Source organism: Manihot esculenta, chromosome 16 (genome assembly GCF_001659605.2).
Source record: "Manihot esculenta cultivar AM560-2 chromosome 16, M.esculenta_v8, whole genome shotgun sequence".
Classification (NCBI taxonomy): Eukaryota; Viridiplantae; Streptophyta; class Magnoliopsida; order Malpighiales; family Euphorbiaceae; genus Manihot; species Manihot esculenta.
The window spans coordinates 24,099,664-24,171,752 of record NC_035176.2 but is presented as its reverse complement, the minus strand read 5'-3'; the positions used below and the strand labels follow the sequence as shown (position 1 = coordinate 24,171,752).

General features: G+C 34.4%; 3 protein-coding genes across 11 annotated transcripts; 2 read left to right on the top strand and 1 right to left on the bottom strand.

Annotated features, from left to right (window-relative positions):
• Positions 1-23,730: 23,730 nt before the first annotated feature.
• LOC110603257 lies at positions 23,731-25,380 on the bottom strand. The gene has a single exon (XM_021740959.1). It carries the CDS (start codon positions 25,378-25,380, stop codon positions 23,731-23,733), a length of 1,650 nt encoding a protein of 549 aa, XP_021596651.1.
• A 3,802-nt stretch (positions 25,381-29,182) lies between these two features.
• Positions 29,183-53,743, top strand: LOC110603340 (exopolyphosphatase PRUNE1). 4 transcript variants are annotated; one of them, XM_021741038.2, is made up of 13 exons: positions 29,184-29,500; positions 30,058-30,727; positions 31,822-32,006; positions 36,832-36,912; positions 36,997-37,038; positions 37,140-37,184; positions 40,580-40,666; positions 41,481-41,607; positions 41,704-41,784; positions 43,155-43,280; positions 44,443-44,507; positions 52,835-52,940; positions 53,342-53,743. In XM_021741038.2, the coding sequence occupies exons 1-13, from the start codon at positions 29,471-29,473 to the stop codon at positions 53,440-53,442; spliced, it is 1,746 nt and encodes a 581-aa protein (XP_021596730.1). In that variant the 5' UTR covers positions 29,184-29,470; the 3' UTR covers positions 53,443-53,743. The 4 variants fall into 4 exon arrangements, with proteins under 4 accessions (XP_043808085.1, XP_043808086.1, XP_021596731.1 ...); XM_043952150.1 differs by lacking the exon at positions 40,580-40,666 and having other exon boundaries at positions 29,183-29,500; XM_043952151.1 differs by lacking the exons at positions 36,832-36,912; positions 36,997-37,038; positions 37,140-37,184 and having other exon boundaries at positions 29,183-29,500.
• A 5,950-nt stretch (positions 53,744-59,693) lies between these two features.
• On the top strand, positions 59,694-70,099 carry LOC110603604 (calcium-independent mitochondrial carrier protein SCaMC-3L). 6 transcript variants are annotated; one of them, XM_021741390.2, is made up of 9 exons: positions 59,694-59,864; positions 59,968-60,025; positions 60,850-60,916; positions 61,744-61,922; positions 62,021-62,096; positions 63,010-63,105; positions 65,964-66,480; positions 67,418-67,553; positions 69,617-70,099. In XM_021741390.2, the coding sequence occupies exons 4-9, from the start codon at positions 61,806-61,808 to the stop codon at positions 69,809-69,811; spliced, it is 1,137 nt and encodes a 378-aa protein (XP_021597082.1). In that variant the 5' UTR covers positions 59,694-59,864; positions 59,968-60,025; positions 60,850-60,916; positions 61,744-61,805; the 3' UTR covers positions 69,812-70,099. The 6 variants fall into 6 exon arrangements, with proteins under 6 accessions (XP_021597082.1, XP_021597085.1, XP_021597081.1 ...); XM_021741393.2 differs by lacking the exon at positions 60,850-60,916 and having other exon boundaries at positions 61,746-61,922; XM_021741389.2 differs by lacking the exon at positions 60,850-60,916 and having other exon boundaries at positions 61,560-61,922.
• The last annotated feature ends 1,990 nt before the right edge of the window (positions 70,100-72,089 follow it).

The window sequence follows — 72,089 nt, the reverse complement described above, 5'->3', positions numbered from 1 at the left end:
TATTATCATGATCTTAACTTTGATATTTTGTAACGTAAGGATCTTACGCCATCATGATTTATGATCGTAGTTTGAATTAAATGAAAGAATACATTCATTCTCTATTGGGTAGCCATAGCGTATTATACTAGACACTAACCATATTTGGAATCAAAAATACATGAGATATTAAAGTATGTGAAAATGTCATTTTCATTCCCATTGTCAATCGATTATGAACGTAGAAAGTTATAAATAATCTCGACAATATTAATTAATTAATTAATTATGTTTAACTAATTATATTAATTAATAAATTTAATTAGCAACACAAGTTGCAAGTCTCTTGCTATGAGTTGAACTAAATTCAATCGTTGATTAGTTAAAATGAAATTAAGGGAGATAATCAATTCAAGTGATTAATTTTATCCATATAGCTCATGAATCTTAAAAATAAGATAAACCATGTGATAAATTAAAGTTATGTACGATATAAGCTTGAAAAAAAGGCCAAAACAATTTATTAGGTCACATTTAATACGAACTTGATTTAATGTGATATAAATTTTAAATATATTTAAACGAAATTAAAAAATTAAATCATATTCTCTTAATAAGTCCAAGATCAAATATTAGTCTAGCCATGTCCAATAAATATGATTAATTAATAAGAGAATAATTAATTCAATTAATATTTTTAAGACATAGATCGAACTCTCATTCCACATGTATTTGAATTATCTAATAGTAAAATATCATATTAGGGTCAAGACCAAATGTTGGTCAAGACTAATAATTCGTTAATAATAATTAATAAATATTAATTAATTAAATTAATTGAGATTAGTTAAATTAATAAACATTAATTTATTTAATTAAATTAAAAAATTAATATATGCCTATTATACATGAAAAAGTCACGTTACCCTAAAATAATATTATATGGTTATTTTGAAAAGGTTTTAAGGATTAGGGATTTAAAATATCTAACCACTATCCAACCACCCAAGTTTATATTAAGGGAAAAAGAGGTGATGGAGGGAGTGAGAGTCATGGCTCCATGTCCTCCTCACCAGTAATTAGAGAGCTTCTTAATTCTCTCTAATTCTTCTTTCACTTTAAGTTCTTATTTGTCGAGAGAAAATCCTTTTTTTATTATTATTCTATTATTTTTTATATTTAAAAAAAATTTTAAAATATTGAATTTCAATCCTGAATAATGAATCGTGTCGAAATCGATTCGTATAGATATATATGTCAGAAAGTCAACTTTTTGAGATTTAAAATTTACCGATCAAAAATTAAATATGCATAATAAGATATAAAATCCTAAATTTACTTTTGAATAATTAATTTCGTACTTTCTCTATCAACTATAGCTAAAATTTTTACATGATAATTTTTTTATATTAATGTTTGAATGTTGAATATGAAATTATAGATATTAAGAAAAAATTTTAAATTCTATAGTTTTACTAAATCTATGTTTTTCTTTCATTGTCTGTTAGGTAAGGTCATGTGACCTTCAATTATCGGTAAGTCGTTGCTAATATCAATTCGATAATTGTTTTCATATTTTTTTTTTTTTCAATTTGTTTTATAACGTTGATAAAACAATGATAATTGCCGACAACATTTTTCAACAATTTTTTTTTTTTGTCTTTTATAGTGTTTAATTTTGAACAATTAAATATAATTACAACTAAATTTTAAAATATAACTAAATTATGAAATCTATTTTTTTATTAAGACATTTAGAAAATATTGAAATTTGTAAATAATGGGCAATTCTAGCTTGTTTTAATTTCTTTTCTATTTAAATTTCCTTTTAGTCTATGAAAAGTTTTTCTTTTTAATTTTTTTAATAATTTCTATGATATTTAATTTACAACTGATTAATTTTTAAATATCAACTTTTCCTTTTTACTTACAGTTCTATATTTTTTCTCTTGATTTATTTTATTTTTTAATATATATTAAAAAATATAATTTTTCATTAATTTTTTAATTATATTTATTTTAAATTTATTAAATTTTATTAAATATTAAAGATATTTTAAAAAATTTCTTAAAAATAAAATAAAATATACTAATTAATTTATATATTACTATAATTTAAAAAATGATAATTACTATAAAATTAAAATTTCTTTTATTTTTTAAAAAGTGTATGTTTTTTTAATAGTAATTTGAAACTCTTTATCATATTATTTTGAAATTATGAAGGCTAATATATATTATAAATTAAATTACAATCAAATTTAATAATATCTTTAACATATTTTATATAAGATTTTTTTTGTGGTATAAGAATTTTATAAACATTTTAAATATGTTTTAATATTAAATAAAAACAAATATAAAATCTTTAAAATTTATTAATCGTACCATGATTAATAAAAAAATTATTACTTACTAAAACTTTCATAATTCATTAATTTGAATTGTTGAGAATCTGAAACTTTGAACGTCTTGAAACCTCAAAATCTTTTTTTCAATAAATTAATATCTTAAATTAACAATGCTAAAAGAAAAAGTAAATTATCTCAGAACTCATACCTTATTTTAAAAAATTCATATCAACAAATTTTGATACTAATAATTTGATGCAAAATATTTTTTTAAAAAATATATCATAGCTGATTTGATAAAAGATTGATTAGATTCCGTTAAAAATTTTAATTAATATCGTTTGACTAAAATAATATAAAAAAATGAGAGGTTGAAAATTGAAAAATTTTATTAAAATTCTTAAAAAATTGAGAAGTGGATTTCAAATAATTAAGAAAAAAATTATTTATAATAGAAAAAATTCTAATGAGCAAAATTATCTCACTAAATGGTGAAACTTTTGTCTTAAATTTTATGACAAATCTGTGGGCTCATTCGTACATCTCGAAATTTATTTTTTAAAAAATTATTGTGAATTTTCATCGGACGTCGATAATGAAAATTAAGATCGGTTTAAATTTGTCGTAAAATTTAAAATTAATTGTTTTGTATCATGATTAGTAATATTGAGTTTAAATCTCAATTTAAAAAGATCTATTTTTTTATTTTAGTAAAAAATCGTATATTTAACGTAAATTTAAATAAGTCAAATTTATAAAATTCTCATACCACGTTGTTTAAAGAATCAAAATGTATACATTATATGTTGAATTTTGGAGCCAAAGAGAATTCAAAATCAGAGAAATGACCTAAAAGCTGACGTAATGAAAGAAACAGGAATACCTAGCATTACCTACTTCCAATAATACGTAAATTACTCTTTTCTTATTAAGTAGCTATTGCTTTATCATAGAAAAAGAAAATTTTCGCAGCTTTGCAATTATATATATATATGTTTCACTCGATTTAGGCAAGTTTTTATATATGTAGATTGGAACAACTGAAGCATGCCAGGCTTTCAGGATTCTTGGAAGTTCTGAGGAGAATTGGCTAGCCGTAAGAGTACCAAGAACATAATAGATATGATGTTAATGAACAGAAAGAAATCATTAAACTAATTAGAGAGAAACATGAAACTAAAGAGAAGAGAGAGAGAGTATGCTTGGCTCCTCGCACGCCACCGGCGACAGCCAGTCCACTGATGGGATTGAACTCTAGCTTGTGGCATACAGGGAGCCAGGCATAACCCATTTCACCTTTTTTTCTTCAAGTTTCAGCTGCCCTTTCTTGCAAACAAGCTAATAGGACTTTACAGAGAGAGAGAGAGAGAAAGAGAGAGAAGACAGAGTAAGGAGACAAAGAAGAGATCTACACTTATATAGAGAAATATTTTGAGGAAGAGAAGAGGGAATAGATATTTTTGAAGATAAATTAAATTTGAAAAGTGAAGGCATTATAGCAATTACCGCCACACCAACCACCATTCTGCAACTTTTTTATATAAAAGAATGATCAGCCAAAGGCAGTCCCCTACACCTTTTTGCTTAACAAACAAAATTCCACCTAAGGCTTTTAGGTAAAGCAAGCATCATTCCAAGCTTTGCTTTTCTTTCTTTTTAAAAAATTTTTTTACTTTTTAATATCATGCCCAAGTTCTAGTGTCCTCTCCAATGCACACTATCATGAGCAGGAGCTTCCAGATAGGGATAGCAAGAAGTCATATCCTCCAATGGAATCCTAGGGTCCCATCTTACTAAAAATTTCAAGAAATAACTTGATTTTCTCTAACATTTTCATGAATTTTAACTATTAAATATTATAAAAAAAATTTAAAATGCGTCTGACATAGAAAAATTAATTAATAAATTTTTTCATACCATTAGAATTAAATAATAATTTTTCATTCAATATTTCTAAGTCTATGGTATGGGAGACAAGATGCTTTGAATGGTTGGCTATGGCATAGGAAAAAGGCTTTTCTTTCCCTTTTACCCACTAATTATAAAGAGGATTGCTTTAGCTTTTGGAGCCAGATTTTTGTCGGGTGAACTTTGTAGGAATTTGGGATTTTTTTTACCCAAGCAAAGTTAAAATCTCACCCCATTGATTATCTTGACATCCTCTTTTTTTTCCTTAGTCTATGTCCCTTAATATACATGTGTTGTCTCATGTCCATTGGTTGCTCGTTCTTCACTCATCATCAATAATGAGTAAGTTTGATGTACAGAGTCTCATTATTGCGTGCGTGACTTACACTCGTAACTTCTAAGTCATAAATGGAATAATTTTATAAAAATTATAATAATAAAAGCTAAAATAAAAGGCTATATACCGCACAAAATCTTATATATAGATATTCTGAGATTTAGAAAGAGAATTTTACGATATGAGTATAAATTGAGCCGTAGGGAAAGACTTTTCTCTCTTTTTATTTCTTTTTCTTTTGTCTACTAGTTATGGCCTCTCTATTACAGTGTCATCTGTCTCTGTCACTCAGGTCCGTATGTATGAACGTGTCAGAACTCTCTCCACACCGGACAGCCATTTAATTCTCCTGATGCGTATGTGGACAGGATTACGAGGTGACTAGATCAGCTGCTATCTTTCACGTCACATCACCGGGCTAAATCATTTTCCATTGGTTTTAGACTTATAATCAACCCGGTCTATTCCGCGCATTTGAACTGAAACTTAGACGTTAGACCGGTCAACTGAAGAGAGGTTTCAAAAGTTTTGAGTCAGCGTTATTTTCTTGAATCCGGTCTTCTTCAGAATAGATAAGACCCGGCAGTTATCATATATATAATAAAATTTGTTAAAAAATAAACATAATATTTATTTTTAAAATATTTTTCATATTCGTTATCAATTATGGTACTCAAAAAAGTTCATAAATAAAAATATTCCAAAAATTAAGTTATTCTCAAAGTAAATGACCTCATTTTATTTTAATTTTGGTTAGATTAGGTAGAAGAAGTATCAATCTGGTAAGTAAAAGAGAATTACGTGGGAGACATGCATCCTATGGGTACTTATATTGTAGGTCAAAGACAGAACCCAAAGTCCATGATTGTGTTTTTTCACTTTTTTTAATATTAGTAGAACTTGATGATTGAGTTTGAACCATGTATTTTAAACGGGTAAAATGTTAAACTTACCTTACAGCTATATATAATTAGACTTAAAATTATTAAATTTTATTTTTTTAGTATAAATCCTTTTTAAATTATTATTAAATAGTTAAATAAAATTATTATTTTTAATATTTAAATATTATTAATATTTGAATTAAAATTAAAATCGTTCTATACTATTATTTATGATTCAATTAAATTAATATCAATTTATATTATTTTCATAACGTATAAGTCAATTTAAAATAAGATTAATTCATATTATATTAACTATAAAATTAATTAAATTAAAATAAATTCACTTATTTCAATTTTAATTTAATTCATTTGAATTAATATTAAAATCATTTTATTTTCATTACATATAATTAAATTTAATTAAAATTAAATAATTTTATATTCACAGTGTATAAATAATATTCATATTATGAAAATCATAAAATGAGTTTATTTATAAGATTAATTCACTTTATGTTAACTACAAATGAATCGGTTTAATTAAAATTAAATTATTTTGTATATATCATACTGATTATAATTAAATTAAAATAAAAAATATTATATCTATTATGTATAATTAAATTTAATTAAGTTTAAAATAATTTTATATTCGATGTGTGTGATTAAAATTAAAATAAAATAAAATAAAATAATATTATATCTACTATGTATAATTAAATTTAATTAAGTTTAAAATAATTCTATATCGATGTGTATGAGTAATATAACTTAATATTTAATCTATTTGAGTGACTGTCATGAACACTTATCACCTCACATTCTTTTTCTTGTATGATTAGCCAATCACAACATAATTCCATTTCAATTATATTATCAATTTAAATTCTACAACATCAGAGTGTGGAATAGAAAATAAATTATATATTAACCTTTATATATATATATATATATATATATATATATATAGTATATATGAGTAATTTAATTATGCAATATATAAAGTTAATTTAATTTTAAAATATGTGATATAAAAATAAATTATAAGTAAAATTTTATATAGTTCATAAAATCAATTTAGTTTAAGAGTTTATATAATATAAACATATGTTAAGTCTCACATATGATATAATATATATAATTTATAACAATTTACCATAAATTAAATTAGATCAAATTTTAATTTTAAATCACTCAATCTAATTAATTTAATCAACTAACGGTGATTTGAGAGAACAGTCTAATCCGATCGAACAATTTGATTTGATATTTTTATTTGATATGATATATCTATATGATTCGAAAAATTAATTTGATCTAAATGATCGATTTGACTCGAGATCCCGACTTGATATGATATATTGATCTGATTTAAGATATCAGTTTGATGAAAAAAATAGTTTAGTATGATCGATCGATTTGATTCGTAAAATTAGTTGATATATTTAGCAGGTTTGACTCAATTGGCCAATTTAATTTAATTGATCGGTCTAATTTAAATTGACATAATTTTTAAAATTAATAAAAATAAAATAAGTTAATTATGTAAATTGATACTTGTAATCTTTAATTAAAGAGAGAGAATTTGTTATCTAAATTTTAAATTTTAAATTTTAAATTTTATATACTCCTCCTTTTTATAATTTTTATTTATTTTTTTTATTTTAAAATTATTATTCATTTTTATTTTTTATATTATACTAACATATAAATTGATTATTATAATTTTTTTATATTTAAAAAATTTCATAAAATTTCTCTTAATATTTAATAAAATTAATATATTTAAATTGAATATAATTAAAAAATTAATAAAAAAGATGAATAAAATTATATTATGGATGGATTTTTATTTTAAAAAATTTTATAAAAATAATATAGTAAAAATAAATTTTAAAATTATTTAAGTGATTGAATTGATTCACACTAATGCGAGCAACGTGAGCCTTCAAGCTTTTCCTCCCTTGTTAATAATGTAATAAGGTTACTATAATTAATAATTAGAGAAGCAAAAGAGAATCACGTTGTAGACATGCATTCTATGGGTACTAAAAAAGATTGCAGGTCAAAGACAGAAGCCGAAGTTGATGATTGCGTTTGAAGATTTGGGCCGACCTGTTTTAAAAATTTTCATGGCTTTGGTTTGGTGCTTCACTTTAGTGGTAGAAAATCTTAATGTAGGACCCACATGAGAATGGTCGGTCTATCTATTGAGCGCTTCATTTACGCCGAGGTTCTGCCTTCTGTCATGCTATAAAACTCAATTGATTTTTTTATTATTATTTTTATAAACATATTTTTCAAATCGAGAAGAATAATTCATACAATTAAAAATAAAAAGAAAGAAGCATATACTCTAAATATATTCTATAGTTTTCTCCTTCATGTCTTTATCTCATCCAAATTTCTTTACTATCAATTAATATGCAAAAAATATAATGTAATTTTGGCTCGTAAAGGAGAAGAAACCTTTGGTTCTGACAATAAAACTATCAGTATCCTTACACTTTTGAGTTCCAATGCTAATCCCGGAAATATCATTACTCAGGTAAAGTTGAAGGGAGAAAATTATGATGAATGGGCGCATACTCCAGGCTAATAAGAAATATGGTTTACTGCAAGAAATATAATTTTTAATAATAAAAAAATAACAATTAATTTAATTTTATATATATATATATATAACCATCAATAATATAATTGATCATTATTATATTAAATTTTAACGACTATTAAAAAATATTCTCGTTACAAATGAAAGCATTAATCGTTAAGTGCTAATATACATTTTTTTCTAAATCGTATATCGAAAAGAGATATTACTTAAAGTCCCTAAAAATTAACAAGCAATATAATTTGCAGATTATATAAATTCACAGTATGTACAAATTGAACTTTTTTGTTTTATCGAAAAATATTATATATTCAATTATTATTAATATTTAATTATTTTCAATTATTATTATTATTTTAAAATTATTATATTGAAAAATAATAATTTTTATTTAAATTTTAACAATAATTTTTATTATCATTATTAAATTTTTTATGCCTATATTAATTATCATTAACAAAAGATAAATTTATTTTTATTATTATAGTTTTAATAATCGATTATAGTGTCATCATAATGAGTATTAACAATTAATGTACAATATCTTTATTAAAAAATTTTAATAGTAAAACCTCTAACGATGATTTAACGACAAAATAAAATGGTCATTAATAATTTTTAACGATCAAATTTTAATATTTAACAATAAATTTTTATCTCATTAATGAACAATTTTCTTGTTGTGCTTTCAATGACGGAACCATGAAGCAACCAGATGATAACTCACCAAACATTGAAGACTAGTGAATAGTTAATTTCATGTTGGTGTCATGGATGCTTAACACGATTGAGTCTACTTGTACTTGATTATTCCTCATATGGAAAATTCAAGAGACATACGAGAAGATATTAGGCAATCGTTTTCAATTGGCAATGGACCAAGAGTGCAACATTTGAAGTCAAATCTAGCAAATTGTTAGTTGGATGGACAAATCATAATTAATTACAATGGTCAAGTAAAAATGATATGGGATGAATTAAATAATTGTGACAAGATACTTGTATGTAGTTGTGTTGGGTGTAAATGCAGGCTCACGATTGAACTAAAAAGGAAATGAGAATAAGAGAGTGTTCATCAATTTTTTTATGTGCTTAAATGAAGAAAGGTGTGGAGTTGTGTGTTCCAACATTTTAAGCATTGAGTCTTTTCCCAACTTGAACATAGTTTATTTTATGGTTGTTCAATAGGAGCGAGTGAGGACTGTGACTAAGACCAAGGAAGAGGCTTTGCTATTTAGGTAGAAGGTCGAAATTTAGGGGGATAAAACTAGATTTTGTTCAAATTGCAAACGTGAGGGAAATAAATATGATGTTTTCTTTTAGTTAATAGGATATCTGGATGGTGAGACGATAAACCTTCTTCAAGCAATGCAGGGAATGAACACAAACTGAGGTGGTGGTGGAGGGCATGACAAGGGATCTGCCCCACGAGCTAATATCACCCAAGCACTTGCAATGGATAGTAGTCATGGGCATGTGAATGATGCTGACAGGAAAGGATTTAATGATCTGAGTGACAAATAATAGGCCACATTGCTGAGAATTTTAAACTCTCAAAATTCTAGTGTGAATGAAAGGTTGATAAGAAAGCAAATGAACTTATATTGGATGATTGATTCGGGAGCTTCCCATCATATGACAGACATAAGTGCATGTTTGAGTGATCTTCGTGACATTAAGTCGTGCCCAGTTGGATTACCAAATGGTCAACAAATTGTGGCCTTAAAAGAAAGAACTGCCTACCTTGGAAGAGAATTGAAGCTGCAATGTATTTTTTCTAGGCCTAACATGACATGCATTTTAATCTGTGTCAAAACTTCTTAATGATTCAAACTTCATTGTACTTACCACTAACAAAATTTGTACTACAGAATCAAAATTCGAGGAGAGTAATTGATGTGGGTAAACAACAAGAGAAGCTATATTTACTTAAGGGTGTGGCTTTAGCAAATGCTTGCAAACAATTTGGAGATGCAAGTTCTGTTCTTTGGCATAGGAGAATGGGTCATCCTTCTACAAAGGTGCTTGAGTTAATTTATAGTGTTTGCAACTTCAAATAAAAATTTTATTGAGACATATGATGTTTGGTTTAAAGCTAAAAATATTGGAAAAGTCTTTCATTCTAGTGAAAATAAACAAAACATGTTTTGATTTGATTTGTTGGGATCTTATAAAGTTCAATCTTCTTGTGGAGTTGTTTATTTTTTTACCATTGTTGACGATTACTCACTTTGTTGTATGGATTTATTTGTTAAATGGTAAACATAACTTATGCTCTTAAGAGATTTATTTCTATGATTAAAAAGTAATTTCAATAAGAGGTGAAAATGATAAGATGTGATAATGGAAGTGAATTTATATGTCTAAAAAATACTTTAATAAAAATGGCATTGTGTACCAAACATCATGTGTAGCAACATCTCAATAGAATTCTCATGTAGAAAGGAAACATTATCACATTCTCAACATGATGAGGGCTTTTAGATCTCAAGTCCACTTACCTTTTGATTTTTGGGACAAGTGCATTCTTACAGCTGAATATTTGATTAATAGCATGCTCCCAAATTGTCTTGAAAGGAAAAATACCTTATGAATTTCTTTTTGGACAGCCACCCTCCTATAATTATTTTAGGACTTCCGAATATCTTTGTTATGCTCATAATCAAAATAGTGATAATGATAAATTTGCATATAGAAATCGCTTGGTACAAACTGCTTTTTACTTTTGGAACCTATACTGATAATGAAGGAAAGATTAAAAGACGAAATGGTTTAATTGAGGAAACCAGGCCTCTACGTCAAAGTAACGTATTGATAATTGTTTTTTTTTCTCTCCCGGTATGTTTATTTTATTCACTTTAAATAGCCAACAAGCTAACAACTTTAAGCTAAATACAAGGAAACAAACTACTATTCTGCAACAACTAACAAATAAAATACAAATAAAATCAAGACTTATTCAAAGCAAGAATTATTCAAAAGCTAAATTAAAGACACGTGACATTCCTTCCCTCTTAAACAGTTCGCTTGTCCTCAAGCAGGACATCTGGTGCAACGACCCGAAAATCGGACCGCTACCGGCGCTAGGATCCGGGTCGACTTAAGGCCGCCGGGACCCGTAGCAAGCCTGACATAAAACCTGTAAACCTGTATAATCCCATACATGATCAACAACATGCATAAAAATTAAAACTTTTCTTTCCATGAACATCAACCAAACTCAACCTGTGCATAAACATTAACATAACATTGATCCCTCTGTGGAATCTCATCAATGCCCCCAAGGGGTGACATAACATACGTTGAGTTGGTTTACATAAACATCATAAAAATCTCTAAGATCATGTAATAAAAGGGATAACAACCATCTATGGTCAAGCACACCTCTAACATCCATATACATCATCTCATTACATAACTATACTGATTAAGACATTACAATTTGATCATGTCCATTGCTAGCTATTACATAAGCATGACTTCTTTACTCTATCCGGACTCCCGCACTATACTGTACCTGCAAACCTGGGGGTAAAAGGGAGAGGGGTGAGCTAAAAGCCTAGTGAGCTGAACTATAAAACATATTAACACTATGCTCTATGAAATGCATCATAACACAAACAGTTCACATAAGGGTTGGGTGAACCCGTCACCAATTAGTCCAAGTTAACTTTGTGCCAGGCCTGTAGAATGGGATCCTGGTCTTTTCTGTCAGAGCATACATTACTTACCATTTTCCCAGGGCCTCCTCTGGGCTCCTGGTCTTCAACTCCCATAACCGTGCTAGACCATAGGATGGGATCCTGGTCTTTCCTTACTCTGTGCCAGGCCTGTAGACTGGGGCCTGGTCTTTCTTACTCTGTGCCAGGCCTGTAGACTGGGGCCTGGTCTTTCTTACTCTGTGCCAGGCCTGTAGACTGGGGCCTGGTCTTCCTGTCATGGACTAACTGGGTCATCCGACATTCACCCACAACAACAACAATTTATGCAATGCGGCATATTCGTGAAAACTAATGCAATCATCCTATTGCATAATCATGATGCATGAAACATGATAAAGCATTTAATTTAAAAGATTAAGTTTTAGTTCCACTCACCTCTGGCTGACTCTGACAACACCGAAGCAGCTGAACTCACTGTTGGGGTCCTCGGTTCCTCGGGTCCGAACCTACACAGGTGGACTCAAATGAGGGACCAAACATACGTAAATACAACTCTAATATACTCCCCAAAAACCCCCTAAAACATCCTGAAAACATCACATAAAAACATGCAAGAAGTGGCTGAACAGGGCACTTTCGGCGGCAGGTTCGGCGGCCGAAAGTCCCTCCAGAGCCGAAAGTCAGGCAGGTTCGGCGGCACCTTCGGCGGCCGAACCTCCCAGACAGATCCGAAAGTCTTCATTCGGGGGCAAGCTTCGGCAGCCGAATGCTGCCTCCACAAGGGGGTTCGGAGGCCGAAGCTCCCTTCGGCGGCCGAACCTGGTTTCTGCCAGAAGGGCAGAAACTTGGTTCACATGAACCCCTTGCCTCCCAAAACCTCAAATCATGCATAAATCTCAACCAAAACATGCATACAAGTTCCTAGGGGTCTCAAACAGTCATATACCCCAACTACAACACTTCAAACACACACAATCAACACACATTGTTCAAAACATCAACATTAACCTATAACTCAACATATAACCTAACATGCATTTCTACCCATAGATCTTGCATAAAACTTATTTAAAACACATAAGGGGCTTAAGATCGGCTCTTACCTCTTGAAGATCGAGAGGGAGACGACCTAAACTTGGAGATCCACGAAAATGAGCTCCTGAGTTCCCAAAGCTCCAAAACTTGGTTTAAATGCTCAAACTTGCAAATATGAGTTTAAAACTCAAGAAAAATGGAAGAGATTTGGAAGAAGAACACAAGAGTTGCAAAGGGAAGGTCGGAAGCTTGCGGTGGCCGAAAATGGGAGAAAGCTCGCCCATTTCGGCTAAGTGCCCCATTTATAGGTGGCTGGCCAGGCCACGTTCGGGGGCCGAAAGTGCCTCCGCATCCATGCAATGTTCGGCGGCCGAACTTGACTTTCGGCGGCCGAACCTGGACTTCCCTAACTCATGCTTTCGGGGGCCCAACGTGCCTCCAAAACGCATGCATGTTCGGCGGCCGAACTTGGCTTTCGGCGGCCGAACCTGGGTTTTCCTCCAAGGACTTTTCATGCAAAAACTCATTTAATTTCATACTTAAAACCATTAAAATTCATGAAAACATTTTATAAAACATGTTTTTACCCTTCTAGAGGTTCCCGACATCCGAAATTCCACCGGACGGTAGGAATTCCGATACCGGAGTCTAGCCGGGTATTACATTCTCCCCCCCTTAAGAACATTCGTCCCCGAATGTTCCTCACTAGCGTAAGCATAGCAAAACAACATAACATACACACATAAACACATAGAGACTAACCTTAAAAGAGATGAGGATATTGCCGGAGCATAGACTCCCGTGTCTCCCAAGTGCATTCTTCTATATTGTAGTGGTTCCACAGGACTTTCACCATCGGGATTTCCTTGTTTCTCAGCTTCCTGATCTGGGTGTCTAGGATCCGTACTGGCTGCTCAACATAGGTGAGATCCTCTTGGATCTCCACATCAGGTTCACTAAGAACCTTGCCCGGATCTGACATGAATTTTCTCAACATAGAAACATGGAAAACCGGATGGATTCTCTCTATTGAAGCAGGTAAATCCAGCTTGTACGATACATTCCCAATCTTTTGCAAGACTTCAAAGGGTCCGATGTACCGCGGAGCCAGCTTACCTTTCTTCCCGAACCGAACCACTCCTTTCATTGGAGACACCTTAAGCAATACCAGATTCCCCTCCTGAAACTCTACTAGTCTTCTGCGGATGTCTGCATAACTCTTCTGTCTGCTTGCAGCTGTCTTGATTCTCTCTCTGATTAAGGTTACCACCCTGCTGGTGATCTCTACTAGTTCAGGCCCTGCCAAGGCCTTTTCTCCAACTTCCTCCCAGCAAACAGGTGACCTGCACTTCCTTTCATATAAAGCTTCATATGGAGCCATCCCAATGCTAGCATGATGGCTGTTATTGTAGGCAAGCTCCACCAAAGGTAGATGTTGCCTCCAAGAACCGCCAAAGTCCAGCACACACATTCTCAGCATATCTTCTATGGTCTGGATGGTCCTCTCTGACTGTCCGTCTGTCTGTGGATGGAAGGCAGTGCTGAAATCCAACCTAGTACCCATGGCATCTTGCAGACTCACACAATAGAAACAGGAACCCCATGCAGTCTGACTATCTCATCAACGTACACCTGCACCAACTTGTCCACAGAATAGCCACTCCTGACAGGGATGAAGTGAGCAGATTTGGTGAGTCTGTCCACAATCACCCATATGGAGTCCAATCTGTTGGACGTCGCCGGTAACCCCACTACGAAGTCCATAGCTATATTCTCCCATTTCCACTCTGGAATAGGTAGCGGGTTAAGCATTCCAGCCGGCTTCTGATGTTCCAGCTTCACCCTCTGACAAACTTCGCAGGCTGACACAAACTGTGCCACTTCTCTCTTCATAGCTGGCCACCAATAAACTTTCTTCAGATCCTGATACATTTTGGTGGCTCCGGGGTGAATGCTGTATCTTGCATTATGAGCCTCCCTCATAATGTCTCCTTTTAGCCCTATGTCATCTGGTACACATAAACGACTCCCATAGCGGAGGATCCCCTTGTTGTCGAATCTGAACTCGCTGTCTTTGCCTGACTGAACAGTCCTGGCAATCTTCACTAACTCTGGGTCCTCATGCTGTTTCTGAGCCACCTGCTCCAGAAACACGGGTGTCACTTTCATCTGAGCGACCAAGGCACCTGTACCAGACAACTCCAACTGTAAACCTTCCTCAATGAGCTTGTAAAACTCCTTCACTACTGGTCTTCTCTCTACCGTAATGTGGGATAGACTGCCTAGTGACTTCCGGCTTAGGGCGTCTGCCACGATATTCGCCTTACCCGGATGATACTGAATCTTGCAATCATAGTCACTCAGCAGCTCTACCCATCTCCTCTGTCTTAAGTTCAAATCTCTTTGACTCAGGATGTACTGCAGGCTCTTATGATCTGTAAAGATCTCACATTTTTCCCCATAGAGGTAGTGCCTCCACATCTTGAGTGCAAAGATTACTGCTGCCATCTCAAGGTCATGTGTGGGGTAATTCAACTCATGCTTCTTTAGCTGCCTAGAAGCATAAGCAATCACATTCTCATTCTGCATAAGCACACAACCCAGTCCCACACGGGACGCATCACAAAAGACTGTAAAGTCTGCATCACTAGATGGCAGAGCTAACACTGGTGCTGAAGTCAACCTCTTCTTAAGCTCTTCAAAACTCTCCTCGCACTGGTCGGTCCACAGAAACTTTTGATTCTTCCTGGTTAGTCTGGTCAGAGGAGCTGCTATCTTTGAGAAGTCCTGAACGAACCTCCTGTAGTAACCTGCCAAACCCAGGAAACTCCTGATCTCTGTTACTGAAGTGGGTCTAGGCCAGTTAGCTACAGCTTCTGTCTTCTTGGGGTCCACCTCAATCCCATTCTCTGATACTACATGCCCCAAGAACGAAATGCTCCTTAGCCAGAACTCACACTTGGAGAACTTGGCATACAAGCCACGTTCCCTCAAGGTCTGTAGAACCAACCTCAGATGATGGGCATGCTCCTCTGCATTCCTGGAATACACCAAGATATCATCTATGAAGACAATAACGAAGTGATCCAGGTACTGGCTAAACACTCTATTCATGAGATCCATGAATGCTGCAGGGGGGTTAGTTAACCCGAACGGCATCACTAGGAACTCAAAATGCCCATATCTGGTCCTGAAAGCTGTCTTTGGAACGTCCTCTTCCCTGATCCTCAACTGATGATACCCGGACCTCAGATCTATTTTGGAGAAACAACCCGCTCCTGCTAGCTGGTCGAATAGATCGTCGATCCTTGGCAATGGGTACTTGTTCTTGGTAGTGACTTTGTTCAACTGTCTGTAGTCGATACAAAGTCTAAGGGATCCATCCTTCTTTCTCACAAACAAAACGGGAGCACCCCAGGGTGAGGTACTTGGTCGGATGAAGCCCTTGTCTACCAGCTCCTGCAACTGCTCCTTCAACTCTTTCAATTCTGCTGGCGCCATCCTGTAGGGAGGGATAGAGATCGGTCGGGTTCCAGGCATCAGTTCTATCTCGAACTCTATCTCCCTAGCAGGTGGTAAACCTGACAGCTCGTCTGGGAACACATCTAAGAACTCTCTAACCACTGGCACCGAGGCGGGCTCTCTGACCTAACTGCTAAGCTCTCTCACATGAGCCAAATACCCCTGACATCCCCTCTTGAGCAACCTACGAGCCTGAAGGGCTGATATCAGACCTCTAGGTGTACCCCTTCTGTCTCCTCTAAAGACAACCTCAGACCCATCCTGTCCTCTGAACCTGACTACCTTGTCCCTGTAGTCCAAGGTAGCACCATGGGTAGATAGCCAGTCCATCCCTAGAATGACGTCGAAATCTGTCAAATCTAGAACCACTAGGTCGGCGGACAAGCATCTTCCCTCAACAAACACAGGACTACACTGGCAGACTGATTCTGCCACAGATGGATCACACTTGGGTCCACTGACCCAGAGAGGACACTCTAACCCAGAAGTCATCAGACCCAACCTCCCCACGGCTCTCGGAGCGATAAAAGAATGAGATGCGCCAGGGTCCATCAAGGCATATACATCTGAACAACCAATGATTAAGTTACCTGCCACCACGGTGTTAGATGCATCTGCCTCCTGCTGTGTCATTGTGAAGATCCGTGCTGGAGCTGATGGACCTTCACCTCTGAAACCCGCTGAAGAAGAGGCTGCCCCTCTCCCTCTGCCTCTGCCACTGGCCTGAGTCATGGCTGGAGCTGCTGGCTGCGCTACACTGCCTGAAGCTGTCTGCTGGGACTGAGCCATCGGGGCCGCTCTTGGACAGTCTCGAGCTATATGCCCCTCCTGACCACATCTGAAGCAGGCGTTCGTCCCAAACCGACATACTCCCTTGTGTGGTCTACCACACCTCGCACAAACTACATTATCCGCACCAGAGCTTGAGCCACTCCCAAATCCCAGACTGGACTTGACCTTGTTCCAGAACTTATTCTTCTTACCCTTGGGCTTACCCCATCTCTTACTGCCTGAAGCTGCTGCACTCAAGGTAGAGGGATCTAATCTTCCCCCACCCGGAGTTTTTGAACCGGAAGACTGTGCCACTGACTGCTTAACTGTCCCCTGAACGATGGCACTGGCCTCCATTTTCCTGGCCATATCTACTATGGCATGGAAGCTCTCCCTGTCCACTGACTGAATCAAGGAGGAATACCTGGAATGAAGTTTCATGACATACCTCCTTGACCTCTTTGAATCTGTGTCCAGACTCTGCCCAGAAAAAGGCAACAGCTCCATAAATCTGTCGGTGAACTCCTCCACACCCATTTCATCCGTCTGCCTCAACTGTTCAAACTCTATCATCTTCAGATCCCTTGAACTATCGGGAAAAGCCCATCCTGCAAACTCGTTTGCAAACTCTTCCCAAGTCATGCTGTCCACTCTCGGGTTCACATAATTCTTAAACCACTCTCGTGCCTTCTTGCACTTAAGCGTGAACCCGGCCATCTGAATGGCTCTACTGTCATCAGCCCCAATCTCATTGGTGATTACTTTAACCCTTTCAAGGTACACAAATGGGTCATCCCCTTTTTCATACTGAGGAGCACCCAATTTCATGTAATCGGTCATCTTAACCTTGCTCCCACTGGCTGAGCTAGGTCTAGGTGGCTGAACAACTGGGGCTACTGGTTCTGCAGGTGGTGGAGATGGTGCAACATTTTCTGAGGTAGGGTTTGCTGGACTTGGATAATAGGGTGGAGGTGGATACATTGGGTACTGAGAGTACGGTGGGTAGTATGGTGGGTATGGCATCTGTGTGGGATAAGGGGTGAAACTAGGGTAATCCGATGTACCTCCCATCGAATACCCGGGGTGTTGTGAGAAGTGTGGGTAGTGGGGTGGCTGAACAAATCCCGAGGCCTGAGTGCCTCCTTGGGACTCTCCCATACCTTCTTCCGACATACCAACTCCCAGACTGCCATCCCTCCTTTGCTCTACATCCATCTCATCCCCCATGCTCTCAGACATTCCTCCCTGAACTGTTCCTCTGACTGATCTGCTCCTACCCAGATCCAAAGACCTTCTAGGGTCTCTTACTGCTCTGTCCCTGTTGGACCTGCTTGACATTGCCCTAGGCAATGTAGGAGGACGGGCGCTCATGCCCTCATCCTCAGGTGGCACTCCAGTCAATCTCGCTGATCGACGAGTTCCCCTCATCCTGTTTTCTGAAAAACGGTACACATAGCACAAACATTAGCATCATATGGTTCATGTGGGCACACATGAACCCGCATCACATACATCACATATCATAGCATATCATTAATGCACATGCATAAAATCATGGCATTTCACATCATCATGCAAGACAGGACTCCACATCCTATCCTAGTGGACATGATCTTTCCTATTGTGCTTGACCTTCTATGACATCTATGAGCCCGACACTCTAGGTCCGACCATATGAACCTAGGGCTCTGATACCATTCTGCAACGACCCGAAAATTGGACCGCTACCGGTGCTAGGATCCGGGTCGACTTAAGGCCGCCGGGACCCGTAGCAAGCCTGACATAAAACCTGTAAACCTGTATAATCCCATACATGATCAACAACATGCATAAAAATTAAAACTTTTCTTTCCATGAACATCAACCAAACTCAACCTGTGCATAAACATTAACATAACATTGATCCCACTGTGGAATCTCATCAATGCCCCCAAGGGGTGACATAACATACGTTGAGTTGGTTTACATAAACATCATAAAAATCTCTAAGATCATGTAATAAAAGGGATAACAACCATCTATGGTCAAGCACACCTCTAACATCCATATACATCATCTCATTACATAACTATACTGATTAAGACATTACAATTTGATCATGTCCATTGCTAGCTATTACATAAGCATGACTTCTTTACTCTATCCGGACTCCCGCACTATACTGTACCTGCAAACCTGGGGATAAAAGGGAGAGGGGTGAGCTAAAAGCCTAGTGAGCTGAACTATAAAACATATTAACACTATGCTCTATGAAATGCATCATAACACAAACAGTTCACATAAGGGTTGGGTGAACCTGTCACCAATTAGTCCAAGTTAACTCTGTGCCAGGCCTGTAGAATGGGGTCCTGGTCTTTCCTGTCAGAACATACATTACTTACCATTTTCCCAGGGCCTCCTCTGGGCTCCTGGTCTTCAAGTCCCATAACCGTGCTAGACCATAGGATGGGATCCTGGTCTTTCCTTACTCTGTGCCAGGCCTGTAGACTGGGGCCTGGTCTTTCTTACTCTGTGCCAGGCCTGTAGACTGGGGCCTGGTCTTTCTTACTCTGTGCCAGGCCTGTAGACTGGGGCCTGGTCTTCCTGTCATGGACTAACTGGGTCATCCGACATTCACCCACAACAACAACAATTTATGCAATGCGGCATATTCGTGAAAACTAATGCAATCATCCTATTGCATAATCATGATGCATGAAACATGATAAAGCATTTAATTTAAAAGATTAAGTTTTAGTTCCACTCACCTCTGGCTGACTCTGACAACACCGAAGCAGCTGAACTCACTGCTGGGGTCCTCGGTTCTTCGGGTCCGAACCTACACAGGTGGACTCAAATGAGGGACCAAACATACGTAAATACAACTCTAATATACTCCCCAAAAACCCCCTAAAACATCCTGAAAACATCACATAAAAACATGCAAGAAGTGGCTGAACAGGGCACTTTCGGCGGCAGGTTCGGCGGCCGAAAGTCCCTCCAGAGCCGAAAGTCAGGCAGGTTCGGCGGCACCTTCGGCGGCCGAACCTCCCAGACAGATCCGAAAGTCTTCATTCGGGGGCAAGCTTCGGCAGCCGAATGCTGCCTCCACAAGGGGGTTCGGCGGCCGAAGCTCCCTTCGGCGGCCGAACCTGGTTTCTGCCAGAAGGGCAGAAACTTGGTTCACATGAACCCCTTGCCTCCCAAAACCTCAAATCATGCATAAATCTCAACCAAAACATGCATACAAGTTCCTAGGGGTCTCAAACAGTCATATACCCCAACTACAACACTTCAAACACACACAATCAACACACATTGTTCAAAACATCAACATTAACCTATAACTCAACATATAACCTAACATGCATTTCTACCCATAGATCTTGCATAAAACTTATTTAAAACACATAAGGGGCTTAAGATCGGCTCTTACCTCTTGAAGATCGAGAGGGAGACGACCTAAACTTAGAGATCCACGAAAATGAGCTCCTGAGTTCCCAAAGCTCCAAAACTTGGTTTAAATGCTCAAACTTGCAAATATGAGTTTAAAACTCAAGAAAAATGGAAGAGATTTGGAAGAAGAACACAAGAGTTGCAAAGGGAAGGTCGGAAGCTTGCGGTGGCCGAAAATGGGAGAAAGCTTGCCCATTTCGGCTAAGTGCCCCATTTATAGGTGGCTGGCCAGGCCACGTTCGGGGGCCGAAAGTGCCTCCGCATCCATGCAATGTTCGGGGCCGAACTTGACTTTCGGCGGCCGAACTTGACTTTCGGCGGCCGAACCTGGACTTCCCTAACTCATGCTTTCGGGGGCCTAACGTGCCTCCAAAACGCATGCATGTTCGGCGGCCGAACTTGGCTTTCGGCGGCCGAACCTGGGTTTTCCTCCAAGGACTTTTCATGCAAAAACTCATTTAATTTCATACTTAAAACCATTAAAATTCATGAAAACATTTTATAAAACATGTTTTTACCCTTCTAGAGGTTCCCGACATCCGAAATTCCACCGGACGGTAGGAATTCCGATACCGGAGTCTAGCCGGGTATTACATCTGGAAAGCTGGATTTAATTCTAGCTAACTCTTCCCACATGGCCTCAGAGGGGGGCAACCCTTGCCAGTGAACCAACACCTCCAACTTCTTGCGTCGAACTCTGCTGTCCAGAATTGCTACAGGATGCGGAATTAATTCCCCAAGCTCATGAAAAAAAGGTAACTGTGGAAGCACAACGCTTTTGGTCCCAATCTGTTTCTTAAGAAGCGATATATGGAATACAGGATGTATCTTAGCATTTTGCGGTAAATCCAATTTATAAGCTACCTTTCCTATTTTCTGCAGTACCCTAAAAGGGCCAAAAAACCTTGCTGCTAATTTAAAATTCTTCCGCAAAGCTAGAGATTGCTGTCTATAGGGATGCAACTTAAGAAAAACCATATCACCAACTTCAAATTCACGCTCCTGATGTTTCGAATCATACACCCGCTTCATGCGATTCTGAGCCAATTGAATTTTTCCCTTAAGCTCCTTAATCATGATGTCACGATCAACCAATTCCCGCTCAACTGCCTGGACTTTGGCTATACCAGAAACATAAATAAGAAGTGCAGGAGGTGATCTCCCATAAACTACCTCAAAAGGAGACTTCCCTGTTGCAGAATGAACCCTTGTATTGTAACAATATTCAGCCCATGACAGCCACTTTGTCCATAACTTCGGTTGGGAACTTGTGAAACATCTGAGATACATCTCTAAAATACGGTTTACCACCTCTGTCTACCCGTCAGTTTGGGGGTGATAAGCTGAACTAAAATTGAATCGGGTGCCACTCAAGTCAAACAATTGTCTCCAAAATAAACTTGTAAAAGCAGGGTCCTGATCACAAACTATGGTCAGTGGCATTCCATGTAACTTGAAAATATTATCAAAAAATATTCTAGCAACCGTTACAGCAGTATAAGGATGGGAAATAGGAATGAAGTGAGCATACTTTGAGAGTCTATCCACCACCACAAATATCACAGACTTACCCTGGGAGTTTGGGAGTCCATCAATAAAGTCCATGGAAATGTCTTCCCAAATTTTATTGGGAATGGGAAGAGGTTGAAGAAGTCCAGCCGGAGAAGTGTGCTCCATCTTATGCCTCTGACAAACATCACATTCCCTAATAAAGTCCCTCACTCTTTTCTTGAGATTAGGACAGTAAAAGGTTGATCGTATCCGATGAAGAGTTTTAAAAAATCCCTCATGAGTGCTGTTATGAAACTGCTCTATTATATCTTTCAACAGAGCTGAATTCTCGGATAAAAATATTCTACCTTTGAAAAATAGAATTCCATCTCTATACTCCCATGGACCAAGCGCTTCCCCATCATGTATCTGCTGAATTTTTTTCTGCAAATCAGGATCAGCCATGATCTCTTCTTTGATTGGATCAATCCAATTTGGGATTGGATAAGAGATTGCCAACACGTGTCCCCCCACCTGTTCGTCATCTTTATGTCTGGATAAAGCATCGGCCACAATGTTTTCTTTGCCACCCTTGTACTCAATGGTAAAACTGTAGCCCATTAATTTAAATAGCCATTTCAGCTGGGCTGATGTTGTAATTCGTTGACTCCATAGATGCTTTAAGCTCTGGTGGTCTGTCCGCACAATGAAAGTCTGACCAAGAAGATAGGGCCTCCATTTTTGAACAGCAAGAACCAATGCTAGCATCTCCTTCTCATAAGTGGATAAGAGAAGATGGTTGCCCTGTAGAGCATGACTGAAAAAGGCAATTGGCAGCTCCTGTAGTAGCATAGCTCCTACCCCCGTCCCCGAGGCATCACACTCCACAATAAATTTTTTAGAGAAATTCGGCCAAGCTAACACTGGGGCACAAGTCATAGCTTTTTTTCAATTTGACAAATGCTTCTTCTGCCATTGGGGTCCATTCGAAACCATCTTTCTTTAACATCCTGGTTAGAGGGCTGGCTATTTTCCTGAAATGTTGTATAAATTTCCTGTAATAACCACAAAGGCTCAAAAATCCCCGCAAGGCTTTTGGAGAAGTGGGTTTCAGCCAACCTTGGATGGATTCAATCTTCTCTGGATCTACAGTAACTCCACCATTAGAAATCACATGACCAAGGTACTTAACTTACCTTTGGCCGAATTGACACTTTTCAATTCTTACAAACAATTGATGAATTTGCAAGATTGAAAATACAACCTCCAGATGTTTAATATGATCATCCCAAGTTTTACTGTAGATAAGTATATCGTCAAAAAAAACAAGAACAAATTTCCGTAGGAAACCTTTGAATACCTCATTCATTAGAGATTGAAAAGTTGAAGGAGCATTAGTAAGACCGAACGACATCACCAGAAACTCGTAGTGGCCATGATGAGTTCGGAAAGCCGTTTTTTCAATGTCATCTGAATATACCCGAACCTGGTAGTAGCCTGATCGGAGGTCTAGCTTAGTAAAATATTGAGCACCATCCAGCTCATCAAGCAATTCTTCAATAACAGGGATGGGGAATTTATCTTTCACTGTGTTTTTGTTTAATTCCCGGTAATCGATACACATTCGCCAAGATCCATCGGACTTCTTTACTAGCAAAAGAGGAGCAGAATATGGACTTTGGCTTGGTCGAATTATTCCTGCAGTCAGCATCTCGGACACAATTTTCTCAATTTCAGTCTACTGGTAGTGTGGGTAGCGGTAAGGACGGACAGAAATAGGTTCGGAATTTTTTAAAGGAATCTTATGGTCATGGAGCCATTGAGGGGGTAGCCCCACTGGTTCATTCGCAACGACTCTGAATTTATCCAAGAAAGCCTGAATTTGTGGGTGCAGCTTAGGAATCTCTGGAGAATCCGATTGGTCTCCAATTATCTGTAGCAGGAACCCTTTTTTCGCAAACTGGATCAGATGCTCCATCCGGTAGGCTGAGATAAGCTGATTATCTGGAACTATTGATCCCTGCAAAATCACTTGCTTCCCATCCAAATTAAACGTCATGAGAAGATCTGAAAAATCCCAAATTATTGTCCCCAATGTTCGCAGCCACTGTGTTCCAAGAACCACATCATAGCCTTCCAAAGGTAAAATGTATAAATCTACAATAATTGGAACTCCCTGAATCAGAATTTCAGTTTGTGTACATTTACCTGAACTCATTAGTTCCTCCCCAGAAGCAACAAGCACTTTAATTTTTTTGCTTGTAGTTGGTTCTATGCCCGCTTTCCGTGCAAATTTCTCACTCACAAAGTTGTGGGTGCTGCCAGAATCCACTAAAATAGTGCCAAACTGATTTGCCAATTTCCCTCTAAGCCTCATCTTGTCTGGTCCTTCAAATCCTGAGATTGCATGTAAGGAAATTGCAGGTACCTCTGTTTGATCTTGCTCTTCTATCTCCATCTCCATATCATCATCACTCTCTTCTAAAACTGCTTGAATTGAAAAGAGTTTTTTACATCGGTGCCCAAGTCCAAATTTCTCATTGCACTTGAAGCATAAACCCAATTTCTTTCTTTCATTGAGTTCTTCCCAAGTCAGACGTTTTATAGGATTTGCTGCTAGTTGACTGATTACAGGTGAGGGACGTGATGTTTGAAATGCTGGACGGGACGTTGTGGAGGTCCCCTTCACTTGGACTGAATTTCTGGCTTCATACAACCTTGCTAGTGCGATCGCTTCAGATAAGGACTTCGGCCGATTGGCTTGCACATTTGTTCTAATGGATGAGATCAACCCGCTGACAAAGCAGCCAACTTGTCGTGCTTGTGATAATGGCCCCACCTTCGCCAATAATTTTTCAAACTGAGTTTGGTACATTTGAACGGTACGACGTTGTTGAAGCTTCGACAATTCCCCAAAGTAATCGACAAGTTGGTTAGGACCATACCTTGCATAAAATCCTTCTTTAAAATCTGCCCATGTAATTACAGGATTCTCTTGTTTAAGTAACTGGTACCATAATTGTGCATCACCCACCAAATGGAATGAGGCAATCTCAACTCGTTCGTCATCCAACGTGTGGTGGAATTGAAAGAATTGCTCTGCCCTGCAAACCCAGCTTGAAGGGTCTTCCTTCTCATCAAAACGTGGAAAGTCCAGTTTTACCAGTTTAGGAGTGTAAGAAGTACTCCCAGAGCGAGTAAGGTTGGTTCTAGACTCAGGGGTGTGTGCCTCATATTCGACTCCCTTTCCAGGAGAGGACTGAATGGACAATCGGTCCATCCGTGAATTGAGCTGAGAGAAAAGCTCTTCAAGGCGCTTAGCGATGCCTTCCTGACCACCCGAAAGAGACTGAACTGATTGTTCGAGCAGCTCGACTCTTTGATCCATTCCAGAGCTCTGATACCACTTTGGTACAAACAGCTTTTTACTTTTGGAACCTATACTGATAATGAAGGAAAGATTAAAAGACGAAATGGTTTAATTGAGGAAACCAGGCCTCTACGTCAAAGTAACATATTGATAATTGTTTTTTTTTCTCTCCCGGTATGTTTATTTCATTCACTTTAAATAGCCAACAAGCTAACAACTTTAAGCTAAATACAAGGAAACAAACTACTATTATGCAACAACTAACAAATAAAATACAAATAAAATCAAGACTTATTCAAAGCAATAATTATTCAAAAGCTAAATTAAAGACACGTGACATCGCTAGTGTGTTTTGTTGGTTATCCCTTTGAAAAGGAAGGATGTAGATTATTTGATTTAGACACCTCTAAATATTGTGTCTCGAGATGTGGTGTTTATGGAAATGAAATTTTCATATGTTACATAAGTGGATATAGATGACCGCTTAGTTGGGATTTACGTAGGTACAAAATGACTGAAATTAGGAGAATTGTGAAGAAGAGGAGGATGTTTGTATCGTAATAGGAGCTGCTGAAAATGGTTTTATTATTGATGAAAATATTGGTATTGGTAATGGATTGACTACTGAAAATAATGTACCTGATGTTGAAGGAATAAGTGTCGAAGCTAAGGAACATCTCGGTCATGGGCATAAGGTCAAACAACTATTTGTTTGCCTCAAGGATTATGTGATAAATACAATATGTTTTAGTCTCTCGAAGTTTGGCCTTATACGTTTGTACATTACCTTCCATATCAGTTTTTCTCTTAAAAACTCACTTTCATCAAATAGATTTTATTCCTTCAAGTGCATCAACCAAGTCTATACTTGGTTAGTATACATGAAATCCATTTTAGGTTTCATTACTTCAAGCCAATCTAAAGAATAAATATCAAACATTGCTTACTCATAGTTGTTAGGCTCATGAGACATGAGTAAAATGTTGTTATGAATCTCCATAAGAAGGTCTAACCTTATTAGAGCATGACTCATCCTAACAGATCTACGTGGTAGAACTTAAACTTGTGCTTCTATAGTGACTCATCCTAACAGATCTACGCGGTAGAACTTAAACTTGTGCTTCTATAGTTGACGTTGCAGTTTCTACTTCTTATTCCATTTAGATGTCAGTTTATGGTTCTTGAACTTCTTAAAACTATTTGATTCACACTGCTTCCTTTGAGGAAAACTCTATTTCTAGAAAAGTAGCATCTTTTGAGATAAATACTTTTCTCTCAATAATAGGATGGTAGAAATAATATCCAATAATTTCTTTTGGATATCCCACAAACTTATATTTATTTGACTTAGCTTTTAGCTTATCAAGATATCGAATGCTTTACTTAAGCATCACATCCCCAAATTTCTATATGTGATAAGACTGGTCTTTTGTTAGTTCACACCTCACATGGAGTCTTATCTACAGATTTGGATGAAACTCTATTAAGAAGGAATATCGCAGTTTGTAAGGCAGAACCCCAAAAGAATAAAGGTAAGTTTGCAAGACTCATCATGGACCATACCAATCTAATAAAATACAGTTTTTCATTTTTGAAAATCCATTATGTTGAGGTGTTCCAGGTGGAGTCCATTGTGAGAGAATCCCATTCTCTGTTAGATAATCACGAAACTTTTGACTAAAATATTCTTCACCTCGATCGGATCTAAGTGTTTTAATATTTTTTTTCTCTAGTTTGTTTCTCAACTTCAATTCCGAATTCTTTGAAATTTTCAAAAGATTCAGATTTATATTTCATTAAATACATATAATCATATCTAGTATAGTCATCAATGAATATAATGAAATATAAATATTCACCTATGGCTTGGATAGTCATTGGTCCACATACATTTATATGTATAAGGGCTAATAACTCTTTTGACCTTTTACCTTTTCCTATAAAAAGATATTTTAATCATTTTACTCATTAAACTAACTTCATAAGTTTCATACGATTCATAATCAAAAGGATCACGAAATCCTTCTTTTTGTAACTTAATAATTCTTATCTCATTTATATAACCAAGGCTGCAATGCCAAAGATAAGGTAAGTGTTGATTATCCATTTTAAGTTTTTTTTTTTTTATTTATATTGAGTATAGGCCTATCAGTAGAAACCTTATATAGACCGTCTATATAAACTTTAGTCCCATAATAAACTCCTTTATTATAGAAGAACAAATATCATTCTCAATAATTAATTTAAATCCATTATTTAAAGCTAAAAATAAAACTGAAACAATGTTTTTACAAAGTACTGAAATAAAATAATAATTATTTAACTCTAATACTAAGTTAGAAGGTAAAAGCATATAATAAGTCCTTACAGTTAATGTAGCAACTCTTGCTCCACTTATCACTCGTAAGTCCACCTCTCATTTCTTCAACTTTCTACTATGCTTTAGTCCCTACATATTATTAAAAATGTGAAATACATACATGGTATCAAATACCCAAGTATATGAATAAAATGTAAAAAGGTTAATCTCAGTCATAAATATACCTGAAACAAAACTTCACCTAGCTTATTTGCCTTAGAGATTGCAAGATACTCCTTACAGTTTCTCCTCCAATGACCTTCTTTGCCACAATAATGGGTAGGTACCCTTATCTTTCTTGACACCTCCAGCAGGCTTCAATGCTGCTTGCTTTCTCTTGTTTTGCTTCTTCTTAGGCTTTTTTTTATTAGACTTAGAAGACTGAACCAAAAGAATAGAAGCTTTTTTCTTTTTAAAGGCTTTTTTAATAGTTATAAGCATATTCACCAACTCAAATAGGGTAGCATCTAACTTATTCATGTTAAAGTTTATAATAAATTGATTAAAGCTAGATGACAAAAACTACAAAACTAAGTAAACACTTAACTCATGGTTTATGATAAAACCTAATTGGGTCAATGTTTTTATAAACCCAATCATCTTCAGACCATGGAAATGGATTGAAGAATCTTCTGTCATCTTGCAACTGAACAATTTATTTGAAGTTTTATACCTCTCAATCCTACCTTGAGAGAAACTACTCCTTCAGATGAAAGCTTATAGCGTGAGCGTCCATATTCTCCTATTGCTTCTGAAGCTCAAGACTCATATTAGCTAACATCACACATGTAGCTTGCTCATCATTATCAATATGACAAATGTACTTATCCTTAACAATATCACTAGCACTCATCAGGAGCACCAAACATGTCTCGATCGAGAACATATAACATCTTTTCTTATTTGAGAAAAATTCTCCAATTGTGATATCAGTCCAAAAAATTCGGTCCAGTTAATTTGTTAGCATTAAGAATGCTTCACAAGGATAGTCTATTACACATGGTGGTAAATGATCTACAAATGTAGAAATATCAATTATTAGTTTCATATATTTTCTAATTATAACATAAGATCTTTAATCTTTAATTATAGTCTCCTACTATTTTATTCAAATTAATAGCCCTATCTATCAATTTAAAAAATCTAACAGTAGATTTCCTGGTAGTTTAGAATCTCATTCAATTTAAATAACCTTGAATTTGTCTAAAAAATTATTATAAACTAAATTAGGAAATATTTTAGACTTTTTTATAATAGTCGAGGGCTAAAATTAAGGGATGACTAATTAGTAATTTTTTTAAAATATAAGAATATTTAAATGTATATTTTAAAATTGAGAAAGTAATTGGTAAATTTTTTTGTATCTTAGAAACTAAGTAGTAATTTTTTTTTAATATAAGATAAAATTGCAAAACTTTCGAAAAGTTGGGTTTGTTTTGTGATCAACTTAAAAAGGTTATATTTTCAACAAGAACCGTTGTGGCATGAAATTTCCCGCGTATCGAAAGATCCTATAATTCCTAGACAAAAACGAGAAAGACAATTTTTTCGTTATGTGATTGCCAGTAGCTGAGTTCTTGTAATGGCGGAGTCTTCCACCTTCTCTGTAATGTCGTCTTCTTCTGTTCCTCTTCTTTTCTTCGGTATCTGCCGTCTCTTCCCTCCCTCCAGATTATATCAAAGCTTTCACTTTTCTATCTCTCTCTTCTTCAATCTTCATTTCCATCCAGTTCCACCGGGAACTACGTAATGAGGTCTGCCAGAGGAATCCCCATTCAGGTTTCGCTATTTTTCTACTCTTAATTTTCTTGGCGTCGATCGTTGTTGGTACTTTGAGATTAGGGTTACTGATTGATTTTCTAGTTCATTGGTTTCATCATTATAAAATTTGAATCATATGATTGTTCATATTCTTCCTGTTTCTTGTTTCATGCTATTTCTGTTATTAATCGCTTTTTGGATTTAAGATTTTATCAATGATTCCAATAGTTCAAATTTGCTATTTTCAACAGCTCCTAATAGCTATACTTTTAGTTGAGATTCAAGTAAACTTGATAGTTCGAATTAAGATTTTGCAATATTGGGAATTTAGTACCTTCCAACCTTAATTACAAATTATTTCATAAAAGCAAGTTATAATGATGAGAATAAAATAGACCCTTTTGACTGTTTTCTTTTCTAAAAAAGAATTATTAGTTTATCTTATTTACAAATAGATATTTAGCTGTACACTTTAATTTGAGAGCACAGAGATGCCAACATTGCCTTCTATGCGCAACTAGTTTAACTTCCTCTCTTCTGAATTTTGTTTAAAGAGTTTGTCTTTTTGTTTTCAGGAACCATATATCCGTTCCCGAGAGAATCCATACTTTGACGGTCTATTAAGAGATTACAATGCCTCGAGGAATCAGAGTTCTGCCTTGGACTTTCAAGGAAATGATGAAAGTCGGAATATTTCTCGGACCACATCAGATATTAGTGATGCAAGAAGTAAAAGTTTGCTTCAGGATATATCTGAAAAGTCCATGGAGTCGCCAGAGGACTCATTATCAGATATTGTTCTGTATCCCATAGAGCAGTCCACATTTGGGAGGCTGTCAAAGATTGCTAAAGCAACTTCATTTGGATTCCCAAATATTCAAGCTGATTTGAGCTCTGAGTCGGGTGGTACACTTGAGTCAATGAAAGAATCTAGCCCAAAAGCCTCTGAAGCAACTGAAGAGTGTCCCTCTGAAGCAACTGAAGAGTGTCACACTTTATCTACCCTAGCAAGACCTATAATAGAAAAATCCTATAGCCTGAACCCAAGGAAACAAAACCTGTCAAGCATACCACTTCCTCAGTCTGCAGCATCATTTTATAGTGGATTTTCCCCACTTGTTGAAGTTGTGGAATCATGTGAAAGCATTAACAGGCTGAATTTATACTTAAAATGCAGAAGAGATGATGTAAGTTCTGGTGTTCCTGGAAGATTCCTGCATGCTGTCATTGGGCAAGATGTCTCCGGTAATTTTCTTTGATATTACTCTGATGACACTGCTTGATCAGCTCCTTTATTCTCCTTATTCTTTTTCCTCACGAACCACTACTTTTCATTATTTTTCTCTGGAAAACCCTTGTATGCATTACCTAGTGTCGTAGGATTTATTTCTAGAATAGAATTTGAAAAGAATGGATAATGTTTTAAAGATTAAACCAACTTATCAATTGCATCAATTAAAATTTTTCTAGTCAAGTCAGAAGTGAAAATTTCTTGACGTGGTAGAGATTTATAGAGCATGTCATCCTTTGTAAAAGCTTTGGCTGGGGTTTCAAATCTTTCTTCGCCATTTCATTGTGCTTTTAATTGACAATGCATGCAGTTCTTGACAAACCTTCTAATTTTCTTAGGTTCATTATGGATCATTGAAGACTTGTCAAATGACAAGCAGCTTCAGAGTACCCACATTTCGATTTAAATTTAGGAACTTCAGCGCTAGCAGACATATGATTATCATTTCTTTTTTCTCTTCATACATACATTACCATTTATTAATTTTGTTGCAAATAAACTGGAAAGGGGTGTGCATAGCTTGGTCCAATCCCCGAAACTGAATTGAACTTTGGTTGTTTAATTTTTTAAGTGCTGGAGCCAAAACTAAAGTTGATGAGAAGCAGAACAGAATCAAACCAAACTTCTGTTTATCTGGGTTGGTTGTATATTTCCTAGATAACACGGGTGCCCAAACCTCAAGTGCTAAACTCTCACGATCGAAGAAAAAAAAGTGGAAGAAGTTAGCCTAGTGACTTCATTCAAGGAAATTATTGGAAAGATCAATTGTATGTAATCACCAAGTGAAATCTCTTCATTTTCTAGCAATAATTTTTGGAGTGATAGTTGACAGATTTCTTGGAGTTGATCATTTGGTCATCTTAGTTAGTACTGTATTATGTAGTTGATAACTGATAAAAGAAAGATGTATCCAATATGAGAGGAAGAAACAGAGAGTGGCAAAAAGACAGGAAGCTGGAAAAACTAGGAACACCCGTAGGACATTTTTCTCAACCAGCAACCAGTTGTAAAGAGCATGCTGGTGTAATTATGATTTGTACTTTTGCAGATCTTGGATCCATTGCTGCAACCATCATGTATGCTTTCTATTTGAATGAAACCCTTGAAAGTGATCAATTATGCACGGTACCGGTTATCAATATGAAAAGGGAAGACTTAAGCTCTCATGCTGAAATGAAATGGTTGCTGGATTCATGCCAAATCGATGAGTTGTCCCTAATTTTTGTAGATGAGGTATACTCTTTTGGACTGACATAGTTATCCCTAAAACATAACTTTTTTTTTCCTGTAGCGACTTCTTTATATTGCTAGTACATATTTACTAATTCTACATGAACTCAATGGACCAAGGTGAAATTCAAGTTTTCAATAAAACTCTATCACTTTTCTCTCTCTGTCTGTGCACATATTTTTATATGGGTTGCATGATGAACTTTAACCCATGACCATCTTTTGTTATCATTTTTAGCTTATAGATCTTATAATGATTAAACAATTTGACACATTGCTTCATGAACACTAGTTCAATACCATAATAATTACATAAGAGTAATTGATGAAAGGTAATACTTTATGAAATGATTTAGAGTCTATAGTAGTTTCTACGAATAAACAATCTCATTTGCGCTGTATGTTTCTATTTGAAGAATTTTGGAAGGAATTTTTTATTTTATTCCAATTGAATTGATTTTTATAAGGTTTGAATATGTATACACAAAAAATCAACTTAAATTAGTAATATTTACAATAAGAATAAAATCTCTATAATTAAGCCCTATAATCAATCCTAATTAGGATTCTAAATATCTGAATCCTCCTAAGTAGGAACTTTTTATGTTGATAAACTCCCTTTCAAATTAGTGCATAGATACCAGATATGCCAACTTGCAAACCATGGTGTGATAGGTCTTGTTGTTGAGCCCTTTGGTAAACACATAAGCTAGCTGTTATTGAAAGTCATATAATCTAATATTAAAACACCATTTATTAACTTCTCTTTAATGAAGTGTTGATCAATCTCTACGTACTTCGTTCGGTCATGTAGAACCGGATTGGGAGCTATACTGATGGCTGCTTTGTTGTCACAGTAAAGCAGTTCCCTCTCCAACAGTTTCAATTTCTCCAACAATCTCTGCAACCATAGGAGTTCACAAACACCTTGTGCTATCGCTCTATATTCCATCTCAGCATTTGATCGAGTAACAACACTTTGCTTTTTACTTCTCCAAGTGACAAGGTCTTCTCCCATAAGTGTGCAGTAACTGCTAATCGACCTCCTATGGGATCCAGCCCAATCTGCATCTATGGATGTGTGTATGTACAGATAACTATGTTCAAAGAATAGGAGATCTTTTCTAGGAGCAGACTTCAAATATTACAAAATACGAAAAACCGTTTGCATGTGAGACTTACAAGGATCATGCATAAATTGACTGGCTAAGCTAATTGCATATTCTATGTCAAGAGATAAATTAGTATACCTACCAATCTCTGATATCTGCTAATATACACTGGTTTATCGCTCCCAATAGGAGTTTATGCTGGTTTGCAATCTAACATACCAATTTCTTCCAAGAAATCCATAATGTATTTCTTTTGAGAGATAAAGATTCCCTTTTTCGATCGAGCAACCTCAATTCTCAGGAAATACTGAAATTTTTCTAGATTTTTAATATTGAATTTCTGAGCTAGAAGCTTCTTTAATCGAGCCATTTCTTCTTTGTCATCTACTATTATTACTATATCATCAACATAAATAATGAAAAGAGTAATTTTATCCCTATGATGTTTGATAAACAGGGTATGATCAACATTGCTTTGTTGATAGCCAAAAGAAATCATGGCTCTGTCGAATCGGTCAAACTAAGGTCTGAGTGACTATTTCAATCCATACAATGCCTTCTTTAGCCTGCACACCTTTCCTTGAGTTTTTTCACCAGCAAATTCAGAAGAGATGTCCATGTATACTTCCTCTTCTAAGTCTCTATGGAGTAATACATTTTTCACATCAAATTATTGTAGATTCCATTTAAAATTGGCAGTATAAGATAGGAAAACTCTGATTGAATTCATTTTGGCAACAGGGGCAAATGTCTCTTGATAATCCACTCCGTAGGTTTGAGTGTATCCCTTAGCAACTAGTCTGGTCTTAAATCTTTCAATTGATCCATCTACTTTATGTTTCACAGTGAACACCATTTTGCAACCAACTGGTCTTTTTCCAGATGGAAGAGTCACAAACTCCTAGGTCTTATTTTTAGCCAAGATTTTCATTTCTTCAATCATTGCTCTCTTCCAATTAGAATCTTTGAGAGCTTCCTTTCAATCTTGTGAGATAGACACAGAGGAAATAGACAAGACAAAGGCTCTATAGGATGGAGACAAAGAATCATAAGAGAGCAAGTTAGAAATAGAGTGTTTTGTGCAAGACCTAACTCCTTTTCTTTGAGCAATTAGTTTATTTAGATCATAAATGGACTCAAGGTTTAGAGTTGACTCATCAGATGGAGAAGAGGAAGATTCATGATACTGAGTAGGCTGCATAATGTCTTTTTCTGTTTCTGTTTTGTCTCTTCTTGAGTATCTCTTTAAATCTGGGTTATTCAAACACCCGATTATTTTTTCCTGATCACCAATAATCTCCCCCTGTATAATAGTAATCTTTTAAGTAAAAATCTCTAGAGTTATAGGACTAGGAATTATCTCTCGTCTCTCATTTTCCTGAAGAAATGATGGGGTAGTATTGAAGTAAGAGCCCTTGAATCAAGATTTCCACCTATACTAAAATGAACAAAACATGTGCACCCAAACACCTTTAGTGGACTAGGATAAGCATTTTTCTCTTGTAGCACCTCTAAAAGACTTTTAAAGGCATTATATTAATAAGATAAACTGCGGCTAAGACTGCATCTCCCAATAGATTTTTAGAAGATTCATGGTGAAAAAGAGAGATCTGGCTACTTCCAACATATGTCTATTTTTCCTTTCAGCAACACCATTTTCGACATTAGTGTAAGGATAACTAGTTTGATATAGTATTTCATTAGACTCCAGATAAGTAGTAAAATGATCATTCATATACTTTGTGTCATTATCAGTTCTCAAAACTTTTATCTTAGCATCAAATTAAATACAAATCATACTGTGAAAAGATTTGAAAGCAAGAAAACACACCACTAGTAACTAGGGGTGAGCAGTATTCGGTTCAAACCGAAAAAACCGACCGAACCGAACCGATTTGAAAATTTGGTTCGGTTTTTTATACATTTCGGTTCGGTTCGGTTTTTAATTTCAGAAATTTCGGTTATTTCGGTTCGGTTCAGTTTTGATCAGAAAAAAACCGAAAAAATCGAACCGAACCGATTAGTGATAATAATATATTTTTTCAATAATATAGAGAAATTAAATCATATTAAAATTAAAATATTTTAATTAAATTTTAAAATATTAAAAATAAAGTGTAAAAAATAAAAAAATTATTAAAAATCGAAACCGATCAAACCGAACCGAATCGAATTGAATCAGACCGGTTCGGTTCGATTCGGTTTCTGACCAAAATCGGTTCGGTTCGGTTTTCATAAACACTAAAATTTCGGTTTTCGGTTTATTCGGTTCGGTTCGGTTTTGAACCGAACCGACCGAATGCTCACCCCTACTAGTAACCTTTATTAAATAAACCCAAGTCATGTGAGTGCAACAACCAATTAAAGTAACAAACCAATGATCATCAGATATTGAGGCTGTTTTAGTAGGTCCCCAAACGATAGAATGCATAGTCACAAAAAGAATCGTACTCCTATTATTACTTGAGAGATGAGAAGTTCTTGTATGCTTAGCATACTCACAAGCATTACAAACTAAAGAATCATACTGAGCTTTGAAAAATAAATCAGGATAAAGTTTCTTTAAAATAAAGAAGAATGGGTGTTCTAACCGTCGATATCACTGTATAATTTTCTAGTTGACATCCTAATTTTTTTCCAAAAAGAGGCCGAGGTGAATTCAAACTCAGATTCCTTTCCAACATATATAAGTCATCGTACATTCTACCATTACTAATCCTTTTTCCAATTTGAAGGTCCTAAATAACACAATTGTTACGAAAATATTTAATTTTACAGTTAAATACTTTGGTGAGAGCACTAGTAGATGAAAGATTAATAGAAAAATAAGGAATATGAAGAACAGAGCAGTATCCTTTTGTAGACATGGAAGATAATTAAGGAAGTTTTTAGAGGAGCCCATCATGTGTCTGTTTGTGCCAAAATCAATAATCCATAGAGTAATATCAATAAATGAAATGAAAGCATTATCAGAGGCGAAACAACTACTTTTTTTATGTTAAAACAGGTAAAGAACTAGTGTTCACCAGAGAAGTAGAGGCGAAGGCGAAAAGGCATGGGACTAGGCTGGTCAGAGGTGTAACGTGAAGGGGAGGTTGTCGGAAAGGAGCACTGTCGGAAAAGGGCATCGGAGAAAGACCTACATGTTGGTGCATGAAAATGACACGTGCGTGGCCAAAACGGAGGCACGTCGTTAGGAAAATGCCAGTAATCCAATGGGTATTCTCTTGGTATGGACGATGTCGGTTAACTCTCTCTATAGAGTCGCCTAGAAATTTGGCCTAAAGAAACCCTAACTCTTTGAATAGTACCAGGATTCCTCATACCAAATAACGTTGGCAAAGTTTTGATACCATGAAAAATTTTGCAAGGAATTTTTTATTATATTCCAATTGAATTGATCTTTACAAAATTTGAGTATTTATATACAAAAAATTAACCTAGATTAGGATATTTACAACAAAAATAAAATCCCTATAATCAAGTCTAATTAGGATAAAAAAAAATCTGAATTCTCCTTATCAGGAACCTTCTTTGTTGGTCAATAATATTACTTTGACCAGAGTACAACGAGAACAACTATGTAGAATTCTCACAAGTGGATGTGCAGTTTGCATATATCTTATGTTTCTTCTTTTCCTTTAACTTCTGGAAGTTGCTCAACTTTAGCCTTAAGTTTAGGCAACCTGTTTTTCTAAGCAATGAAATGTTTGCAGATTGACCTGTCCTATTATGATCTGTTTGGGAGTCTTAAGCTGGTTCTGCTAAATGGGCACAAGCTCCCAGCCAAACAAGAGGTAATAATTTGTTGAAAGAATTAGATCTTGTTTTGATTATGACCAAGCAAAAGGCCTTTACTTGTGAGTTCCATATTTGAACAGGCATTAAAGGACGCAGTAGTTGAAATATTTAACTGCAGAAAGGTGTATTTTTTTCCCACATTGTACTAACTTTAGAAAATTTTCTTTTGCTCTCAAGAAGCACCTGCTGTGTGAAATCACTAACTTATCTATCTGTTTTTCAGGGTGAATCTATGTACCCTGGGGTTGAGAATGCTACTGTGGGAGAGGTATAACTAAATTATGCATCTGTGTCAAACTATTCATATTGTCGGAATAGAATCTATTCGCACCAAACCTATGAGCTCCAATTTTACCTTTTTTTGGATGATGGTTGAGCTTTAGGAATCCTGATTAACCAATTAGAACAAATGATAATAGATCTGTTAGCAGAATCATCATATCTTTAATTTCTACCCTAACAAGCAGTTGCTGATTCAGAGAAACAAGAATTAGTGAGGGAGGGAAATAGGGAGGAACAGAAGCAGAAATGAGAGAGAAATAGAGTAGAAAGAAGATTTTCATTGCATTCTTGAGATTGATTAGAGATGCCAATCCACTCTCAGGTAGTTGTTTTTATACAGCTTCTACACTGATTTCAGATGCTACTAACTGTTCTCACCACTCTTAACTGATTCAAGCTGACTACAAACTTTTCTACTATTCCTTCAACTGCCAAAACCCTCTACTTATTTTCAAATTTTAACACCTTTTATCCTCCTTCCCATAACATTTTCTATTGATTGTAATTATTCTTGTCATCAAGAATGAAGTAAAAAAAAAGACAAAAATCAGCAAAAATATATTGCAGTTATAGGACACTATACACGTTACCATCAGGACCTGAAATGAATTTTAATGTTCAAAACTAATATACTGAAACTGGACTTCCTTTCTTCATATTTGCCTTTCTTTCTCTGCCTTCTCCATCTTTCAAATCCATCTTCTTTATGAATTACAGACAGAGCGCCCTTTAAGATCAGTTTCTTCTTCAGCCTTCTTAATTTCCCATTTATAAACTCCCAAGAGTTATAAAATTACATTAATAGAACCTCCCATCATCCAATTTCACCTGAAGAGATGTTGCAAAGCTTTACTTTTGGGAATGAGTTCTGCACTTCAGATCCAGCTCCTGTTTGCCCATTTGCACTTGCAGGCTCTGTTACCCGTCATCACCATTTCCATCATTTCCTTCTCAGATGAATTCCTTCAGACAGTGGGATTACAGAAATTTGGAACCTTTATTGGCCTTCATGGAGACTAGATATTACCTCAAGGTAGATGACTCTCCTTAACCGCAAAACATTCACGACCAGATTCTAATGCTACTTCCTGCCGTCCTTCATTACTAAAGGTTGTAACATTCTCATTTCCACTTGCATGATTCACCTAATTTTTCACGCAAATTTTCCAATCTTTGATCCACTTTTTCGGCAGCTCTTTTTGTATTGAAAGCCTCTTTTACAACATTCAAAAGACTCACAATTTCTTTTGTTGCCAAGGTTGTAGTTCCATGGTCTGATGACCTTATTGTTATTTTAGAAAGAAAATAGTGAAAGAAAATTAGCTGATAAAAGAGTCCAGAATTGTTATTTGACCCTGGAATTTCAAGAACATGGTTTTAGCATATTGTGGAATTTCAAGAACTCATGAAAAAAAGAAGAAGAACGTGAAGAAGACTAGAAATCTGATTCATGAAAAGCAGGATCGGAAACTCGGCCAAAGAAAATTTTGAGGGAAAATCAAGAAAGTAGAAAGAAGAAATTCCAAGAACAAGAAGAAGGAGAGGAAACCCTAATTTTAAGGTTACAGATCTAGAGCAGTAGATTGAGAAGAACAGCTGAGCAGGGAGAGAAATAGAAGAAACAAGAGCAAGACTAGAGAGAAGAAAAGAAAAAGAGAGAGGATAGAAGGGAAGGAAGATATAAAGGTATGAAGAGAAAGATTCTGGTATTTGAGATGAGAGACTACAATTAATCTGCCATAAATGAAGCAATTCCAGTTGTTGCCCACTGATCAAAGGAGCTACTACAATTTTATTTTTCATCCCTAACAAGCAGTTATTGATTTAGAGAAAGGAGAAATAGAGAGGGAGGAATAGAAAAACATAAGATTTCTATTAGATTCTTGAGATTGACTGAAAATGCAATATACTCCCAGGTAGTCATATTTATACAGCAGCTACACTGATTTGAACTAACCAGTAACTATTTCAGCTACTTCTAACCAATTCTCAGCTGACTTTGCTCACTTCAATCCTATATTCCTATTCCATTACTGCAATTTAACCAAAGACCCTCCATTTGTATTCAACGGTGAGTCTTCCCTGCACTCGGATGTATATGGCTGGCTAATCCAGAAATGCCATATGTGCTAAAATCACAGTAGGTTCCTCCTATAAATTTATATTGGTAGCTTTCTATTGGCTGGGTGTATAAACACTCTAGTGTAGCCTAAATTTTCCCATTCTCAGCCCTTATTCTCCTTATTATAACATATAGTTTCCCTATATTAAAGTGAAAAGTTTAGTCCAACAGTATAAAATAACAGACAAGGTAATTCCTGTACTTAGAAGCACCCTTCTACTAGATTCTGTTTCCAATTTTTCCATCAATGTAATTCATCTTGCAATGCAGTTGTGAGTGAGGGAAAATTTTAAGGGCCTCAAATGACAGGCTGTCCATGAGATTGAATTTGAATATGTAAGCAAACTATATAGATAAAACCATTATCACTTAGCAATCCTAGGTACCAATGATGCTCACAAGAAATCATATTTAGTCTGGCATCTCTCTGTAAACAAGACATGAAGGCTTAAGATCCTCATTCATAACTTCCATTCTCTAGAAACAACTGCTGATTAAGCATCTTTGTAAGAAGCTGCTGATTATAGGCTACTACCTTTAACAAATTTATCGAATCACTCCCAATAAAACCCACCAAATTGATCCTCATCTTAATGAGTTATCATCTGAACTTATCAAGCTCCCAAACAGACCTTGCATGAGTTTTTTAACATGAGAATTTGTTTCCTATAAAGTTAGTTCTCTTTTTGTCCCTTTACTGTCTTTCTTCACACATCCATCTGCATTAAGAAATAGATCTCTTCAAATCCTGATTTTTTTAGCAGTGCATTCAACAGTAGGTTTAGTCATTACTCCCTTCGTTCCTTAACCTGTCCTTTTTGCCAATTTCACTAGGATTAAGCTAATGATTAGAATAAATTAATCGGGTTAATATTTCACTAAAATGCCCTTTTATGAAATGTTAAAAACCACACAATTTATTATTGCATTGACTAATATTAATAAGGTTATATTTGGAAACTATCATTACACAAATACCTTAAAATCATAAATACACACTTAAGTTGGAAAACAAATCTTTGTCAAAAAAGACACTTATTAAGGAATGGAGGGAGTAATTCAGAACTAGGTAATTTATCTATTGTCTACTCTAATATGAGAATGCATGTAGTTAAAAAATTTATATATATATAAACAACTATCAAGTAAGAACCTTAACCTTTATGTTTGCGCAAATATTATTTGACATCTATATACTTCCTTTTGACCCAATATTGTCACTATAAACCATCATGGACTAGCTTATTGCACATATACAGGACTCCTCTTGCTGCACCCTCATTGCTGAAAAGTTTGCGCTGACTTCTCCAGAGATTTTGGTTGCACAAGGATTCAGTAGACTTTTGGTATTTGTGCCTCTTCATTCTCAAGTTCCCAAATGTTCATATTCATTCTGCTCCCTTATATATATGTATAGGAGTTCTAATTATTCGAACCATATATTATTTTATTTCTAATATATGATTTTCATCTTTTATATTTACATACATTATTATAAAATAATAAATTCTAATAATTAATAAAAATCTGTTTTAGAAATAAATATATAAAATTGAAAACACTTTAATTTTCAATTGGATGTTAATTTTTTTGAAAGATATAGATGTTATCATAATATAGATTTCTGATTTTTTTTTTTTTTTTGAAACAAAGACGCAAGTGAATTTTAGAAAATATGATGTTAGTTAATTTTTTATAAAATTTTATAATGAATTGTGAGAAGAAAAAAATACTTAATTAAATAGAACTTATGCAAATAGGACTAATAATTAAATTTACATAAACTCTGAAATTAATTTATTAAATGAAAACAATATAATTGTAAATAATATATAGAATCAAGGATGTTTTTATCCATTTACAAATTCGTCCCCTCATTTGTACTTATTTATGTATAAGTATAACCTTGCCCCAATATTTTCTTTGAACACCTTAGCTTTATCAATTTAACTAAAATCCTAAAACAATAATTTCGTTTCCTTTTTAGTTTTATTTTCTTTACTATCTATGGGTAAAAAGCCCTTCATAGTAGAAGTTTATATGTTTGCTTTTGAATTGTTTGAACCATTCTCCTCTATCTCTCAAATTTTATTGTTTTATATACCTCACCACCCCTTGAGCACTTTCCTTTTAATTGCTCGTGTTCTTATTTGTTTGCAGTTGGCAGGTATCCTCTTGGATACTGGAAATCTCACTGGTCCACATTGTACGACTAAAGACAAGTACATGGCTACATTATTGGTCAATGGTGCTGGTCGCTTTGGATCTAATGGTCTTTACCAACTATGTATGTTTTGCCCTCAACTTCTGTGTGCGATAGAAAGTTTGCTGCTTTTCTACACTTGTTCGGTTTTGATATATAGAACTAAATTTGTTTTTGCAGTGAGATACAAAATGTATGATACCTCTGATCTTACGGTTGTTGACATATTGCGGAAGGATTTTAAGAAATGGACAAGAGTAGGTCTGGACTTGTACTAATCTCCAACTTTATTTTTTCAACATATGACTGATTTTATGGTGCCACAATTTCTTATTGTTAACAGTTTCATGTCAGCTTTAAATTCATATGATATTATATATATATATAAAATAATTCCTTACAAGGTAACTGTTGAATTCCACATCGGTTGTGGAAAGGGGTAATGTGCCCCTTACATGGATCATAGGCATTCCTCCCCCTTGAGCTAGCTTTTGAGTGAGTTAGGCCTGACCCAAATTTAACATGGTATCAGAGCTTCCCCTCCGATGTTGGGTCTTCTATAAATATGGCACGCACCAGTAAAATTTTGGACATGAGGGGGTGTGTTGAATCCCACATCGGTTGTGGAAATGGGTAATGTATCCCTTACATGGGCCATAGGCACTCCTCCCTCTTGAGCTAGCTTTTGAGTGAATTAGGCCTGACCCAAATTTAACAGTAACCATATCCCAAATCTTAATCTGATTTACCAAATGTATTTATATAAATAGATCCTGTCATAGATATTGTTTATAGTGAGCTTATCTAGTATGACCATGTCATTGACTTATGGATTGGATATTTGTACAATGTTAGTAACAGTAAATGGTGTTTGTAGGATCTTGATTTTAACATTTTTGGATGGCTAAAGATGAAAATTATCCATTTTGTAGTCAGATATATCTATTTAACAAAAATCTAACCGACTTTCTCAACCTCTCAAGAAAAAAAATCTTTAACTTCATTAACTTCATCAAGAAGGTGTGTTTTTTGATGGTATACAAGGGAATCAGGATTCAAATTTTTATCGATTAAAACTAAGCATCCACTCATGATAAAGGATATTTATCCAAAATTATGAACTGGCATTTGCTTATACTTGCTTTTTAAAATTATATTATCATTTCAATCATTAATGCTCCAATTAGTTATAAACCTATATGATCCAATTTTCAATATTGAAAAAATGTATTATTTCTTCAGGACTGACTATATAGGATATTGATTTAGGATTACAGATCCTTGCTCATAAGTGTTGATTTTCTTAATTATCAGGTTGAAACTTAAGTTTACTTGCATTAATGTGTTGCTAATATGGTCTTATTTGTTATATCATGGATTTATATCTTGTGGCTTGGTGAATCAATGACTTCCAAGTGCAAATGATTGCACAATTGCACTCAGACATCATAAAATATTGTGGATTATTTAACTTACCTAGTTATGGAAGATGGATGCACCAGCACCATTCACCCATCTATATGATTTGCAGGTTGAAAATTTTAAACTTAGATGTAAATTATTTGATCTTTAAAGCTCTAGACATATCTAGTGTTATTACATGCATGTTAACAAGGAAATTGTTCTACCAGGTAAGCCAGATAATGTTGGTTCAAGATCAGTGATGTCATATATTGGGATAAGTTCTATTGGCATATCAATTGAGCAACTTCTTGCTCGTGAGGCTAGTTCAACTGGAGAAATCAAATATTTCCAGCGTGAGTAAATGAATTCTTATTCATCTTCAAATTCTATTTTTATGGATATTGTCATGGAAACTAAATATGCATAGATATGTATTTAGTTTTCATAACAGATAGAATGTGCGCCAATGATAAATTTTTACTTTCTAACTTAGCATTTTATTTTCACTGAGGACTAAGTAGCTATTAAGCAAAGGAATAAGGCTTTGTCCTTAAATGCTAACTTAGGGCTATACTTATTTTTCACTACCATAAAAACACATGATTTTGTATATTTTGCACATATTTTTTCCTTTGGATTTTCTTCAAGCCCTTATAATAGTTCATATTCCTGTCTTTCAAGGGATATGGAGTTTTCCCTTTTTAATCGTTTCTTTGCAGTGAGAAAGAGGAGAAGAAGAGAAAAGAAAAAAAAGAGAGGAAGAGTTATCTTTCCAACAACTCCCAGAAACATAGAAAAAGTAAAAAAGAAGTAAAAAGATTCCAAAATCATTTATTATTTTCCATTAAAAATACACTTTCCTATGTCCATCTTCTTTCTTTCCTCTCTGTTTTGTTGCTCTACTTTGCAGTCCTTAAAAAATGTTTGTTGCTCTACTTTGCACTCCTTAAAAAAAGAAAATCTAATTATATAAAAGAGGTAGTACTTCAAGGCATCTGGCGCCTCCCTTCTCCGTTCACTGAGGTGGGTGCCTCAATGAAGGTGCCTCGCCTGCGTGGGGCGAAATGGGGCAAAGGCGCCTCATCTTGCCTGGTATCTTTTTCGTGAAATGCACATACTAATACATTTGGTGGCCTACCGTTTGTAAATCCCTCCCTTTTTTGTTATATTATTTCTACCATAGCCATTTTAAGAGCTAATTTATATAATAACTAAATAGAACTCACGATTTAGTATATAGTTGAACATTCTAAAGGTAAACTAATTATTTTTGAACCCTTATTCTTTTTTAGAAGTTAGCGTTACCTAATAAAAATAAGTTTGTGCATTTATTTTCTTCAATAATGTATAATACATGAAGTAAATTGTTAATTGAACTTTTCTAAATATGAAAGTGTGTAAACACACTTTTTTTTCAACTTTATACAATTTGTATTCGCTTTTGCTTTGACTTCTCCTCAATAAATTTTGGAGATATTTTAACTGTTTGTTCAATTCTTTGTTGTTAAATCTCAGAGTTGGAGAAACTTCGACTACTCATGATTGTGTCTGGGTATTATGATTCACAGAAGAACTTCAAGGTCTGTAGAAATTATTGTAATTATTGTTTTACTATCTCATTTATTTAGCATCAGAACTTTAAAAACAGGGGCTAAGACTAATAAAATTAATATGATCACCAGATTACCAATTAATTGAACCTCCATAAATTGAACCTCTTCTATATTCCTTCTACAAGAGCTAAGCTTTGTCCATCTTATTCTCTTGAACTCTAGAGTTCTTCACAACCCTAAATTTTTAATTAACTTCTTCAGAAGTTTCATACTAGACACTGCAAATAAGATGTGCCTTGGGACATCATCTTAAATATGACTTTCTAACTCATTCATAACTAAAGCAAAAGTATAAGACCCAAAGTTAGCCCTAAGTGTAAATCCACGAAGTTGTTTCAAACACTGTTATCATAATAGAAGACTCCTAGAGATTATGCAGCATCAAGAAAAAACTTTTCATGCTTCAATATTGGCAGAAAGTAGAGGAATCAGCAACAAACACAAGTCTTCTACATTTCATTATTTCATGATTTGAGATGGGTTTCAAGCTCGATGGGGCCTTATTATGGAGTATAGAGGTATCTGAAACATTGAAATGGGATGAAGAAGGTTGGATTTGGCTTTAGAATGGCCGATCAGACTTAGATTTCAATCTTCTCCCTCAATTTCTCTCACTAATGGTTGGAGAGAATTTCTTTTTCTTTCTTTCTTTTTTTTTTTTCCATCTTACATTTTGCTCTGTTAGGTGGGTTCCTCCAACATGGAGGGCCCACACTACTGATTATTATAGTTTAAAGAAAAAAGAAAAAGAAAATTTTTCCCACAATAAAGCCACTAACGTGGCCCATTTGCCACCAAGTGAAGGGCATAGATTTGCCTATAAATAGGCAAGGAATGGGCTCTTCAAGCATCAACTGAGAGCTTCTCATTTCTGTAGTTAGAGAGTATTGAGAGTTTTTCAAAGCTTGTAGCTTTGAAGAAAAATATTGAGGGAAAGTTTATTTGGAGAGTAACAGAAAATAGTGAGAAAAATATTTTGGATTTTTTGCGAAACAATTTGAGTTTCACTACTTTTGGTAGGTCTCACTTGAAATCTCTTTTTTTGTACCTATTATTTTTATAGTGAAAAAATTATTCAGAGTTTGACCTGTGAACGTAGCCTAAAATTATGGGTGAACCACGTTAAAATTATTGTGTGCCATTTATTTATTTTTCTGCAGTATTTTATTTTTACTATTTTAGAAACGTTATTATCCCAATAAGTGGTATCAGAGCCCAATTCCAATTCAAAGTGCTGTTAAAATGGAGGTAAGAACAAACAAGATGATCAGCTTAAATGGCACGAACTACCACGTATGGAGAAACAAGATGCAGGATCTCCTATTTGTGATGAAAATGTATTTGCTGGTATTTTTCGCAACTAAACTGGAGGACAAAATAGACGAGAAATGGGAGTTTGAGCACAAGCAAGTGTGCGGCTTCATCCAATAATTCGTCGAAGATAATGTGTTCAATCACGTCTGCAATGAGACACATGCCCGGTCGGTGTGGAATAAACTCGAGGAGTTGTGCGCTTAAAAAACTGGTAATATGAAATTATTTTATTAGATTAAGCTGATATCTCTGAAATATCGGGAAGGCATTTCTGTAGCAGATCACTTAAATGAGATACAAGGCATTTCTCAATCAGAGGTTCTGGTTATAGAATCTAGAGGAAGAAGCTAATCTAGGAGTCTAAAGCCTAGAGATAAGAGCAGAGGAAAGCCAAACAAGTATGCCAATGTGGAGTGTCATCATTGCAAGAAGAAGATACATATCAAAAGATTTTGTCGAAAGTTCAAGAAGGAGCAGGAGAAAGAGAAAAGGTAAAGGAGTAAAGAAAGATGACAGCATTAATAATGAACGTGCAAGTGCTCTAGGTGAATTTAACATCGTCTGTGATGAAGATTTGGTTAGCTTGGCAACTGATAAGACCAGCTAGGTGATTGGCAGTTGTGCAACTATTCATGCAACTTCTTGAAGGCAATTCTTCTCATCTTACACACCAAGAGATTTTGGTATTGTTAAAATGAAAAATGACAATCTGTCCAAAGTCGTCGGCAAAGGAGATATCTGCTTGATGACAGGGAATAGGACGAGACTAATCCTAGATATCAGGCATATTCCAAATATGCGGCTGAACTTGATCTCTACAGGAAGACTTGATGATGAAGGTTTATGCAACACATTCTCAGATGGCAAATGGATGCTCACCAAAGGCTCATTAGTAGTGGCCAGAGGCTTGAAGCACTCAAAGCTGTATGTAATGCAAACAAAGCTCTTCAGTAATGTTATCAATACAATGGAGAAAGAAGATGCAGTTGAACTATGGCACAAGAGATTTGGCCACATTGGTGAGAAAGGGATGGCAAAACTAATAAAGAAGAATGTGCTATCCAGGGTGAATGAGATGCATCTGAAGAAGTGTAGTGATTATTTGGCAAGAAAGCAGAGCAGAGTCGTCTTCAAGAGTTCCCTTCCTTTCAGGATGAAGAACGTGTTGGATCTGGTATATTCAGATCTATGTGGGCCATTCCCAAAGTCACTTGGTGGTACTCAGTACTTTGTGACTTTTATTGATGATCATTATAGGAAGACGTGGGCATATACTTTGAAGTCAAATGATCAAGTTCTGGATGTCTTCAAGCAGTACTATGCCTCAGTTGAGAGACAGACTGGGAAGAAATTCAAGTGTATTCGAACAGATAATGGTGGAGAGTATATTGGACCATTTCATGCTTACTGCAATGAGCATAGCATTCAACACCTCCAAAGACGCTGCAGTTGAATGATTTGGCTAAGAGGATGAACAGGACTTTGATGGATAGAGTTAGATGCTTACTCTCACATTCAAAGCTACACAACTCACATTCAAAGCTACACAACTCACATTCAAAGCTGGTCATTCTGGGGTGAAGCTCTACTGACAGCAGTTTATATGTTGAATCGCTCACCCTATATTCCTCTGCAGTATGAAACTCCATAGAGAGTCTGGTCAAGAAAGAAAGTCTCCTATGATCATCTGCGGGTGTTTGGATGCAAAGCCTTTGTTTATGTTCCTAAGGATGAGAGATCCAAGCTTGATGTCAAGACATGACAGTGTGTATTCATTAGGTATAGTCAAGATCAACTTGGCTACCGATCCAAAAAAGGGTTGCAAGGAGCCGTGATGCAATGTTTGTTGAAAATGAGACCATCAAGGAAATTAGCAAGGAGCAGAAAGTTGTCTCAGAACCTGATGGTGACTCAACAGACCTAGAGTTGATCCCTCTAACAGAGGTGCCGAGACAAATTGGAGATGGAGTTCAGGAAAATCAACCTGAAGCAGATAATGCTCCCATTGAAGATTGTTGAATCCTACATCGGTTGTGGAAAGAGATAATATACCCCTTTTATGGGCTATAGGCACTCCTCTCCTTGAGTTAGCTTTTGGAGTGAGTTAGGCCTAATTCAAATTTAATATGGTATCAGAGCGAAGGTGGGCTTCCGCATGACACACAATGCCATCACGCCTGATGATCCTGAAAGAATAGAGGAGTAGAAGAGTGGTCTTTCCTGATGTGGGGGACCCAACAAAATGACTATGTGTGCGTAGTTGAGTTGAGTTTCCTTGGTAGAGGGGATCAAGGATTGATGTTGCGCGCACCGAGATGCTATATCGGACTCACTAAGTGAAGGTGATGTCTAAAGCAAGTTGCGGGATAAAAGTATGAGCGAGGATTAGGTTCCTCGGGTGCCTCAACGAGTGGGGCAAAGCAAATGAAGCCTGCGTTCCGACGGGACTGGGACGTCCCCTTTGGCTCGTTGCGCTCGTAGCTTGAGTGGAGGAGTGTCACTTCGGAGAAACAATGTTGGAATCAAAGCGCTTAATTGCAGACATGCTTGAGGGCGAGCATGGTTTGAGTGGAGGAGTGTTGTCACATCCATAAGTGGATGTGAAACACCATGCTAGGGAAGATGTTGCCGTGAAGATTGGGTGGAGAGTTGCTCGAAAGGGCCTTTGTGTGTGGGATTACCATTCCTGCATACACTAATCGGGGGCTGGAGCAGCTCCTCTAATGAGCCCAAGGCAGAGCGAAACCAATCAGTGTGGCAAGACTGCTCGATAGGCTGAACTTGGCAGGCTATAACCTCGTAGGGGTTTGTTCAAGTGCCGCATAGGCGCAATGACTTAAAAGCGCCTGTGACACGTGGTATTAGAGCTTCTCCATCCGATGTTGGGCCTCCCATAAAATATGTCACGCACCAATAAAATTTTGAGCATGAGGGGGGTGTGTTAAATCCCACATCGGTTGTGGAAAGGGGTAATGTGCCCCTTATATGGGCTATAGGCACTCCTCACCCTTGAGCTAGCTTTTAAGGTGAGTTAGATCTGACCTAAATTTAATAAAAATGAAGATGAGTCAAACGATGAGGATGACGATCATGTGCAACTACAATACCCGTAGCTTCTCCAGTCCCACAAAGGAGATCTGAAAAAGTCAAACAGCCCTCTACCAGAACCTGAAAGTTTTGAAGAAGCTATGGAGAACAAACACAAGCAGAAGTGGATTGAGGCTATGCAAGACGAGATGAAGTCCTTGCATGAGAACAAAACATTTGATCGGGCGAAGCTGCCCAAAGGGAAGAAAGTTTTGAAGAATAAATGGGTGTTCAAGATCAAGCATGATGAACACAGTCTCCTTCCTCAATTCAAAGTCAGATTTATTGTGAAGGGTTTCAACCAAAGAAAGGACATTGATTTTGAAGAAATATTCTCACCAATGGTGAAGATGACATCCATTTGAACAACGCTAGGCCTAGCCGCTACTCTTGATCTAGAGATTGAACAGATGGATATAAAGATTGCCTTTCTTCATAGGGATTTGGAAGAAGAGATATATATGGAGCAACCAGAGGGCTTCAAGAAGAAAAGAGGACTATATTTGCAAGCTGAAGAAAAGTTTGTATGGCTTGAAGTAGGCACCGAGACAGTAGTACAAGAAGTTTGAGTCTGTTATGGGGGAGCAGGGTTATAAGAAAACTACTTCAGACCACCGTGTATTTGTCTAGAAATTCTTTGATGGTGATTTCATCATCATTTTGCTCTATGTGGATGATATGTTGATAGTTGGTCAGAATGTCTCCGGACTGAGTAAGTCTTTTGCCATGAAAGACTTGGAGCCAACAAAACAAATTCTTGGCACGAAGATGACTAGTGATAGAAGCGCCAAGAGATTATGGTTATCACAAGAGAAGTACATAGAGAAAGTACTTCAACAGTTCAACATGGAGCATGCTAAAACGGTTAGTTGTCCTCTTATTAACCACTTTCGTCTCAACTCAAAGCATATTCCTTCTTCAGATGAAGAGAAAGAGGAAATGGATAAAATTCCTTATGTTTCAGCTATTGAAAGCTTAATGTATGCTATGGTATGCACACAGCCAGATATTGCTTATGTACGTAGTTGGAGTAGTGAGTCGGTTTCTTTCAAATACAGGAAGTGAATACTAGACTGCAGTGAAGTGGATTCTGAGATATCTTCGTAATATTTTTCAAATTATGTTTGTGTTTTGGGAATAGTGAACCTGTGTTAATTGGCTACACAAATGCAGATATGGCCGGTGATGTTGACTTGAGAAAGTCTACAACAAGATATTTGATTACATTCACAGGGGGAGTCGTGTCATGGCAATCAAGATTATAAAAGTGTGTTGCTCTTTTCACTACTGAAGCAGAATTTATTATAGCAACTGAAGCATGTAAAGAGTTGCTATGGATGAAAAAGTTCTTGAATGAACTTGTGCTCCAGCAGAAAAAATATCAGTTATTTTGTAACAGTCAAAGTGCTATTCACCTTGAAAAGAATGTCTCCTTCTATTCAAGATCGAAGCATATTGATGTGAGATATCACTAGATCAGGAGTGTGTTGGAGATGAAGCAACTGCTACTTAAAAAGATCCATACAGAAGAAAATGGGTCAAACATGTTAACCAAGATTCTACCAAGAGAAAAATTTGAATGCTCTTGGCTAGCAACTGGAATGGTGGAGCCCTCCATGTAATTGGAAGAAGGAGAATTATTAGTTGGGTCCCTCCAACATGGAGGGCCCATACTAATGATTATTATGGTTTGTAGAAATATAATATTTTGTTATTGTATTTCATAATAAAGATTACAACCTATTGTATTTCAAGTTTATGATTATACAATCCCTAAGATTAAGCAACTAACCCATCTATCAATATTTACTTCCTATAATCTATAACACTCCCCCTCAAGTTGGAGCATAAATGTTAATCATGTCCAACTTGTTACATATATAATCAACTCGTCCCATACAACTTAGCCGACACCGAATTTGTGAACCCAATGTCTTCCAATAAATGACGTACCCACAAAACTTCACAAACGGTTTTTGTCATGACTCGACATTCAGGTTCAGCACTAGAACGGGAGACCACATTTTCTCAGCTTGGTAAAACGCCTTACACACATCATAAATACGAGAAATATTCCATTTACCAAAATATAGAAATTCCAAATACTCCATTAATTTTTTAACAAATTCAGAATGATTAATAAGACTAATCACCTTACTGTGAATAGAATTTCGAATCCGTGAACAGTACTTGTGAACAGTACCCGATGAATAATTTCCGTGAACAATACTTGATGAACAGAGCCCTAAGTCTCCAAATGTTACCCTTTATGAATAACCAAATGAACATAGCGCTAAATTTCCAAATGTTATCTTTTATGTTTAACCCAAATTAATAGAACCCTAAGTCTCCAAATGTTACCCTTTATGAGTAACCCAAATGAACAGAGCCCTAAATTTCTAAATATTACCCTTTATGAGTAACCCAAATGAACAGAGCCTTAGGTCTCCAAATGTTACCCTTTATGAGTAACCCAAATGAACAGAGCCCTAAGTCTCCAAATGTTACCCTTGGGTAACCCAAATGAACAGAGCCCTAAGTTTCCAAAAGTTACTCTTTATGGGTAACCTAAATGAATAGTATCAAAAAAAGCCTCCACCCATCACCCAAACGGTAAACGAACCGCAAATCTGACAAGGGAGCTCCAAGGCGACTTTGACATCCTCTTTCGGTGAACGGTGAGAGACAAATATTATTCTAAATAGATAACACAAAAAAACAGGAGTTCTGAGTCTCCAAAAATTTAAGACTTGACGAGAGAGAAAAAAATAAATCTCTACGAACCTGGCTCTGATACCATGTAGAAATATAATATTTTGTTGTTTTATTTCATAATAAAGATTACAACCTATTTATATATAAAAGACGGTATCTAAATAGGAAGGAAAATCAAGTTTATGATTATACAATCCCTAAGATTAAGCAACTAACCCATCTATCAATATTTACTTCCTATATTAATATATTTACTTCCTATAATCTATAACATGGTTTAGTAAAAAAAGAAAAATTTTGTCCACACAATAAAGCCACTAACGTGGCCCATTTGCCACCAAGTGAAGGGGCATAGATTTGCCTATAAATAAGCAAGGAATGGACTTTTCAAGTATCAATTGAGAGCTTCTTATTTCAGTAGTTAGAGAATATGAATATCGGGAGTTTTTCAAAACTTGTAACTTTGAAGAAAAATATTGAATGAGGGAGAGTTTATTTGGGGAGTGATAAAGATAGTGAGAAAAATATTTTGGATTTTTCGGAAAACAATTTGAGTGCCATTATTTTTAGTAGATCTCACTTGCAACCTCTCTCTTTGTACCTACTATTTTTATAGTGGAAGAATTATTTAGAGTTCGGCTTGTAGTCATAATCCAAAATTAAGGGTGAATGATGTTAAAAATATTGTGCGCCATTTATTTATTTTTCTAAAATATTTTATTTTTACTATAAAAGCAGTGTTATTCCAACATGCTCTTGCCATTTAATACTCACCAGCATTCAAATCCTAAAATTTGAATTGAACTCTTTGTAATCTTGAGTTTTCTTGAATTCTTTTTTTTTTCTTACCTGCATTTGTGATTTGGTGAGATTTCTAGGATTCAATTGGATGTTACAGTAGACGTGAGTCGCATTTGTGGCTTTGTATTTCCGAATTTGTGTTCTTTTTTATAATTAAATTTATTTTATTAATTTTTAAACACTTTTACTACACAGTTAAAATGAGTCCATTCCGTCTAATTGGCTCTAAAATAATTTTAGGGGCTAATGTGACTATCCGAAAATAAATTAAGGTCATTTTGACTATTCCATATTTCTTTTGTGTTTGAAAATAAAATTAATTATGAAAATTATGTGATTCAGAAAGTAAATTACTTGTTATCTTGCATATTCTCTAGAGAGAGATACTGGTCACTGCTGAATCTGTGGAGCTTACGAAGAATCTGCTCACGTTTTTAAATTCCAATGCCTCACGCCTACCACTCAAAGTTCTCCATAACCCAGGTTAGTTTTAATGCATAAATGCTTCCTGTAAAATTCATTTTGACAGAAATTTCACATCGATTATGGAAAGAGGTAATGTGTCCCTTATATGGATCATAGACACTCTTTCTCTTGAACTGTTTTTTTGGATGAGTTAGATCTGACTCAAATTTAACATGATATCAGAACCTTCACATCCGATGTTGGGTCTTCTATAAATATGTTATCCACTAATGCGTTGAGATAACTTTTTTTTTCTACGTGTACTGAAAATAAATATAGCATTATTCGGCTTGCTTGGACATTTAGCTGTAATAAGAAACTTGAACTAGAAATTATGTTGATCACCCTGTTAGAGAATTGAAACTTAGATTGAAAATGTGGGACCCTACCCTCTCCCATTTTGCTTAATGATCTTGTAGGTCTCAAAGAAGAAATGAAGTTATTTGAGATTGAGAACATCACATCAAGAAAGACCATCGAGCGTCTTTTGGAAGAATTTGGTGGAGCATCAAAAGGCTAATGTTGAGTCGGTATGCAATTGTCTTAGACAATGCTGAAGAAAGCAGTAAATCCGGTGAGGAACATAACCAACCATGATCGGAGTTTTTGAAAGACATATCACTGGCTGTGTGTGATTAAAGTGAAAAGTTTTCTTTTCCAAGATGAAACTCTATTCTTGCTTCTAGATGAGCATGTATTAGGTGATTGAATTATATATGGAGAAAAATATTGTTAACCCATAAATTAGTTCATCACCATGAAATGCTTAATCCACTTAAATTCATTCGTCTCATAATTTTTATTAACCTTTTTTTTCTTAATTATTTGAAAATTATTATCCAATAACATATAAGTTTGACTATTATAACTCTATTTAATTTTATTTTATTTTCAAAAAAATCTCTCAAAAGATTTTAATATTTAATAAAATTTAATATCTTTAAAACGAGTATAATTGAAAAATTAATAAAAAAATTATCTAAAAAAGTAAAATGAATAAAAATTATGAGACGGATAAAGTATATATTAAAAAAATTAATAATGATAGACATTCATGCTTAACAAGAGTTTAAGAGATATTTGAGTTAAATACACTTTATTGAATACTCAAACACTTTCGGTGGATTAAAAAATTTGTTAGGGGTTTAAGGTGTTTAGAAAGATTTTTTATTTTTTATTTTTTTCTACAATGAAAGACTTATTAAACTATTAGCATGATTGCAAATCTTGAATCTTTTTTAAAAAAATTATTTTAAAGAAATTAATAAAAGACTAATACGAATAGACATTTATACTTAATGAGAGTTTAAGAAATATTTAAAAGTAATATTGCGTTAAAATATTTATGCATATAAGAGCAATAAAGTGCTCTTATTAAACCATTAACACGATAATAAATTTTGAAATTTCTTTTTAAAAAAAATAATAAAAGACTAATATTGATAGATTTTTATAATTATTCGGATATAAACCTATAAAATAAAAGAGTATATTAGCTGAATTGATTTGGTAAATTCTTCGATACTTAATTAATATATGTGATGAGTAAATTATAAAATTGACTATGAAAGAGAATAATATAATTAATTATGAAAGCCGTGAGCTGTTTATATACTACATATTAGAATTTTAGATAAAATGTTACCATTGGCGTGGGTAACTTTAATATAAATTTGTAATAAAATTTCAAAATAAGCAATTCAAATTATGGTATTGTCTTCCATATTTTTAATTATATTTTCAAGTAAAATTACTTAATAAATATTAGATTCCGACACAAATATTTCTCGGAAAAAGTTATCATAATTTACAATAAAAATTTGTAAATAAAATTTTTAAATATTTTTATAAAATTAAATACAAAAATTATCGTAGTTAACTATAATTAAAATTTGAAAATAATATTTTGAAAAAAAGTGAGAAATTACTTATGAGTGATGGGTTTCCTCAATCCGGTATAAGGTCAGGCCCATAACAACGGCCCTTACTCAAAGGATAAGATGCTCATTCAACAACCCGGCCTAGATCATTCGGCCATGAGGATTGGGGCTTATCATCCGGTCTTGAGGTCGGATCTCCCTTGGGTCAGTCCCTTTACGTTATGCTCGGTAATGGCGCCCCGTAGGAGAAGAGATATCCGACTCACATATCCAGCAGATTTGCTTACACGCGTATTGAGGAGAATTAAATGGCCGTTACGCATGGGACAGATATCTGATATTTTCGTACGTCCGTATCCGTATGGCAGAGACAGGTGGCCCAATGGCAGTGAAGCCATTACATGTCAGTGGCAGACAAAGGAAAATAATAAAAGAAGATGAGCATCATTCTCTCGGACTAAGCTTACAAACCCCTTGTAAAACTCTATTTTTCTGGATCTCAGATTATTAATTATCGATATAAATTTTTGATTCAAAATTTAGGGTGTATTTATTTTTGTTGTGGTTTTTTATTTTTTATTTAATTAAAAACTAAAAAACGTGTTCAATTGTTAATATTTTGTTTCTATTTTTATCATTTGTTAAAAAGCGTTCTTAAAATTAAAAAATTAAAAATCATAAATATTAATTTTTTTTTAAAGCAAAACTACTTATTGTATTAAAAAAATTCCATCAAACAAAGAAGTATATCATCCCAAAGAGAGAGATGATTATAACTAATAGATTCTCTAGCCAAAGTATGAGCGGTTAGAGTAATATTACAACAAATCCATTTAATAGAAATATTAGTTTTAGAGTCTAACAAAAACTTACAATCCTTCAAAATCAAATCCCTGTATAAGATAATTTGGCAAAAATATTTCTCCTTCTTTTTCATCTCTCGAACTTAAATCATTAAAGTCTCCCGAATAAAGTCTAGTAAACCTCGATTGAATATTACATTCCGAAACAACGGAATCAATAAAATTTGAAAAAAAAGCCAACCACAGAAACAGACCCATGACTCTTCCACATTAACCAAAGGCTTCCTCCCAATCTTTGTCTATTGACTGAGAAGCAACCATTAAAATGTAAAAAATTATGAAAAATTTTCATACGAGAACTAAGAGTTTTTGTTTCCATAAAAAATAAAATGTTCGGCTTGTAATTAGGAACCAAATTCTTCAATGCAATAACTGTCCGATGATTGTCGCTATAAATCTGCAAAAGAGATCTACGTATTCTCACCATATAGAAATCATAAGGGACATTGGAATATTTCTGGATATCTTAATAGGGATAACAATATCTTTTTCTTCGTCGATAGTCAATTGATGCATTAGTATACTTTAACCATTTAGTATTTTACCATTTAGACTATGTAATAAGAAAAAATTTATTAGTTGATTTTTAGATTCTATAAAAATATTTACTAATTAGTCTTTTTATATCGATGGTATTTTATTTTTTTTGGGTAATATTTAATAACTAAAATTAATAGAGAAATTAATTAGTATACTTTTCAAAATCTCATGGATATTATAATGAATTTTTCAAAATCAAATGATTAATTAGTGAGTTTTCATATACTACAACGGTTAAATAGTAATTTTTATTTTTAATACTTAACGACTAAAATTAACGGAGAGACTAATTAGTAAAATTTTAAAATTTTAAAAATATTTTAATATATTTTTAAAATTAATAAAATTAACGGAGATACTAATTAGTAAATTTTTAAATTTTTAAAAATATTTTAATATATTTTTAAAATTAATAAATTAATTAATAAATTTTTCTATACTACTGAATCAAATAGTAATTTTTAATTATAATATTAAAATCAATTTAATATTATTTTTATGTTCAATTATTTATAAAATTATTTATATCATATTTTCAAAAAATATTTTATTTCTTATTTTTATGTAAATAATTTTTAAAAAATAATAAAAAAATATTTTTAATTTTGAAAAAACAAAAAATAGAAATTATAGAGCGTTACTAATTGTACTCTTAAGTTAAAATTTCCAATTAAAAGTGAATATGTAAATTATATTGTATAGACCATACATGTCGATGCTAATATTATTTTTAATAATTATTAATAAGTCACCAACTGAATATAATTAGAATTTTTTTTTTGAAATAGAAATTCAGAATTGAAAGAGTAGAATTCGAGATCTCTCATATTTATTTAGATGCGTTTACCACCAATCTAAATCTATATGCAACTTTAATTAAAATTTAAAATTAAAATTTTAAATAAGTGTTTATATATATATCGAAAATTACTATCGTTGGTAAATTTTACTTAAATTTTCAAATAAAAATTGAAATGTATGTTAATATTTGTTAAGGTCTTATTTTTAATATTTTAAAATTTAATTAAAATATATTAATTTTAATTATTATTTAGGGAGATTTACAATTTAGTCTATGAGTATTGTCATTATTAACAAGTCAGTTCCTGTATTTTTAGAAACCTATTAAAACGTCATTATCTTTTCTCTCCGTCAATAAAATAGTCTTTCCATATATTTTTGCCGTTAAAAATATAGTAAAAGACTAAATTACCTTCAATTATTTTTCTCCTCCTCCTCCTTCCTTTTCTTCTTCATAAATTCTTCCTCATTCTTCTGCTTCTTCTTCTCCTTCTGCTTCTGCTTCTTCTTCTTCTTCTTCTCCTTCTTCTCCTTCTTCTCCTCCTCCTTCTTCTTCTTCTTCTTTTGCTTCTTTTTCTTCTTTTTCTTCTTTTTCTTCTTCTTCTTCTCCTTCTTCTCCTTCTTCTTCTTCTTCTTCTTCTTCTTCTCCTTCTTCTTCTTCTTCTCCTTCTTCTTCTTCTTCTTCTTTTGCTTCTTTTTCTTCTTTTTCTTCTTCTTCTTCTTCTTCTCCTTTTTCTTCTTCTTTTTCTTCTTTTTTTTTCTTCTTTTTCTTCTTTCTCTTCTTCTTCTTCTTCTTCTTCTTCTTCTTCTTCTTCAGAGGAGGAGGAGGAGGAGGAGAAAAGAAAAGATAGGGACTATTTCGTTGACAAAAAAAACGATAAGGACATTTTAATAGATGTGAGAAAAGATAGGGACTATTTTGTTGACAAACAGAAACGATAAGGACTTTTTAATAGATTTCTAAAAATATGAGGAGGGATGATTTCGTTGACGGAAAGAAACAATGAGAAATGACTATTTCGTTGATGGAAAGAAACGATAAGGACGTTTTAATAGATATGAGAAAAGATAGGGACTATTTTATTGACAAAAAGAAATGATAAGGACGTTTTAATAGATATAGAAAAATATAAAAATATTTTAATAGATTTTTGAAAATGTAAGGACTAACTTGTTAATAATAACAATATCCAAGGACTAAATAAATGATTTTATTTGAGGGTAAAATTAGATTTTAAAAATTTTCTCTCTCCTCCTTTATCTAATTTTAACAGAAAAGAGGACAGAATGACTATTTCATTGACGGAAAGAAAACATAAGGATGTTTTAATAGATTTCTAAAAATACAGGGACTGACTTGTTAATAATGGCAATACTCAGAGACTAAATTGTAAATCTCCCTATTATTTAATACTTTTATATTATTTTAAAATAATATATTATTATTATTAATCGATTCGGTTTAATTTTTTTATTAAAATTAAATTGAAATAATTTAAATTTTTAAAATTAAAAATTAAATAAATTAAAATAATAAAAAATTAAACTAAAATTTTGAATTAATTTAATTTAATTAATTTTTTTTTCGAGACTGTTTTCTTGGGTGGACGACCTTTTGGAGCCATAGAAGCTATAAAGGCATTCTTGATCGCCCAAGGGATGGCTTTAATCCCACTTTGGAACTCAATTTGTCAAAACTTCCTCCAGATGAATGTTAACACTAGTTCTTTCTCTAAGGTTATTATGAGCTTTGCCATGTATACGCCAGAAACACTTTGGGCCTGGGATTGTTTGCAGGATATTTCGTCTTGGGTTCAAGAACAAACATAAATTTTTCATCATTGATAATATTAAAATAATTATATAAATTTTTAAAAGGAAAATGACTGTTTAATTAATATAGTATAAAAAAATTAACCCTTTAATTTTAAAAAATATATTAAAAAATCTTTAACATTTTAAAAATTTTACTAGTTAATTTTTTCATAAATTTTTTATTCAGTATTTTATTATTTTATTTTATAATTTAAAAAAAATATTAATTAATCTCTTAAATTTTAAAAAATTTATTAATTATTTTTTATATTAAAAATATTTTTCATGTCTTAATTTAAATCTTAAGGATTCAAAAACTTTATACAAATGGAACTAAATATTATCGGTGCTATGCTTCTATATTATTTTCTATGACATTATAATTGTCTCCGTTTCTCTTCTATACTGTTTCGTATATTAAAATTTTTTTTGACATCTTAAAAATTAAATATAAAATAAAAAAAAATTTAAAGCATAAAATATAAAGAGTTGGCTATAAAAGCACATGGTATACAAAAAAAAATATTTAAATCAAATAACAGACGCGAATATATGATTATAAAATTTAAATTTAATAATGAAATTATATTATTTTATATGTGATAAGCCAAATTATAATTTAGTCAGGACAGCCAAATCAGGTAAAATAAATTATTTCACCTCTTAATTATATTTTACCTATGATATTAGGTGAAATAAATTATTTTACCTCTTAATTATATTTTACCTCGTATGATACCTATAATTCTTAATAAAATTTCTTCATATGTTTTTTATAAAATAAAAAATATACAAATTAGAAAAAAAAGCCTGAAAAAAAAATTAGCACCATTTAAAAAACTAAATTTAGAATTAAAAAAAAAAAAAGAAAAAACCCACACAAAACCCCCGAGTCCCCGACGCTCTCATTTCTCTAAGAAAGCAAAACCCACGGCACTCCCTTCCTTTCTCCTTCTCTCTTCAGTCTTGCCCCGCCCTCTCGGTCTCTCTCATTCACACTGTAGCTCTGTCTTCTTCGTTTGTTGCCGCTTTTACAATTGCAGGTTTTTGGGTGGAGGGAATTTATTTGTGTTGATATGTTTATTGATTTGATATTCTATGAGTATGGGCTTGCTGATGTGGTGCCGATCGCTTTTGGTATTTCAGGTTAGTGTTTAATTCCATCACTGCTCCTCGCAGTATTCCGTGATTCAGTCCACTGCAGGTTAGTGGGTTTAGGGAATTGATTGTCAATTTTATTTTTGTTTTTTCACTTAATTCAATTCATTAGCAGATAAGTTAAGTTGGGTTAAAAAATTAATACATTGATTTGGTTGAAAGATTAAAATTAGGGAATTACTTTGTCATTGTCTTCGAATAGAATAAATTAAAATTGGAAATTTGAACAAATTATTTTTACTGATTAAATTCATATATATGGATGTGTATGTATTTCTCTTTATATATGAAGAGCAGCATGATATGTAGCATATAAGTTAGACATGAATTGTCGTAGCTGTTCTCCAGTACAATAGGTTATCTGTTGTCTGGAGATATTAGACATGAGTTGCGGATGTGGTATTGTAGAGCTTCAAGGGACATGTCTTGCCTCTTTTTTTTTTTTTTTTAATTTTTTTCCATAAATCCCTTGGAGAAAAATGTTTTTTTCAATTACATGTTCTCGGTGAAAATGATAAAAAAGGTTGAAGTGATGATTATATCTGCTAAAGATTTGATTCAGTTATCAGGGACTTGGCTGTAAATTATCCTTACTATTATAATATATGTTTTTGGTAGTGTAATATTCTAATGCTTTCTTATTTATTTTTCTATGTGATCTATTTCATATATTTTAAACTTTATTTTTTTCATCATCTTTAATATTGGTTCGATTTGGATATTTTGACCTGTTAATCTATTTTGTGATTAAGATTTTAGCAAAATTAGTTAAATCAGGTTTTGGGGAGTTCGGTTAGTATGCTGGAGATATAACGGGTTTGGGGCGGATATGGGCGGTGAAATTCTAATTTCTAAATGGGTTTGGACCAGGTTTGGGCATTGTACATTTAAATGCGTCTGGGTTTGGGTATCCAGAATTTCTCAAGTGCCATATTAGGTACTATTCCTAGTTTTCCTTCAATTGTTTTGGTGCCATTGAATTCGTCTATGCTCTATTCCATTGTTGTCCATCATTTGTTGAAGTTCCATTGTGGAAGCCATACTCAGAAGCTGAGCTCCTGTTCCACGGACGGCTACCCTATCGTTATCTGCATCTCTGCTGTTCCGTGGTTCAGTTCCTTCACGGAAGCAGAGCTTATGTAATCCTTGCTATTCCATGGACTGGTCAATTCATAATATGTCCACCTTATTGCACTTTATCTTTTCTCCTGTATTTATCAAATGCAATCATGACAATCTATGCAAGCTCCAAGACAGCATTGCATGATGAATTGTTATGTATTAAATTGCAAATTTGCAATATGTGTGGCGTTGGAAGTATGGGATTCTCTAATAAAACTGTGACTATAAATTGGTAATGGTATTTACATTTTGTGTGGCTGGAGAGCGAATAAAAAGCAATGGGAAGTTTTGTCCATTATTAGTGAATCAACTAGTGTCTGGTTGAGACATTTTACCGAACAAGTGGCACACTTTAGACAATAATGTATTGATGTCAAGGCATAACCACTTAAAGATCCAATCAATAAGTTGGATTTCTATATTGACTAGAAACTCTTGTTTTGGATGCAAAATTGTAGTGGTATCCACATTTTGTGTGGTTGAAGAACGAATAAAGAGCAATGGAAAGTTGTGTCCACTATTAATGAATAGACTAGTAGTCTGGTTGGGACATTTTATTGAACAAGTAGACAAGGATGTATTGATATCAAGGCATGACCACTTAATGATCCAATCAATAAGTTGGATTTCTATTTTGCCTAGAGGCTCTTGTTTTGGATGCAAAATTGTTGCTGTCAACTTATTTGGAGTGACTACAAGAACTAATGGATGAATTGTTGAAGAACCACTTGTTTGCAACCCATATGATTGCGGCTGCTGGGTCAGTAACACTAAGCACAGCTCTTACTTATCCCTTTGATAATATCAAAGTCCTTATCCAGGTTTGTGTGTTTTCTTTCGTCCCTACACATGTTATTTTTTATGGTTTTTGGATATTCAAAATTTATTTTGCATGCTTTGTTTTTGAATTGGATTACAGGTCGGTTCAAGTTCCAATAAACCATTAACCTTGTATCAGGTTTTGAATAGAGTTCAGTCATTATCTGGGATTTCAGGTTCATATTCTTCTTTAATACTGCATCTTGATCTTAGATAATACGTTGCTTTAGTTAGTCATGGAATTTAATTCTTTTATTCTATTTAAATGATTTTTTTTTCATAGTGATAAATGTTTGATCTTTATCAATCTTTCTTCAATGAATCAAAAAGTCTTCATACTTTGCTTTTTGGAGGAATGAAAATTGGAGTAGTCATCACACCATATGGATGTGAGGGATGAATATTCGATCTTCTTCTTGTTCCATGAATGATAACAAATTTGGAATCAAGTTTGACTAATTAAATGCACCGTACTACATATGTGAGAGATGGGTTACTGATACATCTAGATATCTGTATGTACAAAGGAAATGATTAGTGCTTAAAAACAATAACTGAATTTCGGGTATCTTTTAACTTTTAACCTAGAGAAGAATGGATTGTGTTGTGAGCATGGTCATTGCCCTAGGCTCATTGCATTGGAAATAAGTTGTGGTGAAAATAAATTTGATATTTGGAAAGGTCAAGAAATGATTGCGGAAACATGATGGAGATAGAATGGCATGATGGAGATAGAATGGCAACTTATTTATAGTTGTTAAGGTTATGGGTTGTTGGTCACTTTATCTTGAACTTCACCAGAAAGGAATTTTAGCATTTTCTAATTTACAAAATATAAAATAGAAATTTGAAATGGAAAACACTAGAGTCCTGGATTAAGCTTCAAGTTGTTATAGAAGCTCTAAATTCCACTTACAGTTGTAAGGGATTGGCTATACTTTGGAAGTTGCTGAATTGCTTCAATTGAGTAATCAATGTGCATGCATCATTGGTTCCATTATCCTTACATTTATGGAGCAGTTTTCCATAAATATTTGTCTTCAAGTTTTAGTATCCTGACATATATTGGCTGGTGCATGAACATTGTAGGCTTGTATAGTGGCTTTGGGTGGTTGACCTCAGCAAGAATACTTGGTATGGGAGCTCGCTTTGGAATCTATGAAGTTTTGACAGCTTTCTATAAAGGTACTCTATTCAGTTTATATAGTTTTGTTTTTCTTAAATGTTTTTATAATTCAGCTCGGCAAGATGTGGCATTCTGGAGTGTTAGAACGGACAAGTAAACGAGTGCATGCTCAAGTTTTGATACAAGCTGGAATGAGAAATAAAAAAAATGCATGGATTGCAAGCTTTTGCTTTTGCTGTTGCATTTGCAACTTTATATATCTTATTTAATTGACAAGAAACTTGTAACTTTATGAGATAAAAAAAAGTTATTGAAGAAATGAGATGTTTTTGTCCTTGGTGATTGTGGATAAAGGTAGTGAAGATGAGGCATGTTTGTTAAAGGTTTAAGGCGCAAGGCACAGACATGTGCCTGAAAGAAATGAGAAACAAAATAAAATTTAATAAAAAGCAATTTAAATAACCAAGAAACCAGTAAGCAATTAAGATGAGAAAGATAATAGAGAATATTGAAACCAATGTACGAGTGAGATTAAAAATGACTAGTTATCACTAGTGGTGCTAAGTCTGAAAACTTCTTAGGTATCAATATTGGACTCTTAGTAGACTGGCACAATTCAAGTCAAAGAATTTTTTATAACTTTTTTTTATTTTTTTATTTTTGTCAATGGAACTTGCTGAAGGTGGAAACAAAGGTGCCCTTCTTGGAGCCTTGCACCTGGAATAAGGCACACACAAAGGAAGCAATTTCTGCCAAGCTTATATAACACCCAATAGAACTGATTCAACCAGGAAAAATATAGTTGTCTTAGCATCCTCCTAAGGAAGGCGATTGGGGGGCATTGTTTTGACCCTCAACTTAGCTATGCAGAAAAGAAGCATTCGTTATTAGTAAAGAAAATGGAAGACTAAGAAGCCTTTGTCTCATCCACACCCAAAGGAATGCACCAAATGAATTCTTTTTTGAGACCAAGATTTAAAAGTTGGTTCATTCTTAGACAAGGTAGAGTCCATCTTGTTGCGATAGGAATTAACAAGAACATATAAGTTTTAACAAATGTAATAAAGATACTTATTGTTGTTCAAAGACTTCCCATTTTTTCTATTTTTCAAAAGGCTTATAAACGTATATATATAGAATAGAGATATTCCAACTACCCAAATAAAGGCAGGCATTGGATGTAAGGAACCTGGCCTGCTCTGATGGATTCCCCTTTGACTGTTGGATTTTCTGTACCTGCTTTCACTTCTTCACTCACCCGTGAGTTGAGAGAACTTCATTTTGAGACATAAGGGTTATTTTGAGATGAACACTTATTGGAGTCCCATCATGGTACATGTTTTGGAGAGTGGTAGATAATAACTTCCCTTGAAGGGTGAAAGGCCATAAGGACTCTTCTCAAGTTTTTGTCTTTAGGCTGGCTTAGCTACTCGACACCGAATGTTGAAAATTCACATATTCTGGACAGGAACAAACTTAGGTATTGATGCATAAAAAATTATTTCCTTATTCTTTTCTGTGTATGGCCTCTTGATTGTCTGACATCATTTTGACATGTATGCATATATTTACCAATTTTGCAATTTACAGTAAAATTTCAGTCTTTTGTGATAGCTAGACAAAAGAGACACAACGAATGTTGCTTGATTATCACATAATTTGACCAGAGGGGAATGCATGGACAAATGTGCTGACTTTTGAACTAATTATAGTTGTGGATTATGGGTACTTCATTATATATTAAGACCACCAAATAACCCAACCCAACCTGTTGGCAAATTTTCAGCACATGTTTAGAAAACATGAAAACTATCAGAACATTGTTGACCTTGAAATTGAAGAAAACCTAAATGTAGTAAATTCATCAATTTCCCATCATAGATTGTAATGAAAATCTTTTGGGATTGTTTTTGGTATCAACAATGTTATTGGTCCTCTAAATTAAGATTAAAAGTTCTTTTTTTTTGTTTGTTGAATTGTATTTGTAAGCACTTCAAATATCTGATCTAAGCAGCGAGGCTAGAGTTATGCCGATATGTAGTTGTTATCACAATTTGCAAATTATTAAATGGTGAAATATTTAAGTTTGGAACTTGAAGGTTTTTTCACAAATGAATAAATAAAGTGTGTTGGTTCTTTTAGTTTACCTATGAAATATTAAATTTTAGGTTTCTTTCTTTATTTTTTTTTTTTTATATATCCAGCAATCTTGAAAATCATCATTTGTTCTTCAACAGAAAAAACTGCACACCTCTATGAGGGAGCAACTCATTCTTGAAGAAATATAGTGACCTGATTTTAAATTTTTATGTTCTTTGTTTATGGATGTAGTTCACCATCTAGCCCTCTTTATCTTCATACCAATGGAAAAAATAAGAGTTGATTGTGGCAATTCAAAGTTGGTTTTTTTAGAAGAATGCATTAAATAACGCTAATATCTTGATAGGTTTGGCTGAAATATTGGAACACAAATGAGATGTGCAGGCTCTTCTGATAATGATAAGAATTCTAACTTTGGTCTTATCTTCTTCCCATTAATTGAAACTAATTTGAGGTTTGATGATTAAATATTCCCCCAACCCACTCAGAGCAATCTGCCCACATAAAGCAATTTGCTTTTGTTATTTTTATCTTTGTTTAAGTTAGCAGCAGTAGGAACTAGGAAGTGAATTTTGGTTGGAGACTTCAAACAGTGATAAAAGATGATGGAAGTCAAAATGTGAGAGAAGGTTTCCTGCATTTTTGTGTAGATTGTCTGTTCACATCACTACTTACTCCAATATCTTCCTTTGTTAGTTTATGGTATTAACACAAGTTTCTTTATTTACTATTGCGAGTTGTCTAAATGAATTTGGCCAGACATTAGATCTACAAGCTCTAATTCATAAAGTGGGGGTTTCAATTACTTTTGTGGTAGATGGTCGAGAAGACAATTATGTATATGTTTCTGAGGCCCTCATGGCAGGAGTGGCAGCAGGTTCAATGGAGTCGCTCATAAGCTCTCCATTTGAACTGATTAAACTTCGTGCGCAGGTTGCATCTGTATCTCGGTTTCCAAGGTTGATTTCAACTGCAGAAAGTAAAGCTGTATCACCTCTGATTGATAAATTATTATGTGGATATTCTCCAGACAAGGTGGCATTGAACAATTCTGTTGCACTTTTGTCCACCCTATCTGCTAAACACCCAAATCTGGTTGGCGCCTTGCGAGAGTACCCATGGATGATGACTGGATCTGGGAAGGCACCATCAGTCTGTGATGTTCAGAAGCCATCAAATATCATTTCTTTGGAAGGATGGGGTGCATTATGGAGAGGACTCCGTCCAGGTGTTGTTCGAGATTCTGTTTATGGTGGGATCTTCTTTTCTACCTGGCAATTTCTGCACCGAGCAATGCTTGACTGGAAGGCAGTTGGAATGGATCCTATACCCAGGTTTGGAAATGTGCTTCTCATTAATGTGTGCAAAAACTTACTGTTATTATTTGCTTCTCATAGGTTGATGGAAGGTGCATTTCTGTTGTACTCTCTCATCCTTTTTCTCTCTTACATATGAATGCCAATCAACATCCTCCCCCCCAATAGAAAGAAAAAAAATGAAGAAAGAAGTGCAGAGGCAAAAAATAAAAGAAGACTAGAGTGGCTAATATTGCCAAATAGTCATTCAATCTTTTGATAATTAATATATCTGCTGCATAACCAAAGGAAGCAAAGGAATTAAAGATCTAAAGTATATCCTGCCATGCAATCTTCCAGTTAACATTTTTGCTTGCAGTATTGTGATGTTATCAGTGCCTATGTAGTTGCATTTTTTATGTTATGTTTGAGAGAATAACATCACCATTTCTCTTTTTACACTATTGTATATATGTATGGGTGGGTTATTACTATATTGGACCAACCTTAGCACTTGGATGTGTTGAGAAAACTCTCTATTTGGAGGTGATGATTAAATCCAATTTCCACATTGATTATTTGGGATGTTATATTTCCCTGTGTTGCCATGGTTGTGGATGAGCTGGTCTTATCTGATTGAGATGATATAGATGCTGTAAAGAACCATTTAACAAAAGCTTTTGCATTCAACAACAATATGGCATCTGGTATGTATAGGGCATATGTAAAATAAGTTTACAAACCATTCGAGGAACCTGCCTGTAGTTGTACATTTTTATAAAGTCTCTTTCATTGTGGTTGTATAGTGCATATTAAGATACTCCAAGTAAAATGAATTGTCATTCATTTTTAACTTTTTCATTCATTTATTACAAGGAATTGTCTGTTCCAGATAATAAAGCAGAATTTGCTGCTTTAAAGAACTTTTTTTTGTTTATTTTATTTCACTTCCTCTAAGTTCTTAGCTGTCAATCAGGTCTGATGAAGAAATTGGGCCACTTTCTCCTCTATCTATCGGTCTTGCAGCTGGATTTTCTGGTTCTGTTGCTGCTGCTGCATCTCATTGTTTTGACACTGCTAAAAGTCGATCACAGTGTACTGTGTTGCCCAAGGTATGATTCTTGTTACAGAGTGTCCCTCGGTTATAATGTATGTGAAAATATGGAATTATAAAAATAAAAGAGAAGAGAAAAGAACAAGATAAAGATTTACCACAAACCCCAAAAGGAATATATTATGTTCACTTGTGTATTTCATAGTACACAGAGCTCCATATTTAAAGTGGGGAATGCTATCAATAATTAATCACTCCCAATATTTTGGTAATCAATCTCATGATTTTCTCATAATCATGAATTATCAAAATACTCCTAATATTCTTTATTAAGGAAAAATCTCATTAGTTTTAGTACCCCCCTACCCCCGTAATAAGATTTTTGCAGAAGTCATGGATTTATTATCAAGCACTATTCCTCCTTTTTAAGAAAGAAATGTGTCTTTTCCTTTTTCTGTTTTTACTTGTTTTCCTTTTTTTCCTGATACAATAAAGAGAGGGTTTCCTCCTAAAGAGGCTTGGAGGGACTTAGGCCCTGGGTTTTCAAATCCAGATCTGCGTTCTTTAAAAAGCTTTGGAGACTTCAAACCCAAAAGGTGAAGAAAAGGAAGAGCAAAAACAAAAAAGGAAAAAAGATGACTTACAGATTGGGAACTTCCTTGGCACTAATAAAGGAGTAGAATAGAGTATGAACTTCAACCTTTGGGTCTAATGAAGAAGAAGAAGAAGAAGAAGAAGAAGAAGAATAGGGACTTCAATCTAAGCTCTAATATCATGAGAAGGTCAAAGGGCAAGAAGAGAGTTTTTCGAATTGATTGCTTAGTACTGAAGATAGTCATTTTAAGTAGTCTCATCAGAGTGACAAAATACAATGAAGTAACACCCTTCTCCTCTTCCCTTTCTGTTTTCCAGTTTTTCTTTTTGGTGGATGGTGCCTAATCAAAAGTTGATTGGTAGAGTTGTTTCGGCAAAAAAGAGTTGCCAGAGAAGTGTCATGTGCTAACATGTGAACATTGCACCTGGTTATTATAGCGGCCCTAGGAGGCTCATTGGTGACTAGCTACTGGCAGTGAAACTAACTCTCGTGCTCTATGGATGAGCATGTGACAAAAAAAGAAAGGCTGAAAAAGAAGATTAGGGAAGACAATAGGGACTTGGATCGAAGTCTTTGAGGGTCTGATACCATGTAAAAATTTAGAGTTACAAGAAAGAACTGAGAAAAGAACATGAGAAAGATTTGTTTGGTTCAGCTACAGACAGCCTAAATCTAGGGACACAAAACCTCGAAAGGACTAACTCATTGACATCTTTCATAGTACATAGAACACCATATATATAATGGAAGAGATATAACATATATAGAATGCTAATATTTCGGTAATCAATCTCATGATTTTCTTATAATCATGAGATCAATGATAAATCACTTCTAATATTTTGATAATCAACTCATGACTTCCTCATATTAATGAGATTCTCATAAATCACTCCTAATATTCTCAAGGAAAAATCTCATAATTTTAACAATGTACATGCTTAAATACTCCAAAATGAATTAAATATCTTCAATGTTAATATATTTGGAATGTGCTCAAGCCGGAGACTGGTGGAAAAAGTCGATAAGATATTATATGTTGCATCTGGCTCCCCTTCTTGTTCTCTAATCTCCATCCACAATCTGCATCCAGGAGTACCTCAAGAGACAAACCCGAAAATGGAAGGTGTCCCTCCAATTATCTTCATAACTATAAATCACCCTTGTTACTTTGAAATTTAGGCTGGAGATGACATTAAAGCTAAGATCACCAGAATGAGAAAACTGCAAAGATCTCAAATTATGTCTCATTGCTGACTTGAGAGGTTGTGTTTCAAACTTTATTTCCCTCTAATACATGCCTTCTGTTGGAATATCAATCAAGTCATATTCTTTCCTTCCTTTCTCCTCACCCACCTCCCAACTCCCCCCAATTTTTTTCTGTTATTTCTTACTTTTTGTTTGTGTGTGTGTGTGATAGAGAGAGTAGGTTTGCTCAGTTGGTTTCTATAACTGCAAATGCCATGATAATTTTCATTGCTTTAGCTGCTTTGTTGTTTTCATGTGATTATACTGTTCTCCTGCAGTATATATCCATGGAGAGGAGATTGTTAAAATGGAGACGACCTGGAAATTGGTTTGAGAGAGTTACAGGGATTCACCCGGCAGACAGGAACCTCTTGTTCCGTGGGATCTGGTTGCGAATGACTCGTAGTGGTTTAGCATCATGTCTGATTGTTGGAGGTTATTATTTGGCTGTTGATCATCTTGTTTCTGAGTGAAGGAAAGGGAAAGAAAGAAAGGGAAAAAAAAAACTAAGGGATGTTTGGGATTCCTTATTATTTGCTTAAAAAGGATCCTGTCCACTGCATAGTTTAGTGCAATTGTAAACCTTGGAAATGTGGCAAGTGATGTGCTGGGTGCTGGCTGGCCACTAAACCTATCAGAACTAAAGATGAGTAGAGGCCTTGTAACTGTAGGTCTGGTTTTTCTATTTCAACTTGCAAGTGTAAGCATATGTTTTTATTTTTATAATTTTTTTATAGATTACTGGAGGAAAGGTTCAGATATTTGGTTTGATTATTCAAAATTTTAAACTATGGATAACAATACTAATGCCAAACATTTTCAATTAGTCACAATTTTAGTCCAAGCACCAAATTTAATTTAGGAAAGATTTTTTTTTTCTAACACTATTTGTGTCTATTTATGACACCAAGCTCTTGTCTGTGCTATAAAGGATGAGGTCCCTGTAGTTGAGCATAGCAGGTGGGGGAGGCATATATACCAAACTTGGTCAAATTTTTTTTTTTAAAAAGAAGGGAAATTGCAAACTCAAGTCTTGACATAGAATTAGGAGAACTTAAAAGAGTTGAATAAAGTTGGGGGAGAAGGGATAGGCGAGTATTTGCTATATTATCTTATTATCTCATGGCGAATTGATATCAAGATTCAGTCTGTGTCTAAAATATAAACAAGTAGATTTTACTTCATAAAATTTAAATAGAATGCACTTGTATGATTTTTTTTTATTTTTATTATAAGGTGTTCATTGCTAGAAGCCTTCAGAGGGTAAATAAAAGTTCATTTGATTCAAGGGATTAACTTTGAACAAATTATTTCGAATGAATTTTTTATCAAGGAGATGTGTAGTTTGATTGTGAATCTAATGTATTTAAGAAAAAGAAACAGACTAAGAAAAAGAGATTAACGGGAAGGATTTAGTTATATCTAATAAATTCAAAATAATATCTTGAATACTACGGGAGCTGTATTACCTCTACAGACTTAAATTGTGATAAGAAATTTGCTTTTATAATACAGCAAAATAAGCCTCTATTTTTGGCCAAAAATAGTGTTTCTCGAAAAATTAACTCTCTAATTATAAGGAGTCTAAGATAGGGTCTACGAATAAGAGCATCAGTCAATTAACACTTCTGAAAGGATCACAAACGCAAACAATAACTGCAAAGGTTCCTGAATTTGAATTCTTGTCCTAAGCTGTATCAAAGTTAAGTTTTATGAAACTGAAAGAAAGAGTTGCCAAGAAAGTTGAGTTTGATGAACTAATAGCTATTGATATGCTTATGATTGATGCGAGGGAAGAGAGGGTTGTAGATGGCTTCTCTAAAATCATCTCGACTTCTGATTACCAAACTAACAGACTCTTCAGCCGGTTTAGATATCTAATTGAAAGTGGAAGCATTCTTATTTTTTCATATTTACCAAAGAAGGAAGACAAAAAATTATATTAGACTATCTGCATCTGATTCCTAGAAAAGTGTATCACAAATCTCTGACCATTTGTCCATCATTGTTGAGCTAGAGAGATAAGAAGAATGAAGTTGTAATGGAGAATTAAACCAAATAGAGATAGCATGAGGGTATAAGAAAAAAATGTGATTAATATATTTCTTCCATTTATAAAAAGAATAGGCCGGATCTATACGATGGATTCAATGTTGAAGGAGGTCTTTATATGGTAGTCATTCCCAGCAAAAAAGCCATAGGAAAATCTAAAATTTACTTAGAACATTAGTATTTCAAAAAGTCTTCTAGAAATGAGAATTATGAGCTAAGAAACTCATATCCAAATTATCATTACACTTATCAGTTGCTCGTATACTCAAATTTTTAACTTTCAATAACTATATCTAACCGAATAAATGCTATTTTTTTTAAAATACCATATCAACCGATCTTTTTTAGTAAAAATATTGAAACTCAAAGTTTTGAGACAAAATAGTAGCATTCCAAAGTTTGGAAGATGGATTGATAAGCTGAGTACATGATGAATAGGGTCTATTATCAAAGCACGCAGTCAAATTATAATGTAGTTGAAAATAATAAATGTGAGACTAACTATTGGATGCTTAATATCAGGCGCAAATAAGTAATCATATGTTGCAGGAAATTAGAGTAAAAAACCTAAATATGATTAGGGCTAAGAAATTCAGTCATAGTTGGACATGTGATATAAATGGTATTGCAATGGATTGTTTGGATAAGATCACTAAGATTGAACTGAATATAGAGGATTCCAGATTATTCATGAGGAAG

Coding starts and splice junctions, on each gene's coding strand:
- LOC110603257 (XM_021740959.1), bottom strand. CDS start 25,380: ATGGATCAAAGAGTCGAGCTGCTCGAACAATCAGTTCAGTCTCTTTCG.
- LOC110603340 (XM_021741038.2), top strand. CDS start 29,471: ATGAGGTCTGCCAGAGGAATCCCCATTCAG. Junction 36,913..36,996: donor AGCTCCCAGCCAAACAAGAG/GTAATAATTTGT, acceptor ATATTTGAACAG/GCATTAAAGGACGCAGTAGT. Junction 41,608..41,703: donor TAATGGTCTTTACCAACTAT/GTATGTTTTGCC, acceptor TTGTTTTTGCAG/TGAGATACAAAATGTATGAT.
- LOC110603604 (XM_021741393.2), top strand. CDS start 61,806: ATGGATGAATTGTTGAAGAACCACTTGTTTGCAACCCATATGATTGCG. Junction 62,097..63,009: donor GTCATTATCTGGGATTTCAG/GTTCATATTCTT, acceptor TGAACATTGTAG/GCTTGTATAGTGGCTTTGGG. Junction 66,481..67,417: donor GGAATGGATCCTATACCCAG/GTTTGGAAATGT, acceptor GCTGTCAATCAG/GTCTGATGAAGAAATTGGGC.